Source organism: Papaver somniferum, chromosome 3 (assembly GCF_003573695.1).
Source record: "Papaver somniferum cultivar HN1 chromosome 3, ASM357369v1, whole genome shotgun sequence".
NCBI lineage: Eukaryota > Viridiplantae > Streptophyta > Magnoliopsida > Ranunculales > Papaveraceae > Papaver > Papaver somniferum.
In genome coordinates, this window is record NC_039360.1 from 141,162,151 (window position 1) to 141,223,098 (window position 60,948).

At 36.3% G+C, this 60,948-nt stretch overlaps 5 protein-coding genes across 5 annotated transcripts; 3 read left to right on the forward strand and 2 right to left on the reverse strand.

Moving 5' to 3' along the window:
• The first annotated feature begins 730 nt into the window (after positions 1-730).
• Positions 731-3,123, forward strand: LOC113357550 (uncharacterized protein OsI_027940-like). The gene is made up of 6 exons (XM_026600990.1): positions 731-856; positions 1,714-1,900; positions 2,006-2,159; positions 2,258-2,295; positions 2,378-2,600; positions 2,789-3,123. The coding sequence occupies exons 1-6, from the start codon at positions 852-854 to the stop codon at positions 2,872-2,874; spliced, it is 693 nt and encodes a 230-aa protein (XP_026456775.1). The 5' UTR covers positions 731-851; the 3' UTR covers positions 2,875-3,123.
• An 11,609-nt stretch (positions 3,124-14,732) lies between these two features.
• Positions 14,733-19,263, forward strand: LOC113357551 (WD repeat-containing protein GTS1-like). The gene is made up of 6 exons (XM_026600991.1): positions 14,733-15,251; positions 16,118-16,192; positions 16,630-16,740; positions 17,501-17,592; positions 18,089-18,173; positions 18,630-19,263. Exons 1-6 carry the CDS (start codon positions 14,805-14,807, stop codon positions 18,990-18,992), a joined length of 1,173 nt encoding a protein of 390 aa, XP_026456776.1. The 5' UTR covers positions 14,733-14,804; the 3' UTR covers positions 18,993-19,263.
• A 26,127-nt stretch (positions 19,264-45,390) lies between these two features.
• LOC113361683 (TOG array regulator of axonemal microtubules protein 1-like) lies at positions 45,391-46,802 on the forward strand. Its single transcript, XM_026604847.1, has 4 exons — positions 45,391-45,708; positions 45,802-46,056; positions 46,153-46,347; positions 46,437-46,802. Exons 1-4 carry the CDS (start codon positions 45,472-45,474, stop codon positions 46,683-46,685), a joined length of 936 nt encoding a protein of 311 aa, XP_026460632.1. The 5' UTR covers positions 45,391-45,471; the 3' UTR covers positions 46,686-46,802.
• A 2,811-nt stretch (positions 46,803-49,613) lies between these two features.
• LOC113360043 lies at positions 49,614-51,278 on the reverse strand. Its single transcript, XM_026603595.1, has 4 exons — positions 51,147-51,278; positions 51,018-51,060; positions 50,390-50,923; positions 49,614-50,242 (listed from the first exon to the last, which is right to left on the reverse strand). The coding sequence occupies exons 1-4, from the start codon at positions 51,276-51,278 to the stop codon at positions 49,614-49,616; spliced, it is 1,338 nt and encodes a 445-aa protein (XP_026459380.1).
• Positions 51,279-53,211: 1,933 nt separating this feature from the next.
• On the reverse strand, positions 53,212-56,233 carry LOC113357552 (probable U6 snRNA-associated Sm-like protein LSm4). Its single transcript, XM_026600992.1, has 8 exons — positions 56,097-56,233; positions 55,938-55,970; positions 55,802-55,843; positions 55,608-55,706; positions 55,418-55,495; positions 54,556-54,598; positions 54,100-54,267; positions 53,212-53,520 (listed from the first exon to the last, which is right to left on the reverse strand). Exons 2-8 carry the CDS (start codon positions 55,938-55,940, stop codon positions 53,498-53,500), a joined length of 456 nt encoding a protein of 151 aa, XP_026456777.1. The 5' UTR covers positions 55,941-55,970; positions 56,097-56,233; the 3' UTR covers positions 53,212-53,497.
• Positions 56,234-60,948: the final 4,715 nt, after the last annotated feature.

A 60,948-nucleotide genomic window follows, 5' to 3' on the forward strand; every position in this document is an offset into this window, starting at 1 on the left:
AATTGATTGTTCATTAAGTAAATAGTGGGCCAAAGCTCATTTTCAACGCAAGGTTGATTTTGGATCATATTTTGATACTCTGGTAAAACATGTAGATTTTAAGGCTATGGTGCAAATTTTGTGTTGTGATGGTAGTTTTTAATTTATAATGGTGCAAATCTCTGCAACTAAGAATTCTAGTCTCACCTCTCTTGGCTTCCCCTTCTATATTAACCTTGAATCTCCACTTGCAACTGAAGTAGACTTTAAAACGATCATCTTCTTGGTTTAGGGAAGGTCTGTTTCTAATCAATTTTTCTCACTCATATCATCCTTTACCTCTCTAACCCTGCCTTATAGCAGGTCTGACAATTGTTGTATAATGATTGTTGTGAAAATTTGAAACTACCAATTACCTGAAACTGGCAGAATAGTCAGCTTATCAAAATCGATTGGCTAAATCAGAACCGAGTCGGTCCAGATCAAATTCGAACCGATTTACTAATGATTTCGGAAACCAAAAGTCATAGTTTCGGTTCTGGTTTGTGGAAAACAACAGCAAAACCGAACCAAACCGTATCTTGGACAACCCTAAAAGTGGCACAGTGCTTTTGCTTTTGATTAAGCGGGTTAGATTAACAAACACCTAATTATCTGCCACGTGTCTTCACTACTCGTTTTTAGGTTACTCCAAAACCAAAATGGCAGTACCGTAATTTCACTAATCGTATATAACAAGCTTCCCAAAGGAGGTCCTGTTTATATATCTCCTTCTACCCTTGAAACCTTCTCTTTCGTCTGGGTCTCTCTCTCTAAAAAGAACACACAATACGCAAAGGTATTTAGGGTTACTCTTTCTCTACTCAGCCGATATGAGGTGAGCAGCGTTAACTCCAGTATTTCTCTTTTTCTCAGATTAGGGTTTTGATTCTGTCTTTTATTGTGTTAGGGTTTTATGCTTTGATTTGGGTTTCAGTTTTTACTTGTGCTGTGTCTATATGAGTTAGGGTTTCATATACTTGGGTAAGTTAAAGTGAATCCCTGAAGTATGTAAGTCATTGGAAGATGATCCAAGGAAAACTAGTCGGCGGCCGGCCTTTGAAACGAAGACCTACAAGTATCTCTCTCAGACTGTGAAAGTCTAAAGAGTCAAAAGAAGTTTGACCCAGGTCATGGTGATTATTAGATGCTGTTGGTGTCCGTGTTTAGTCCATGGACACTCGAGTTAAAAGATCTCGGTGGTTAAGATCGCGATTGTTAGTTCAACTTCGAGATTTGAAATTGTTGTTGGTTAGATGAAACCCTAAGTTCAATGTCAGAACTACTACTATTTTTCCTTGTTAGAAACCATGTCTTATCAGTGTTTTGGTAAAACGTTTTCTTACAAGGATTGTTAAGGACAGATTATGCGAAATTAAATTAATACTGTTGAACAACTGTTGGTCTGTTTCTTTCTTTCTTTCTTTTTTTTCTTTCACAAGGAGGATTCATATTCTTAGACATGGTTTGATTTTACAGACCACGTCTTATCTTTTTGCTGCCTTCTTGGCATTTTGTAATCATATTAATATTCCTGAAAGCACTTCTGTTTAGTACCTTATGTTGACTTGTGATATTTTTTTTTTTTTTGACGGGTTAACATAGTGATTTAGGAAGGCATGTGAAATCAGAAGTGTGATGATTTTGACTTTTTATACACATTTGCTTATGGTTGTTTTTTCTCGATTTTTGTAGTCGTCATCCTCAGGTGAAGTGGGCACAAAGGGAAGATAAGGTTTACCTTACAGTACTTTTACCTGATGCTAAAGATGCAAAGGTAAATGTCTACCCTGAAGGAGTGTTCACCTTCTCTGCTTTAGCTGGTGCAGAAAATCATCAGTATGAGTTGAAGTTGGATCTGTTTGAAAAGGTCAATGTTGAGGTAAGGACATAGTAGTTTCTGATGTTGGTTGTTGTGTCTGCCTCATTCCGATAGTTATTATCTATGTGTTTGCTGTCCTGATTTTATCATTGTTAATGTTTCCAGGAAAGCAAACTTAATATTGGTGTGAGGAGTATTTTCTGTGTTATTGTGAAAGCAGAGAATGGGTGGTGGAAGAATCTGTTACGTGGTAGTGAGAAGCCACCACACTACCTAAAAATTGATTGGGACAAATGGGTCGATGAAGATGAAGCAGACGGTCTGATAGATTATTTAGTTTTTTGTTGGTTCTCATAGTCTTCTAATTGCTGTTTGTTTTCTATGTGGTTTCACTGAAATTTTGGATGTTGTTTTCAGAAACACCCGATGTTAATACAGGAGATATGGATTTCTCGGTACGGTGTCGAATCCTCCAAATGCATTTCTCTTAAAGTTTTCCTTGATGACGGCCTAAAGTTGTATTGATTTTGTTTACAGCAACTCGGCGGCATGGGTGGAATGGGCGGCATGGGTGGAATGGGCGGCATGGGTGGCATGGGAGGAATGGGAGGCATGGGAGGAATGGGCGGTATGGGTGGAATGGGCGGCATGGACATGGCCAGCTTGATGCAAGGAATGGGTGGCATGGGTGGAATGGGTGGCATGGATATGTCCGGCATGGGTGACATGGGTGATATGGGTGACGAGAGCGATGATGATGGTACTGGATCTTGACCCTTTATTTCATCTACGGTATTTGTTAATTATATGCATACTTATTTCTCATTGAACCATGATTCTTTTGAAGTCTTTTGATCCTTCACAACTTAAAGAACAACCTGATTATCAAGATTGGTACATTCAGGTCTTTTAACTGCCAAACCTGACTTGTTTGACCATTCTTCTTAGATAATGAAGTGGAGAAGCCAGGAGAAGTAGAAGTTGCAGCTAAAGACGTTCAGAAGACAGAGGCTGCTCCTTCCCCAAGCACATAAAGAGTGTTCATTTTAGTCAACTTAGCATTTTCATTATCAGTGAGTTGTCATTTCCAGATAAACTGCAAAATGAAATTGGGTTCTTATTTAGAGTGACAGATGGTGCATCTTGAGATTATTTTGTTGTTGGTTCTCCCCTAACTATGCATCATAGGCGTGTTCAGCATTATTGTGTTCCTTGGCAGAATCTATGTTTCTCTGGGACCAGTTTAGTTCAATTTTACAGCAACTCACTTTTGTTCTCTCGTAGTTGTAGAACTATCCTTAGAATTATGTGGCTGCTATCAAAACAGATAACTGAGTTGCCCTATACCTTTCCGGCATCACTCGAAATGTTTGATACTCGTTTATGACCCATATGACCGGCAAAGGATAAAACTCTCAACACATCAACTATTTCAATTTGTATGCTAAAATAGAATTTACATGACAGTTGACGTTAATCCTTTGTACCACGGACGTTGAATCTAACAGCTACAAATGAATCTAGTTCCTGATTTACTTTTTGTGGGAGTTTATTGGACCCTGTATAATCAAGCTATCCTCTCAGTTATTTCCAAGATGCAGTAATTTTTTTTTTTGTTGAGCGAGTTTAAACTTGCAACCGGTTCTGCTTAGCACCTAAGAAATGAACAGGACGGCAGCTATACCCGTTGACAAGGCCGGATTGTTATTTGACGGGTACGACTTACGAGAATTCACGTGGATGTTATTTGACGGGTACGAGGATTCACGGGTATGTTATACACGAAGATGGAATGGAAACATGGTTCAAGCTAACAAAAAGACGAAAATTTACCTCTCTTAGAATTTCTGCGATGGTGATTGTATGTGTTTCCTTGGGTGGCAACCCAAACAAGGCATTTTCATTCCGATTTTTTCTTAAATTTAGGGGAAAAAATATTTCATCTCCAATGGTGTTGTAGATGATTTTTTATGAATTAAATGTATTTTTAGTAAATTTTAGATTTTGTTACACCTAAAGAGGGCTATTTAATATATTGGAATTAATTTTAGGAAGCAAAAACTTAATTGGATAGCTTGATTGACATTGTCAAGGTGAATGTCTAAAACTTGACATTTACCTTGACAATGTCTAAGAAATCTAACAAAAATTAAGCCATGTCATCTTCACATTGATTTAAAAAACTGGGTTGGAGAAGATTTTTAGGGAAAATTAATGTCCATCCTATGTGGAATAAGACATTATCTTCACATGCATTCCATTGTAGAAGCTCTTATGATAGTTTGCACGAAATGCAAACTTGGGTATTTATTAACCAAGGATGTTTGTACATCAAGGAATTTCCAAAACCGAATATTCTCAAGATATGCAATAAATGACCAAATCGGTTTTCATAATTCCTGTAAATGCTTCGTCCACGATAGTTCATAGGGATGTGATTGTCAGTACAAAAATTTGCAATTTAGCGTCCACTCATTTACCATTTTAGTAAATAAGCCAGGCTACCCTGGAAGTTACATGGTAATGTTCACATCCCACTAACTGTTAACCACGTGCATAATTTTTAACACCATATTTGTTTTCTTTTTGGTAACCGAAAAAGTGTAGCATGGTAACCAAAAAAAGTGTTCAACTGGGACTCCTTTCACGACATGCATAATTTCTAATTTAGTTTGTATGGTTTTTTGATCTATCTCGTCTGGATATGATTGAAATCGCCTGACTTATCTAGATTTGGTTCGATTTTTTTTTTGAGTCTGATCTCACTCAATCAACTCAAAAATATATGAGTCAGTGGTTTTGTCTCATGAGTAAAGGGATTTTATTTCCAGAGTCGGATTCGAGTCAGGGATTAGGTGTGATTCAGCGCGAGTCTGATCCGACTCAAATTGAAAAAAAAAAAAACGGTTTGACTTGTGTTTAGGGGCGAATCAGATTCATACGTCGAGTCAGCAAAAAATAAACACCCTGTAAGATTAGCCAATCTTGTTGCATAATAGTTCTCCACCGCAGGTATAAGCTCTAGACACTTTGTACTCTTGATACATAAGAGAAGATTCTGATTGCTTCCCTCGTGAAAACCATTTGATATTAATTTTACTTTCTTCAACTGGATACTGTCACTTTCGATTTGAACCCGTGGATGGTTCCGATGACACGTCCGATGGAATGTCACAAAAGCCGCTTCATCCTTTAACCTTTTTTTTTAAGCATTGAATTCATTTAACTACTAAGGGACTATTACAAGAGGGTGCATAATACCCCAAGATTCAATACATTTAGATTGGTAACCCATGAATCTACAGTAGTATGATACTTGAGATGAATATCAGTCTTCGGATCGTAGTTGCATCGGTGGCGGATGTTGGTATCGAAGGTCGAAAGGCCCTCGGTCAATGCTTTCCACAAGAAAAGTTGTAATTTTGATGAACACGACAGTGTCCATAGGATCCCAGATGATGGAAGATGCAATTGATTGAAGTTGGTAGTCATGCTTTTGTATCTTGATGTTGTGGTGAACTTCCCGAGTAATATTCATCCACTTCTTTGATTTTTGGCTCGATCCATAACTTCATAATGAGTCTTAAACTTTGATTGAGTCTTGAGGTTAAATCCCGTCTCTTCCCTTCATACTAATAGTGCTAATATGCTATTACAGAGGCTACTAAGAGCGCAACTAAATTACAACTGATGACGACAAGGACTAAAGATACTAATACACAATACACTAAAGAAGTGCTAAACTTGATACAAACAAAACTTGAAGTTTGAGGTCTTCCGACTAATAGAAACTACATACAAACTTTAGTGCTAGATTGTGTGACACGTTTGGCATGAACTGCTGGGATTCTCATTATCGATGGGAGATGTTGAAGTTGAAGTTTTATGCCGCTTAGGAGTCTTGAACTTTTAGGATTCTCATTAAACTATATTGATGGGGGGAAGTTGAAGTTGATGTTTCATGCTACTTAGGACTTATGATGAAGACGCATAGAGAAAACAAAAGGTCGAGGTAATCGAAGTAGCTCATAATGCCTCATAAAGCCCCTCACAATCCAGAATGGCGTGAAAAAAAAACATCGTCTTGCCGCAGGACCAAAGACAACTTTAGGTAAAGTCTAACATACTGATATCATAGTTTTCCTTATATAAACAAATCCCAAAACTGAACAAATAACAAAGATAAACCAACTCTCCAATAGATGCACCCTTCATTTTGACACATAACACAAACTAAGACTAGGCTAGATAAAATCCTCAGCAAACAAGCTGAAGAGCCTAACGGGATAACCATCCCAAAACCTTTACAACGAGAAAACTCAACAAACAAGTTACACTTCAACTGGTATAAACACTTTCAATGGATTAAGATGTGCTATCCACAACTAAAAAACTCAAGAAAATAGTGACAACAAACAGTAGGATGGAAAGGTGTATACTAAAGAGAAGACCGACTAGGCCTTAAAACAAACATGCAAAGATCACAACATCACAGGATACGAAGGGGTTGGAGACATGAGGAATAAAATTGATAGGATTTTTCATGAGATAAAACTTAAAAAAGGATTGGTAATTAAGATGTATTGGTATATAAGGTTTCCGGCAGCTAAACGCGTGGATCCACAATGGATGGAAGTTGCTTATAAAACATATAAGTAAATATGATAGGAAGAAGCAATATCCTTGATTGAAAGGGGATTTGGTTAATCAGGTGAAAGGGATGATTTGAATTCACTCGAATTCCATGGATCAAATTAAAAAACCTTTTTAATTTATCCCAAATAAAATTCCATGGATCCAGAGAGTACCTTTTGATTTGGGTACCAATAGCTTCATATGAGGCTCAAGATTGACTATGAATTGTCCATCGGTAACAGCAACAGAGAACTCGAGAATCGAAGTAGAGCAGAATCAGGATGAATCAGAGAAGCAACATCCAGTGATTGAGAAAACATCAATAGCCAAATCGTATCACATAAGTCTAAACACATAGAGCTCTAACAAAGATCATAGGGCTTGAAGACATAGAGATTTAGCCGATTAGATTGAAGAAAAGCATCAAAGAAATTTTCTTGGTTTTCTGCTCCGTTATTTACCACCAGAACAAAGAGGCTACAACCTAATTAATAACAGTTCTGCTCAGATCCGCATGGAAACGAACAAATTTGAGCAAAAATTGAGAGGCGCCGCTAGAGTTTTTTCTGAACCCTAACAGAGATCTCTCTAACTATTCCTTTGTGTCTGTGCTGATGTTTCTGCACCTTGATCCAATATGCTTACCTCTATGATCATAGATCATTAGAGCTACTCTTTCCAAGTTTTCATGTTCTAAGATCATAAATGCACTAATTTATTATGTCATAAAATTTTGACTTCCTCATCTTGTACTATTTCTAATAGCTCTTTCATTATTAACCATAGTAGTTATGCTATCCCATGTTCTTTGAGGAGTAGGTTTCATTTTTATAAAGATCAAAATATCATCTGAACTTCCACTTCCCTCAAATTGTGATGGCCATAATGTCAGCCCAATCTACAGCCCCTTTCCATTTAATTCACTTCCCTGCAACCAAGAATGAAAATCTACCTGATTGTGTATGACAATGTTAATGTTAAGACCTATGAAATTAGCAACAATCTAACAAAAACACAAGTCATAAAAATATGGGTAACAATTTTTTACAGCTTACCACACGAGGGCGTGCTTTAATGATATTAAGAAGTATCCTCGGTACCCTTTCATTTATTGAAGAATATAACGTATACATTTCCAGATGAAAGCCTTTATTCTAGGAACTATATTCGTTCTTCAAATACTACAAAGGTTTTCCCAAGCAGAAGTGTGGGTTTGAAGTCCAACATCTTTTTTTTGATGTGTTATCTTCAAATACAACCTCAAGAGTATCCCGAACCTCTTTTGGACGTGAAAATATGATGTTGTAGATCTTGGCTTACTGCATGAATTATAACATTCAAACCATCTGAGTATTGCTTCTCGAGATGTCTTTCCTCGTCATTGTACTTGTCTAAAGCTTTGTACTCAAGATTAGAGTTTTCAAACTTTAGAAGTACATAGTTGGAGATGGTGGATTTTCAACAAAGGGAAAAACCGTAAAATCATGATGCATGTTTCTGACACGGCTTTCAGACAAGCAAATATTCATATTTTATGAAGCCACGATGAATACGTCTTTCGAAAAGCCTCCACTAGCTGAGCGTTCGATCCCTGGCATTTCGTCGTGCCCTCTATGTAGAATAACATAATTGGGCGGTTCTCCGTAGATTGAGAGCAATAACGCCTTCAGGATGTCGGTGACACTCATTGTTCCCTGAATACATAGAGGAATTCGCCTATACATAGAAGAACGATTGGGCGGTTCTCCGTAAGATTGAGAGCAATAACGCCTTCAGGAAGCCGGTGACACTCACTGTTCCCTGACTATGTAGAGTGTCCGTATATAGACTCAGGCGGTCCTCCATACATGAAATGTTGAGAGGGCAAAACGTCTTCGGGACATTGGCAACACTCGCTGATTCACGGACTATACGCAAGAGATTAAATTGTACTTCATATTCACCACTGAATTCCTAGAAGAAAATCTATCTTATCTCATTACTCCTATTTCATGATCGAAATGGTAATAGATAAATGTATTACTCCGATTTCATGATCGAATCCACGCTGATCTCATGAAATGGTAATAGATATTACTCTGATTTCATGGTCGAACCCACGGCTGGTCTCATGAAATAGTAATATCACCACTTATTACTCCAATTTCATGGTCGATTTTACGATCCTATGAAATGGTAATACCTATTTTATTATTCCGAATTCATGGTCGAATCCACGGCTGATCCTATGAGTTGATAATAAAAACCACTCACTTTTATTACTCAGTTTCATGAATTATTCTCCACTGAATTTCATACATTAGTAATAAATACTCAACAACCGGGCATCTGAACCATCACTGAGTAAGCCCCACGAGTGTACTCGACAATGATGCACGACTGAGCACCCGGATGCACGAATGAGTGTCCAAAAATGTGAAATAATGGGGAATCCTTCACAAAACAGGAGAAAATATTAAATAATAATAAAATAATGGGAGGCGCTCATGGTGGGCCCACTAGCCGGCCGGCCGGCCGTGCCCTAGCCATGGTCGGTTCGTGCCTCTCCCATTATTTTCCTTATTTTTTGTTATTTCGTGAACTCACGAAAACTCCTTGATTTTAGCAACTTTCCTTATTTTTGCAAAACTCGTGAATTCTCCATAACTTGGTGGATTCTCGAAATAATATTATAAAATAAGAAGAGGTGTGCGGGACCGGACATCCCAGCCAGCCGGCCATGCCCAAGCCGTGGCCGGTCCCACACCTCACAAATCCTTAGCTTTTTATAATTAGTATTCTAATCTCACGAAATTCCTCCGTTTCAACAAAAACTCATGGATTCTCCATATCTTCAAGGATTCTCCATAACTTGGTGGATTCACAAAATTTTTTTATTATAAAATAGAAAAAGGTGTGCGGGACCGGGAAACATGGTCGGCCGGCCATGCCCTAGATGTGGTCGGTCTAACACCTTGCAATCCCTAATCTTTCATAATTATTATTTTTCTCAACTCGTGAAACTCCAAGGTTTGAGTAAAATTCGTGGTTTCTCCATGTTTTCTCAAATATTGCTCAAATCACGAAAAACCAAAAGCCAACATGGTCACACGACCGGCTAGCCTCTCACGGGAATTTTAAATATTAAAATACTTTTATTTTAATATTTTAAAAATATTGATGAATTGAGCATACATGCTCATTCCGCCAAAAAATCGAGAATTCTCAGTCAAGATAAACTCTTCTAAAAATTCACGATATTGCTCAAACGCACATCAGAAAATACCGAAACTCTTAGTATGGAGACACGGACATCATGGCAACACGTGCATGCCTTCATGACCGACCAGGTTGGCTTGCAGGAAGCCTGTCTCACACTTTTTCACAATTCTGACCTAATTTTCTCAATTGCTCATACTGGGCCTGAACTCTCTCCAACCAACTAGAGAATCCTCCAAACGACCAACAATTGGTCGCGTGACCACCAAGGGCTGGTCCCATGCCCTCTTGATCGGTCCCCATATCTCATGCCTAGGTTTCACCACCTAGTGCTGAATCCAACAATATTTTCAGTAAATGGTGAAACCACCATCTAACCATTATTTTTCACCAACTCTCAAACAGAGAAACCCTGGTGCGTGCTCACTCGAGCACTGGGCACCACATGGACATTCCTCATCCCATGTGGTCGGTCCCTATCATTCATGATCAATTTTCAACAATTCCCCAATTGATGGAGGATTGACCAAAAATTAGGGTTTCGAATGAACGCTCTATGAAACCATCATTCTGAGCACTCTTCAAACACTAATATATTTATGTTGATCCAGCAATCAACATCTAAATTAATTATACAATATTCGGTAATCTACCAGTATTTTAATTAATATTTTACTGGGTCACGTCACCAGTAAATAATTCGCTGAATCGAGCAATACTTGCTCAATTGCCCGAATATAATCAATATTCGGAAATTCATCAATAATTTGTTGAATTGAGAAATACTTGCTCAGTTGCCCATCAAATTCCCAATAATCATTAATTTGGTGAATTGAGCAATACTTGCTCAGTTGCTCATCAAATTCTCGTAATTCGCAAAATTAAGCAATACTTGCTCGCTCGTCACTAATTCATCATGCTGACATCTCTTCAGAGAACTACATGTTTGACCCATGAGTCGCTGAGGATTCACCATTCATGCTTGATTCACTAAAATTAGACTCATCAGTCAAAAATTGACTAATCAAAACACGTCTGCCCTGCAGACTCCACGATTTGTGATAAATCAATCACGTCACGAATGTGGGGATATCACGTAGGTTTTTGGTCTGGCGATCTACGGCACGTGGATTCATCCACAACGAGAAATGTGCATAAGTCGTGTAAACGGTTGAAGGAGTTAGAAAAGTAGTGGGTGCACGACTAGAAGTCTCCACATGACATGGAACTGACTTTACCACAATCTCCCACTTTCCTACTCTTTCACTCAAGAAACCGTCACACTTACAGGGATCAAGGTGTTCACGACTCTGACAATATAAATAAGTCTATGAAACCATGATTGAGGGGACAGACTCTCGTCTACACAGAATTTCTCGAGTAACTGCTCTCAAGAATTCATCAATCATCCAAAACTTATTTTGAACTCAACAGTTCGCCAATACTGCAGAAACCTCCAACACACCCACAATCCTCGATCATCACTGACTCCACACAATTCTCAGCTTCCCTCCTACAGATCAATCCATCTCCCTCTTTGCGACCGAATTGACTCTGGAACGGCCATTGTCTTGGTTTAGGCCGGAGTCATACATATTGATTTCCCGAATCTAAGCACCCCCTTTGCAGCGGTGCATCTATGTAAGGATTAACATTTTACCCGGCTGAGGAGTCTCGACAGCACGCTCGTCTCTTCACTTCCCAAAAAAACGGCGACCCGTTTTCCCCATCCACAATAGCCATTGACAACTGGTATGTTGAGATGGAGATTTGGTTGTTCAGGTTGTGTATTCTGAGGTGATTGATGTTGTTGTACAAGAGGTGTTGTACGAAATTGAGGTTGGGGAGGTGTTAATTGTTTGACCTTCTCAGCTAAAGAACAAATTGATCTCAATAAATCTTGGAACCTATCACCAGATATTTGTACCACAGGTGTGTGGTGTTTAGAGTTGGAGGCCTGGTTTACCTTTTGGCCTGATCAGGAGTTATAGTACAAACCGTGGGGTTTTCCCCCGCCATCACTGTTGAATATATGATGTTAGGTGGGACTGTAATTTCAGCTTCAGGTGCTGAAGTATTTCCAACTGATGTTGGTCCGTTTGATGTTGCACACTTGTGGGCACCTATGGTGTTATCATACTCTGTTGGAGTTCCATACTTTTTGGTGTTAATCGCAAAGGTGAGGTTACACCGAGGCAATGTGGTAACCTTATTTGATGTATTGTTTATAACTTCATAATATCAAAAATATCATATGGGTATTTGTGAAGAAAAATATGGTCAAGATAAAAATCGTTGACTAAATATCATGTTTAAAGATCACCTCATTATGTTTGGCGTTTAAATCTCAATTGTTGACTAGATATCATGTGGTAGCTGAGACTCAATTAGTTTTCTCACCTTGCGCATATTTGGGCCCCTGACAGTTATTCATTGTGACGATCTGACTTTCCAGGTCTCGACTCAGCTGACAGCTTCAATGTTCTTCCCAACTTCTGATGCTGAACTCAGATCTTTCACATATGTCTTCGTGTCTCTTCTCTAATTGACGACGAATGGTTAGAGTCCTCGACATCTGACCTTGAGTCTTATGTCAGATATCAGTTGCACTTTTCAACTGTCAGTTCTTTGGTCGATGTTATATTTTTCCATCTACAAAAGTTACATATTTATAGGATTGGACAAGCACTTCCTCAATAAGCCAGTGATCCTCGTAGTAATATATTTGCTAAACTACATACATTTCTATAGTATAGGAAGGATCCCTTCGTACTTTTATTATCACACTATCTCACTCGTTGGATGTCATTTTTGTGAATAAAAATCAAACCGCAATAGATTTGAAGCTAATACTTTAAGGATGTGTTCCTCTTACCAAGTTCTACATGTCTACCAAAAATGAGCACATTCCGAAATACAGAAACTCACAATCTACCAGTCTTAATTTCGACGCCCAAAAATTCGTTGATTTTCAACTACTCATTTTCAATGTAGTAGATGGTGATGTTATATGTCTCACAATACACTCATTTTCCGTAGGAACCTAGAGCAGTGTAATAGTAACATATCCCCAAAATATTAGCTTCAAATCCATTATGGTTTGATCTTTATTCGCAAAATGACATCCAACGTGTGAGATAGTGTGATAATAAAAGTATGAGGGGATCCCTCCTCTATATAGTATTCCTAAATTTGAACTTGGACTGTGGCACTTATTATGATACTAAATTTTTGGGATTAGGAGAACATATGGAATACAACATCCACACATTGAGTATGATCTCTAAAAAGAACAGAAAGATAAAAAATGAAACATTAATCCTATTTGGTTTTTATTTACATATGTACATGTTATTTGTAATTTTAAATTTGGACTCGCTGAAAATGAGTTTATCATTGCAAAGTATTCAAGGGTACATTCGAAATGAGAAAAACCACTATAAACGGAAGAAGGAAAATATTTTGAGACTGAAAAATGACATTGAGGATAAAAATAAAGGAACTATTGGCGTAGGATTTCTTAACATTCAATTATCATTATCATGTTTTTATGAAAAATATTGGTGTCGAAATTTTGAGATAGTGAGAATAACCATGTCAAAACATTCTCTCCCATCACATGAGTTACCCATTTCCACATTTTTTTTCCTGGCATTTTTAGGGACGACTCCGGAAAAATTAGGGGAGATTTTTGTATTTCCAACCCATATATAAGGTTAAGGGATGTCTAAAAGGATAGTATAATACGTTAATGCCCTTCCTTAATCGGAAGCTATTTTTGAACCGATTGTTGAGAGTAAAACGGTAGTTAAGAAACGCACAGAGACTACCCATTGATATGAATTTGTGCTAAATGTGTATTTGGGGCTACTATTAATCGGAAGTTAATGATAAATTCATTTACTATCAATTATAGGCTCAATCAAAATTCAAAAAAGAAAAGAAAAGGATTTTTGTAAAATCTCATTTTGGGTCTACTATGTATTCGACAATTATATGAACTATTTTGACTACCGAATATAGTTGAATATTTGCAAAGAGATCTACTGTATAATCAGAAGTCAGGATTTTACTTCATTTATTACTGATTATAGGCTCAATCAAAATTCAAAAAATAGATGATTTTGGCAAAATCGCATTTTGGGGCTACTCTATATTCGGTAGTTATATGAACTATCTGGATTACCGATTATGGTAGGATATTTGCAAAGAGAGCCACTGTATAATCGGAAGTCAGGATAACTTCATTTACTACCGATTATAAACTCAACCAAAATTCAAAAAATAGAGGATTTTTAAAACTCTATATTCGGTAGTTATATGAATTATCTTGACTACCGATTATGCTAGGATTTCGGTAAAGAGGTTTACAGTACAATCGGAAGTCAGGATACCTTCATTTACTACCAATTATAGGCTCAACCAAAATTCAAAAAATAGAGAATTTTTGCAAAATCTCATTTTGGGGCTACTCTACATTCGGGAGTTAAATAATCTAAATTCACTACCGATTATGGTAGCATTTTAGCCAAAGGTCTACTTTTATCGGGAGTCAAGATAACTTTATTTACTACCGATTATAGGATAATCAAAATTCAAAAGATAGATGATTTATTTTGGGATACTTTATATTCGGAAGTTATATAAACTAAATTGACTCCCGATTATGGATTAACTTCCCGATTGTAAAGTTATATCCCGATTGTAAAGGATAGTTTGACCATTAAAAAAACGGAATATAAGAAATGGCTACATTTTACGTTTGGGTACCTTCTTTTTGTCTTTTTGTGTCGCACCTAATTTTTTTTGGAGTCAGCCCCTAAAAATATTAGTTTTTTTTTTTCCTCCGAATCACACATAATTGATGAAAAGAATTTACATTTCACCTAGCTGGATAAATGCATCTTTGCCCGTTCGAATTATTCTTGTTCGCCTAATTAGGATCGAGACCAATCCATTGGTAGCTTTCCTCCAAAACGTTGGTGCTCTTAACAAAGTCTCATTTAGGTCTTCCATGTGGACCATTTCCTTGTTCACTCACGAAATTATATATAAATTCCTTCGCACGGTCGAACCCAAAAACCCTAAACCCCAAATTCGTTCATTCTAGTTCAGAGCCACAGCGAGATCAATGGATATAGAAATGGAAGAATCACCACCACCACCAACAACTTCATCTTCATCTCCGTTGAAGCGTATGGGTATAAAAAATTCGATCCAAACAAACTTTGGAGATGATTATGTCTTCCAAATTACTTCAAGTCAAGAAGAGAATTCAACAACAACAACTCTTGCTGTATCATTATCAACAAATGTGATTAAGTTATATTCACCAGTAACTGGACAATATTTTGGTGAATGTAAAGGTCATAGTGGACCTATTAATGAAATCTCATTTTTAGACTCAGGTTCACCTCATCTTCTTCATTCTTGTTCTTCTGATGGTACTGTTAGGTTCTGGGATATTAGGTCTTTTAATCAGGTGGCAGTATTAAATGCTGGTTCAGCTCAAGAAGTGTTTAATTTTGCTTTGGGTGGTTCAAGTGATAGTCTTCTCTCAGCTGGATGCAAATCCGAGGTAGGCATACATTCTATGCTGCTCTTAATAATTTCGTAAAGAAAGCTTTTTGTATTGCATTTGTTTTTTCTCTTAAAATTTACCTCAAAACTATGTAGGAAATAGGAACAAGAAAGTGAATATGTGTATGTTATTGAGGTAATGTTTGTGTCATTATCTGATATTAATGTATAGACCATGCATCGATGTTCCTAACAGCCTAAGAAACAAAACATACATGTGATCAATATGTATTGAAATAACATCATAGTCACATCGCAGGATAAGAATGCACACATTGCAATATGTATGAAACAAGTCACATGCAATGTTTTATTTCTGATGACAATTGTTTTTGTTTCTTTGCCCGTTTTTTGTTGTTAAACAGCTTATATGTAATAGAAGAAAGTATGCATTTAATTAAGAGACGTTGTGAGCTTGGTAAGAGTGTGTTATAACTGCCTAGTAGGAATGCTAATAATTAGCCAGTGGTTTATGACTAAGAAGGCTCCCGTTTATAACCATGTTCACTTGGGTGATAGAGTTTTATTTCGAGTTTGCTTAGTGTTGTCTTTGAGTTGCCTTCATTCTTTCTGATCTTTCATTGATGAAAGAATTGTTCTCATAATTTCTACTCATTGACATTATTTCAATCGCAATTGTTTAGTGACAGTTGCCGGCATCATCTTAGCTAATTGTTCTCATAATTTCTACTTTGACATTATCTCCATCATAATTGTTTATCAACAGTTGCCAGTATGATCTTAGCTAAGGTAAAAAGGCTGGAGAAACGTTCCTGTATTCAATTTGGATTACTTGCTTAAAAGTATTTGTAGTATTAATTTTTACCGTAGGTGAAAGAAATACTAATAGTTAGGTACTTGCAGATACTCTTTTGGGATGTAAGAAGCATGAAGCGAGTGGCATGCTTGGAGGAGTGTCATATGGAGGATGTTACTCAGGTTTGCTTCTCCCCACTCCCGTTTATGGTTCAAATTGTGTTTTTTAGTAGTTATTTCTCTCAACACATAAAGAAGATTGCATGATGTATCTTGTATTGGTCGATGTTTAAATTTGTAGCGTCAGTGCATCTGGCATTCATACCATAAACTGACACAGGTTACTTCTGTTTCTTTTTTTGTTTACTTGCTAGGAAGAGCTAACTGCGTGTATCGAAATTTCCTTGCTTCTCATATTTTGTTATGCAAGCATCTTTGAATCATTGTCATAAATAACTGATAGTTTGATATAAATGCCTTTAATGTTTAGGCATATGTTAAGAAATAGGTCATGTCAAGGCACAGAAAATATCTATTGACATATCTCTGCTTGACATTGCAGATTAGAGACCGTATGATTATGTTCTGATTTCTTCCATGTCATCTTGATTATAAACTAGGTGCACTTTGCTCCAGGTCATCAGAACAAGCTTATTTCTGCTTCTGTTGATGGACTAATATGCATAGTTGACACTGAGGGGGATATCAATGATGACGATCATCTGGAATCAGTAAGTACACCTTGCTATTCTGCTATGTTATAATTGCTGTTTATTAGAAACTCTGAAAGCATATTGCTGTTTATCTCAACCGCTGAACACGTTGAATGTCTAATTCTACAATTTTACTTATAATCCGATGTTTCAAAATTCAAAGTATCCTAAATTCTTTCATTTGTATAATAACACAATGATGAAGCTGAAGACTTGCATAAAAACCTAATGCTAGATGTGCAAGAGTGTAATATTAACTTCTCAGTTTTTGGACACACCAAATATGGTCACTCAAATTTGTTTACTCCATTGGTAGATGGGTTTTATGGCTTCTGCTAGACCTGCAGGTTGTGGACTTGAAATACCCATTCTGAACCCCTTAAGCTTGTGGACTTGAAGTACCCATTCTAAGACTGCCAGACACCATACTCATTTTCAGATTGTTTTTCTCTTCCACTCACTTTGAAAGTGGGTAAGGTTTCGTATTTGATATCAGGTTCTCTGAGAGACTACCTAATATCAATAGTGTGTGAGACAACTCATTTTGAAACGCAGTTTCATTTTATACCAACTGAAGAGCTAGTGAAGTGTGAAACTCGAACTGAAAACAATACTCGTGACAAGGAAACCACTGGATACGCTTTTCAGAGGCCTAATCAAGCTTTTAACAATCTTTACTATTGCGATTCTGTCCGAAAACCATATTGCTGTTCCTAATATTTGCAAGTTGAAAGATAAAATCAACAATCCTCACCGTGAAATTCTTACATTCTTGTAGGTGATGAATGTCGGGACATCAATTGGAAAAGTAGGATTCTTCGGGGAGATGAATCAAAAGCTTTGGTGCCTGACACATATTGAAACCTTAAGGTCTCCTAAAATATTGATTCTCTATAAGTCAATTTTTTGAAAGTTAGACTTGTGAAGCTTTTGCATGTATATTATTCCAAACACAAAGACGGAGGAGTAGTTTCTACTTAATGCCAGTCGGTAAATCTTCCAATTGCTTGACTTTCAGTGACGATGCAAGTTATCTATGGCGTGCAAACAAATCCTCATTAAGTTAGCAGAATGCTTATTATTGCGGCTACCTAAGACTTGATTCTGAATATGATCAGGATTAACATCTGACAATTGAAATTATAAAAGTAGAACCTCTAGGATTTTCTCTTATGCTCCATTTGTTAAAGTACATCAAAGAGAACCTCAATTGGCCCATGTGTTGTCTCGTTAAATGAAGAGAAAAATCTAGTAAATAAGCATCATTCTCTTTTCTTTTGAGCTATATGTCTGTTGTTTCTTTTGTGTGCTTTGTTTGAATTTTTTTGTTTACAACATCACGCTGATTATAACTCCCTTTTGGCAGTATTTGGGATTGGAAAGATGGAACGAATGAAGCAACCTTCCAGGAAGCTCGTTCATTAGCATCTGACAGCTGGACGCTTGGCCATGTAAGCTTATTTATAATAGATGCCCTGTTGTGTTCCTTTGGTCATTACTTTATTAATATTGATTACTGGTTACAACAAAGTGTTTAGCTACTTATGTTATAAGCAGGTCGCATGCTCATTTCTTTGCTAAGGCAATTCTCTTTTCTAGTTTTGTTATTTGTTAAGCAATTGGTGGCTAAGTTCAGTGGATGACAAATGCCATTCTTTTATGCTGTCTGATTGATCACTTGTGAGTCAAACCGTCTTTGATGTCAAACCCTACCACCACCCATATGCCCATATTATCAACTCCTGTTTTATCACTCAGTGACGTGTCAAGCTCCCAACTTTCCAATACTAGACGAGTGATGAAATGCTACTCGATTATATGATTTTGCATATTGCCTAGTTACTCCTCTGCAAAGGGTATCCCTTAGAATTTTATTTTTTTTCCGCTCCTTGATTCTGTTTCTGCAGGTTGATTACTTTGTGGACTGCCTCTATTCAGAACCGAATGATCGTTTGTGGGTGATTGGTGGCACAAACGCTGGCACATTAGGTTACTTCCCAGTAAATTACAAGGGGGCTAGTGCAATTCAATCTCCCGAAGCTATCCTCGAGGGTGGACACTCGGGGATCGTAAGATGCGTCTTACCTGCGTCAAGCATACGTGGGGGACCTTCCCAGAGAGGCATTTTTGGATGGACAGGCGGCGAAGATGGTCGCTTATGTTGCTGGTTATCAGATGAATCTTCTGAAACCAACAAACAGTCTTGGATTTCAAGTGCTCTAGTAATGAAGCCTCCAAAAACTCGCAAAAAAAGGCATCATCCTTACTAGTCAAACTCATCTAAGGTTCAACAGGACCATGTTTATGAGAGTTTTCTTGGTATCATTGTTGTATTCTTAATTAGTAATATTAAAGTTGAGGAAATCCATAGAAGTGATATATGTGAAGTGTGAACTAAGGCTTATTTACAATTTTGTTTCTTAAGGCTTGTAGAATTATTATGGACAGACTTTTCCGGCGTATTTTTGACTTGGTTCTGAACTTATTGTATGATATTTCTTCTTTAAAATAAGCTAAGAATCACCGAATTTCGTTGTGTAATGAAGTCTACACAGGCTTTGCAAGCAGAATATTTTTGTTGTTGTCTTGCACTTGCGTCTTTAGTTCTTTCAGCTATTGAATGTATTCTTTTTGTTAGTAATTTTGACACGAATACATGTCTTCTATACTTTCTAAAATGATAAGATTGGTGGAAATCTGGTTTGGTTTATGAAAAATGATGCCATATTATCTTATTGTTGTTTTGGTCTGTAATCGAGTGTGTTTGGCACCTTGTTAAATCATTGCATGGTCATATATAGTCCTTTGATCACTACTTTTGAGTTTTTTTTTTTTTTTGATAAAAGGAAATTTCATAAAACTAGCACAAAGAGATTACATTGTTATCATTACATAAGACACTAGACCATTTTTCCTTCCTAGACTTTTCCCATTGTCTAGAATCAACATGTACATACACATGTTTGTTAAGAAATTTAGCTAAAGAAGCAAGAAAATTGTTGAACTCTAAAGCTTGTCTAAGAATGGCTTTTGAAGTCCAATTGACAACAAAATTGTTCCTCTTCATGCTGTTTATCACGTTCTGATTATCATTAAGGAAGATTATCCTTTCATTTCCCCTGCTTCGCATCCATCTTGTTGCTTCTCGACATGCTCTGGATTCAGCTTCTTCTGGAGTAGAGCACCAACCTGTTCCTCCTGTGAAATCAGAAATGTAACCATTGTTATTAACTTCTACAACCCCATAGGAAAATCTGTTATCCTTGTTATGAAAGGCAGCATCGAAATATATATATGTAACTTCCTGAGTTCAACTAAAACTTCCATGCACACAACCTGGATGAGTAATATCACAATCAGTCGCTACATTCACTTTTTTACAACAACCCAATTCTTTTCTCAGATATTGAGGACTATCCTTCTTGATGAAATCAATCAAATCCTTAGGGTTAGGAATAACATTTTCAAACACAACCTTGCATCTATATTTCCAAATATACCAGAGAACATAAGCAAAGAAATCTCTATTATCACCATCTTTAAGCCATAAAAGACACCAATTCTTATAAGACAAATTAGCAGCAGCATAGAAGATATGAGAGAAGGAAATGCCACTCCAAACCGCTTCAGAGAATACACAATTTGTGAATAAATGATTAACACTTTCAATCACATAGCTATTGCATAAAGGACAATGTAAATCAATATAAGAATGTCTTCCTATAACTTCCCTAACAGGCAGACAGTCACTTAAAGTCTTCCACATAAAGATTTTAACTCTAGGCATAATGTTAAGCTCCCAAATACCCTTCCATTTCACAGGGGAATTAACATGTTTTCTATCACACAAGAAATTATAAGCAGACTTAACATAACACAGACCCATCCTTAGTACCAATCCACATCATAAAATCTTCCTTAGCAGGGTTATTATCAGGTTCAAGCAACCTAATTTTTTTACTGGAATCACTATCAAATACACTATCAATAAGTTGAGTATCCCACTTTCCTTCATTATTAATTAAATCAGATACCTTATTCACTAGATGTAAGCATCCACTATTCTTTGGTTTAGGGATTTCACCATGAGGAAGCCATTTTTCAGACCAGACTTCAATATTTTTACCATTTCCTAGCAACCAACAATAATTTTCTTTAATAATATCAAGACCCTTACAAATGCTGGTCCAGACCCACGATTTAACCAATTTCTTTTTATATCTAAGAGGAGTTGATTTTGGGAAATATTTATTCTTGAGAATAATGCACCATAGTTTATCAGGATTCTTGATCAATCACCAAGCGAGTCTAGTGAGTAAAGCTAATTTAAACTTATGTGGATTTTTTATACCCAGTCCCCCATTTGCTTTACTAGTGCAAATGAAGTCCCACGCCTTGATGTATAAACCTCTACTTTTTTTTGTTTTTCTGCCACCAGAAGTCTCTTTGCAATGCATCAAGTTTGTCTAAAGTTTTTCTAGGGAGAAAGAAGCACATCATTTAGTACATGGGAATGACACTAGTGACAGAGCTAATCAGAGTGGTTCTGTCAGCTTGAGAGAGAAATTTCGCTTTCCACCCCTGGACTCTATTGTAAACTCTATCAAGAAGATTCTGATAATTAAAACTCTTGGATCTGTTGAAAAATAAAGGCGTACCTGAATAGGTATCATTCCTAGTAATTCTACCAACCTTAAGAATTCTAGCAAGCAGTTTACAGTGTTTATTTTCAACTTTTTTACTAAAATAAATGCCAGATTTCTGGTAATTTACTACCTGACCTGAGGAATCGCTAAATATTCTAAGTGTATCCAGAAGATTCCTAGCCTGAACTATATTAGCAGTAGTAAAAAGAAATGAATCATCTGCAAAAAATAGATGGGAAGCAGACAGACACTCTTTAGTAACTTTTATACCAGTGACTTTGCCAGTACAAATGATAAAGATATAGGGAGACATAGGGTCCCCCTGCCTAATACCTCTAGTAGGAATTTTTTTCCCCGGAGAACCATTAACAAGAACAGACGACGAAACAGTGGAAATACATCTATAAACTAATTTACAGAAGTCATTTGAAAAACCAAATTTTTTAAAAACAAACATTATAAAATTCTATTCCAGCCTATCAAAAGCCTTGGAAAGGTCAAGCTTTAAGGCCATATGGCCATTTTTCCTTTTACTGGTTTTCATGGTATGGAGGATTTCGTGAGCTACTACAATATTGTCTGTAATCTGTCTATTTGGTATAAAGGCCGATTGGTTTTGAGATATTATTTTATCTAGCAGAGGCTTGATCCTGTTTGCTATTATATTAGTCACTATCTTATACAAAGCATTACTTAGGCTAATAGGTCCGAATTCACTAGGATTTTTTGGAACAAGGGTGATATAAGAATGATTGTTTTTTTGGTTGAAACATTTGCCTCTAAAAACTTTTTGGACCCAGTTAACTATATCATCCTTAAGCAAATCCCAATGTTGCTGATAAAAGCCAGGGGGAAACCATCCGGACTAGGAGCCCCCAAGCATTCATTAAAAAAAGAGCATCTTTGATTTCTAATTCACTAGGAATTCCCTCAAGTTTATTATTGTCGTTTCTATCTATCAAGGGAGTTAAAATGTTATCAAAAATGGGATCTATATCGTTTTCATTGGAGCTAGCAATGCTCTTAAAGTGTTTGGTAAGAATTTGGCTTAATTGTTGTTGGCCTTCAATCCATAGCCCAGTACTATCTCTCAAAGTATGAATTCTATTGTATCTATTTCTATCAGAAGCATACTGGTGAAATAATTTAGTGTTATTATCGTTTTCGTTTATCCAAGTTTCTTTAAAATGTTGACCCCAATACACTTTTTCTATTTCATACCAATTAGCTAGATCATCCTGTAACTGCTCGATTTTAGTTTTTGTTTCTAAATTATAAGGTTTCCTGCTTTCATCCTCAATATTCTCTAGTATGCTATAAATGTTCTTAAAAATGTTACCGAAATCTTTCTTATTCCATCTTTTAAGTTCATACTCAACATTCTTTAATGTCCTAAACAGATTATTATTATTTTCCTTGCTTTTCTGAATTGAGTTTTCTACAACTTTACTATAATCTTTATGTTCAATCCAGCATTTCATGTATCTGTAAGGTTTTGCTAATTTATTCCCTCTAGGTAGAGTCTCTAACAGAATGGGAGAGTTATCTGAAACTACAACAAATAATTCTAACCATTTATGGTTGACTAGGAATCTATCAATCCTGTCCTGTATATTTTGGTTTCCAGTCCTCTTATTAGTCCAAGTAAACAGAACACCTGTGAAATTAAGATCAACTAGACCTAAATGTTGAATGCAATGGAAAATATAAGTGAAGATACTAGTAGAAGGGTTATTTCCTCCTTCTTCATCATCTTTATGCATAATAAAGTTCATATCCCCTATTATAGCCCAAGGATCACTCATTGAACTAATACTTTTAATGAAATCCCATTGATCGTTCCTGAGGTTATTGTCTAAAGCACCATAAATAAAAGTAATAAACACATGCATATTTTCTTTAGAAACTTGGAAATGAAAAATATTGTCTTTAAAGGAAACAAGTTTAGCATGAATTCCCTGATTCCATGCAGTGGCAAAGCCTCCAGATCTTCCAATTGAAGGCAAAATAAACCAGTATTTAACTTTTAATCTTTTGAGTACTCTCTCTACTGTTGACATATTGACTTTTGTTTCGGAAAGGAAAATCATATCTAAATTATGGGATTTGTTGAGAAAATGAAGATGATCTTGTTTTAGACTAGATCTAATGCCCTGAAGATTCCAGGATAACACCTTGAAGTCATACCCAGGATTATTATCTTCCATGACCATATATGAGAACAACAGTTTTGTATAAAAAGACATATAACTATTAATGATACATTTTAAAAACAAACATATGTATCTGAACATTCTAGCAGTGAGAAAATTAATATGGAATATTTTTGAAAATTATAAACGAGAAGCATAGAAATTATTGTCAAAGTAATTAGTCATTAAGATGATTTTTTGATAAACTGGCAATAAGCTTATGAAAGCGTAATTTAGTATCAAACAAGTATAACAATCAGATCTCACAACAAACTTAATTAAGAAATAAGTACTAAAGATTTTTTGATTAAGGTAACTATGGAGAAGCATATATATATATAGCACAAACTTTCAAAATATTCATAATCCATTCTCAATAGCAGCAAATTAGGCTTAAATTTGAAAAAGACTTCTAAAAGAAATTATGCTTTTTAGAAGAGAAGTTATAAAGGGTTACCTCATGACTTGAAATTTGTTCCACAGTGAAAGAATTGTCAGAGCTAGCAACAGCTTTGGCCATCTCCATATTATCAGCTTCTTCTTCAATAATACTCCAACAAAGAGCATTTTCTGCTTCATCCGTAATTATCTCAGGATTTTTTCGATTTCCTTCAACCATGCCAACAGTAAGTATGTTATCATTTTTCTTCACTAACACCCATGAATCATTCTTTTTCATATCCAGCGCAGAGTATTGACTTAGATGCCTAAACCAATCATCCTGTCTTCTTTTTTGTTTCATTTCCTTCTGACTAGCACCATCATTTGCAACTATTGGAGATTTCCCTTTTTGAAGCCTTCTTATTTCTGCATTAACTCTTTCTTCAAAGTTAGAGCTGCCCATATTACCAGTACTTCCTCCAGACCCACTTGCCACTGTTCTTGTATCACCAATAACACCAACTTCAGTCAACCTTTCATCATTGAAGCTAAACACATTTCCTTCATCCATTCTCCTCCTTTTAATTCCCTTTCTTTGAGTATCCTCTATGTCTATTTGACTTTCAAAGATTCTTATTCCAGCATCTGCAGTTGCTAAACCCTCCATTTCATTATTTTCTTGTGAAGGCTGCTTTGAGACATTTGCATTTTCATCTTCTTCATTTTACACAAAAACTTTAGGGTAGTTCTTGTTATAAAACCCTCTTCTTGCTTTGCACTTTTATTCTGAGTGATGTGCATCAATATGCCAGCATCTGAAACAAGTACCATGTGGAATCTCCACGAAGAAAATCTTAACTTTGATTGTTTCTCAATCATTTGGATCAATGATGATAATTTTTACTTCATGATTAAGAGATTTTCCTTGGGAAATATCTGCCACCACATGAGCTTGATACTCTCCTTGATCATTGAGAGGGCCAATTAGAGTAAGCACTTTTCCTACCTTGTCTTCCACCTGCTTTGCCACCCAGCCTTTTTCAACCAAGTCACCTCTTAACATGAATTTGATCCAGTAGTCTTGAGCTGTAAAGTCTACTTCCTCCACTTTTGCTTCATTGTTCCACAACCTCATAGAAAAAAGATATCCTTGAACTCTGTTTGGTATAAAATAAATAGTAGTAGCAAAATCAGCAGCATTAAAGAATCTGATAATGAATATTTTGGGATCAACAGTCTTCCTTACTATTATTCTGCCAGTTGGATTCCATGACATATTGAGAGAATGAACAACTTCTCCAGTCTTGAGACCTCTAGGATCATCACCCCTTTTAATCTCCTTAAATTTTTTTGCAATAACTCTAGGAAACTTTCTATTCTCAATATCCACAACAACATTTCTAAGGAATTCCACATACTTCTTGACTGAACTTGTAAGAGGTTGAGCTTCATTCTCAATGATGTCAGTAAGGTGAGCAATGTAGTTCCTGGTTGGAACATCAGACATTTTGGCTGGATTCAGTAGTATAAAGAACTTATGGGATTTTGTGTGGACTGTAAAGAGAGAGTTTCTATAAACGGTTTTTGGAAACTTTTTTGCAGAAGTGTAATGGAAGTTATTACAGGTGTAGGTTTTGATACTAGCAGGCAAAGGTTTTAAGTATATATAACTGAAATATCTGAGATAAAATGACACTTGTATGTTATAGCCAGGCAATGGTTGAGGTTTATAATGATTACTACTCTAGATTTTCTGAATGCAAGCAATCCTGTTACTGTATATTCTGTATAAACTTGCCACTTGTAAGTTACTTCTCACCATTTCTAAATTGATGTGACTGAAAATTATTTCAACATTTTTATATAAAGAAAACCTTCTCAAGAAATTTGACTTTGTAGAGAAGGAATGTTATGCCCAAAGTTTTGATTAATATAGTCTCTGACATGGTGAACAATGCTGATGCAATCTTCTTTTATATAAGTATTCCCCAAGGAAACTCTAATTCTGATATAAATGATTACTTCTTTCATATTATAATTTGGGTTTGGTTTGTAGATACTGTCCTTACCCAAAGCACTAGATTCTTTCCTTGGCTCCAAGGAAACTTTCTTTTGTTGACTCCCAGATTTTTCCAAACACTGTAGCAGACAACTTCTTCCCGGAAAGAAGCAAGTGACCCGAGATGGCCTCAACTAAGCATTAGCTCCAACTATGCTTTCCATGCAGAAACAGAGAAGCAAACAACAAAGGGTAACCCAATTAATTATCATGAATTTATTCATTTTCAAAATCAGAAATAGAGGGGATTTTTTTTAAAAAAACAACCCTAAAAGATCGAAATTTACGGAAAATTAAAATAATTGGGATAAGATTTAAATTGAAAGGATGACTAATAACATAATAAGGATGAAGAAACTTGGGAAGAAAATTACTAATCCAAAACAAAGACCGAAAAGAAAAAAATTGAGATAAAATTGAAACCCTAGACAGGAAAATTAGTAAAAAATCAACAAAACCAGAAGATAAGACTTAAGATGAAGCCCAAAAGAATTCGCAATGAAGCTAGAAAGGAATCAAAACTAAGATTAAAGGAAAGAGGATTAATTAACAAAAAGCAGTCAAGGAATCAGAGATTCATGGAGTCCATGGAAGAAAATTTTCAAACTGGGTTGACTCGGTTTTATCACCGATCCACAGAGCCTCTCTTTCCTCAGTATTCATTCGAAAATGTCGATCACTACTTTTGAGTATTCATGCTAATGTAAATGAATTTTTCTTTTTGACTTGTTTAATAAAACTATACTTTATACTTTTGGCTTCAGATTGTCTCAGGAATTTTAGAACTGCCAACTCCACGGTCAATCAGAAGCGAAAAAAATTCTTAACTGTCACAGTTAGAAATTAAATACCAAAGAGTCAACTTTCATATATATGTAAACAGGCTCTGTAAGCTGAAATTTTTGTTTTTGTCTTACACTTACGTCTTTAGTTCTTCGGCTATTGAATATTTTCGTTTTGATGATAATTTTTACATGAATAACCTTCTATAGTTTCTAAAATGATAAGAATGGGTTGAATTCTGACTTGTGTGAAAGCCCATGGAAATTTGTAAGTATAAGTGGTTTAAAGCGGATTTTTTCTCTTACAAACTCTTTGATTTGGTGCCTTTGACAGTCAGTCCCCGGTTTATTATTTGATACTTCAATGTATTTTACTTAAGTTTCCCTTAGTTTTTGTTTTATACATGGTAAGCTAAGGTAAGTGGCTTCCATAGTTTTATGAAATAACATTTACGACGGTTATTTTAATACTCGAATTTAACGATGTTTGCAAACTATCTATTGATTGTATTGAGCACTCCTTATGTTTGGATTCCATTAGTGGTTTTGTCGGGTCTTATAGGCATATTAATGGGGACTTGCGGAGGATCGTCTGGGACGATAACGTGATTTTCTGATAAACCTCGACAATTGGTTGGACCCTCACCGTAGAATACTGCCAGCTCGTTCGTTTTAGATGATTTCAAATGTGTTTTGGCTTTGTAAAGCCTTCCGTATGTTGATTTATATGTGCTCAACAACTCAACGCTTTGTTTAAGCTTAAATTAATTGAATATTGTATTGTTATATTTATTTGGGCATTGCTTGTATTTCCGTTATCCCTCTATTGGGTTGTGACTTACCCCGTTTTTCTTTTGTTTTTCAAAGAATTTGAGAGCGACTTGAGGCAGTAAGCTTGTTAAGGCTTGTTAGATAAAACTTCGGGTTCAAAGTGAGTATGCTCATGTGTAAATCTGACTTGGTTTATGAAAAAGATACTATCTTTTTTTCTTGTTATTTTTGGTCAGCAATTAGGTGTATTTGGCAACTTGTTAAATCATTGTATAGTTATATACACTCCTTTTGTCATTACTTTTGAGTACCCAGTCTAATGTAAATGAATCTTTCTTTTTAGTATTGCTTTAATAATATCCTAATAATATATATTACCCTTGTTTGCAATGGGAATACATATTCGTATACTCTTGGTTTTTACCCTTATTCACATTATCAATCAGTTAACCAAAAAAATGTGAAATACAATATCGTATATTCTAGGTTTCAATCTGTTTTCATCTCGTGTGGAAGCTCGGGAATTTTGGAACTTGCCAATTGCCGAACTCCAGGGCCAAACGAAAGCGAAAAAAACCCAGTGGGAGATTCCATGCATTTACTCGTCCAAATGATTAAACCTAACTATAAAATTATCTCTAAAATTATACTCAATAGAATAAAACCGATTTTGGGCAAAGTCATAAGCCCATTTTAGGCGGAGTATGTTCCACATAGAAATATTCAGAATAATGTGATTATTGCTCAAGAATTGGTTCATTTTTATAAAAAAAAAATGAATAAAAGGGTTAGATATGGTATGATAAAAGGGTTAGATATGATATCATGAGGTTGAAATTAGACATCTCAAATGCCTTTAATAAAGTCGAACAATGATTTCTCAATTATTGATGTGCTTAAACAATTCGGTTTTCCTGATCATTGGTGTATTTGATTTTCCCAATGTATCAGTACCACTAACATTTCTATTCTCCTCAACGGATCTCCCTGTCCTTATTGCAAACCCTCCAAAGGTATTAGGCAAGAAGATACACTTTCGCCATATCTGTTTATCTTATGGGTGGAAGTGTTATCTGGATACTTTTATATGCTGAGCATAATCATCTCATCAATGGAATAAAAATAACTAAAGATGCTCCAAGTGTTTCTCATCTGCTCTTTGCAGATATGATTGACTGTTTTCACAAAGGCTACTCACAATGAGGCTAATAACCTTATGTATCTCATAAAGGATTTTAATCTGATTTCTGGCCAAGTGATAAGCTTCCCAAAATCGGGTTGCCTTTTTAGCGAAAATGTAAACTCTGAGCACTATGTCTCTCTTATTAGATCAATGAATGTGAAACAATTGAAACGGAACGACAGGTATCTAGGTATCTCATTATTTCTCAAGAGATCTAAAATATATTTCTTTGCTCAGCTTGCCGACCATTTTGATAAACATGCTGCAAAATGGAAAGGTAAGCAATTGACTCAAGTCGTAAGATCAGTCATGGTTAAACTTGTGTTGAAATCTTTCCGCTCCTATCATATTAATTTATTTCTTCTCCCTGGTGAGACTATAAATCAAATGGAAAATGCGTAAAGGGATATCTGGTGTGGCAAGAAGTCCGGGGGTGGTATTTTTCTAATGAAATGGGACAAAATCTGCTCTCATAAAATGAAGAAGGCTATTATTGGAGCGTCACATTTCATTAGAGGGGCGTCACCTAATAAGACAAAAATGGGTCACCCACAAGTAATATCAAAAACCCCTTATCTCAAATAATTTTGTAATGACCAAACAACCCTTATATAGTTAATTTTAATTTAATTAGATAATAATTAAATTAAGAAGATGAATTTTGTTAGATGGTAGAGAGGGTTTAACACAAAGTGATGATGAATCTCCACCAATTGAAGAAATAAATCAACAAAGTGAAGAACCAATGGTTGAAAATCAACATGTACACCTCTAAACTATCTCCCATGGGTTCAATTTCGCTCAAAACTAGCTTAAGTACGTAAAAAATTTCATATTTTTAAACTTTCATGGCAAATTACATCTGGGTTGGGCTTCGTTTCCAACCGTAATTCAATTTTACGCATGAAAAACCCAGAGGTAGATAATTACGGCCAAAGCAAATAAGCCACGATCCTAAATGTACATAATTGCGTCTGGAAAATCAATTCACAAAACCTAGACGTAATCCAATACGAGCGAAACTCTCAAACGATACAGGTACAATTACGTCTAGGTTAGCCTATAAGATAAACCTAGACGTAAATTCAATTCTACGGTTGGAACTAAGGGAACCCGAACGTAAACCAACATGCAAACTATTTATACGGTTGGAATTTATCCAACCTGGACGTAAGTTCTTCATAAACCAATATTACGGTTGGCGAATCTAGACGTAGCACTAACAGTGGAGGAGAGGAAGAGAAGAAAGATGAAGGAAGGAAGAGGAGCAGTTTTTTTTTTAGGATTAGAATAGAAAAGATTAGGTTTTATGTTTTTATTTTAATTAAAGGGTATTCTAGACATTTGTACCTAAGTAAAGGATATTCCATAACCACTTTTTTAGACACTAAGAATCCAAGTGAAGCCCCTCTAAAGGAGTGTGACGCCCCAATAATAGCCAAGGTGGTTTAGGTTTCCGAAATTCGAGTAAGATGAACCTCGCTATGCTTACTAAAATTGCTTGGAGGATCATCCACTCTTCAAGTGATTTGTGGGTGAAAATTTTGAAATACAAATACTTCAAAATTCCACCATTTGCATCATAAAAAACTTAATAATACTAGTTGGTTTCGATAGAGCATCTGCAAAGGTCTTAACATTATCTCCCACCATGGCTATTTTGAAATCAGAAATGGTCATAACACCAATGCTTTTGTCGACATTTGGATCTAACTCAAAGTATCCTCTGTGTAATTATTATCATAATCATAATCCCAACACTCATGTAGCTAGGTTTATTAACCATGATAATTAAACCTGGAATATTGATCTGGTGTAAGCTTTTTTCACTAGCGAAAATTGTTAACAAATTATGCAAACTAGAATTCATGATCTGGTGAGGATAGGATAGTCTGGCCTTTTAGTAAGTCTGATATTTTTTAGTTAACTCTGCGTATAAACTCTTAGCATATGAGCTTCCTAATTCTAATAATCCTAGTAATCCCATTTATAAAATGATTTGGTCCTCTCCTGTTATACCCAAAATCCAATTATTCATTTGGTATTGTTTTGAAAATATCTTTCCAACCGAAGTCAGACTTTCTAGGTATGTTCCTAGTCAACATACTTTGTATAGCATGTGTGCCTGGTTTTCCTGAAGGTTTAGAACACTTGATTCTTCACTATAATTACTCCAGAGTAGTTTGGGCTGCTCTTCCGAATGCAAGCACATGTTTACTTGATGCTGGTACAAGCATAACTATTAAAGGCTGGATCCAAAATTGGTTAATCGATGAGCAGTATGGATTTTCTTTGCTCAATTTTCACCATTGCTTGGTGTTTATGGTGAGACAGATGCTTTCATCTTTTTCAAGGGAAACAACTTAATCATCTGCGTACATTCTAGAATGACAATCAACTTTATAACGATTCTTTGAGTTTCTCAAATGCTATTTACAGCCAAACTCCTACCATTATTGTAACTAATTCGGCTCTTCCTTCAAATTTGGATTTTCCACATAATTGTATGTTGGTCTATTGTAATGCTTCGTATGATAATAATTCTAACCAAGCTGGTGTTGGTATTGTATGATCTTGCAGGAAACTATAGAGGATTCAAATTAGTCAATGGGAGGTCTAGAAATCCAGAAGAAGCGGAAAGCGTGGCTATGTTTGAAACTTTGAATTAGTTGAGAAACAAGAATTGTGCTTGTATTTGTGTCGGAAATGATGCTAAGAATGTGATGGAGTATCTTATCAACAATAACAACCAAACTAGTTGGTTTTGTAGTTCTATTCTGGATGATTTCCTTATGCTGGAAAACTCTTTTGCTTTTGTTAAATTTGAACATTTTGAAAGTATCTTGTTTCAGGAGAATGGTTGGACCCTCATCCAGCATCCTTCCTTATAAACTTGTGAACTTCATATTATTTATAAAAAAAAAAGTTCCTAACAATTTTTTTATATTAATCTTCAACTAGTATATGACCGCGTTACGTAAGGGATACTATGAAAATTAGCCTCTATTTAGTGTGACACTCGGTCAAAAAGGATTTTGGGTTAAAAACTTCAGTGTATAAGCGCTAATTACCATTTAATAGATTTACAATCAGAACCAAATTCACTATTTACCATTTAACGTGTCGTAAATTAGTTTTTTTTAATTATCATTTTTGAAACTTAAGTTTTGTTTCCCTGGTACTAAAATAAAGTAATAAAAATTACATTAAAAAAAAACTTCTTTTCATATAATATCCGTCTTTTTTTATTATAAAATAAAATAATATTTATCAGAAAAATGTCCTGTTCAGGTTTCGTACAAGACTTTGATTGGTAGTCTAGCAACAAGCTAAGCCCCAACACCTTTTTGAATAGCGACACCCAATTTATAAAAAAGAAATGTACCTACACCGCTACTAACATCATTGCTAACTAGACATTCTTCAATCTCTTAAAAAAAAACATAAAGTATCACCACTAAGCTCCCCAACGTGGAAAAGGCAAGGACACCCAAACCATATCCATGTGAAACTCATTTGTCTAAATATTTAGTGCATTTGCGCAAGACAGCACTCAAAATAGCCCGGCCCGGAATAAAGGCACGAACACCTTCACCTGTGAATGGTGAGATACCCGTGATATCCATACAAACATCCTGACCATTCTCCCGATTATAAACAAGAATATCTGCCGGACGCAAATCTCTATTATCATCTGACAAAAATCCGAGGGAAACTTCTTTACGTGCAGGGGTGCCAAATAAGATTAGATAGCAATATATTATCTTACATACTGCAATGAAGCAGATGATTGATTCCGGGTTTTGAATCCGAGAGAGAAAGACTGCGAAACGGAAACTAACTCGGAGATTTTTTTTTTGATCAATTGTTAAGTTTTATAAAAGATGATCTAGTAATAGGTCTATGCTTTGAAACAAAACAAATAAGTTAACTGATTGGCTTCTTAGTGTTATTATCTGAGTTGATATGTTGTTTTGTTTAGTTTTTAATTTCGACATTCACTAAAAAATTAGGGTTTTTATATGAGATTGTATCTAATCTAGTCGGGGTTTTGATTATGGATTTTTTTTCATTTTAATTCTCGAGAGCTTGGGAAAGATCTCCTCTCTAACTAGTTTGGATTTCACTTACCAGAATTCATGGTTGATTCTGTTGAGTGGTGTTGGTTGGATTTCCTTCAACGGTTGGTCATGCGATGGAGATGTTGGATCTATCTATTGATTATACTTGCTAGAAGCAAATTTGCACGTGGATACTTCATTGATTAGAAGAGTAAATGTTTATCATATAAATTTATTATGTTTGTAATCATTAGACTCAGCAATTTTCAGAAGGATTTCAGTTTGGAAGAAAGTTTGGTTTTGTTTGCTGTAAGAAGGAAAGGTAGCTGCATGAAAGGGTCGAAAGAATTTTTCCTCCAAGTGGCAAGGGAGGAACAATATCAAGAGGAATTCATATGTTTTCCTAAAATTATAAAAGAAATATGAGTAACATAAAGGGTTACAATCACAAGCTTTATTTCTCTGGTTTTCTTTTATAAAACATTTGCTACTGTGTTCTTTTCACTAGGTATTAAGACGGATAATCCGATAATTTCTCAGGGGATGAGTACGGTAGGAAACTAATGGAGGAAAATGTTGTCTTTCTGATAGAATTTATCAAAATGGATGCTTCTTGTATTAAAAGGAATGAATCTATGGAACTGGTGGGAAATTTATTCATAGAAGAAGGTTTCTACAAATCCAAAATAAGACATGATCAAGTTAAGAGAGGCTTAAAGAACAAATGGAACCTGCAACGGAAGCTAGAGGTAAGAGAAACAAAAACCAAAAATATGTTTTTCTTCTCTTTTGAAGAGTCAAAAGAGTTTGCTAAGGTGGTATTGTCAAATGCATTTGTGGAAGGAAAACTTATGTCTCTTAGAGAAAATATTGAACAAGTTAGACACTTTGATCTTAAGTTTGATAAATACATCTTTTGGACTGCTTTCAAAAGTTTTATATCTGATAGAGTGTACATGGCAAGAAAAGTAGCTAAACAAATTGGTGAATTTCTGATGTGACCGGTCCGCATGATGGAGAATATAAAGTACTGGTGATGGTGGATATAACTAAGCCACTAGTTAATAGGGTTGACATGATTTTAGAAAACTTGAGTACAAGGAAGTAACAGATAAAAACATATTACATTGGTCTTTCAGGTCTGGTCTATACCATATGTATGCGGATAACTCACCATCCAGGTTATGACTGCAAAAATGAAACTCCTACTACTGTAGGTAACACACCAGTGTTAGTAGGAACAAAACATGAGGCTAAGGGTTATTTGGAATTGAAGAAACACAAAGCCAAAAACTGGAAAAAGACTGATCAAACATCAGTTGAATACAAGAGTTTGATTGATAAAGAAGCAGTTAATAGGAGCAACGGAAAAAGGAAAAGAATGGATATAGACTGGAAGTGTCCAAATCTAGATGTGAAAGCAAAAGTAATCACAATTTGTGACACTGAGGTCTCAAAAGAGTTTACAAACCAAGGAAAAGAAAAGAGTGTGTGTGGTGTGTGGGGGGGGGGGGGGGGGGGGGGGGGGGGGGGGGGATGAAGAGGAGATGAAGAGAAAGGAAAAATAGAAGTACTTTCAAGATTTGTTAGAAGGAAAACTTTATCTTCTGGGATATGCTTGGCTTCTAGCATAGTATAGGATTTAGGAAAATGTACCACTGATATAATTTCAGATGCTTTAGCCACTCTACATGAGGATACAAGTCCTATAAATTCAACAGCATTAGATGCTGCAAAAGCAGTTCTTCAAGAAGAAGCCATGGTCTCTGGCAAAGTGAAATATCTGAAGATTTCCGAGGGGAGTTCAAGTACCAAAAGCTCTGATTTGGTTAGTTTTCTTACCTCTTGTTATATATTTCCAGCTTTTAGTTGTTTAAAATTTTGTCTGAGTTGTATTGAGTGTTGCATTTTGAACCTAGTAAGTCTTAAACATATTTTTTTGATTTGTTTGTGTTTTATGTGTGTTGTTTGTGGTAGCTAAGCATAAAGTTGTTCACCTTGTGTTTTTTTTTTTAAATGATCATCTTACAAGTCATATAAATTCAACACCATTAGATGCTGCAAAAGCAGTTCTTCAAGAAGAAGCCATGGTCTTTGGCAAAGTGAAAGATCTAAAGATTTGCGAGGGGAGTTCAAGTACCAAAATCTCATCTCTGATTTGGTTACTTTTCTTACCTCTTGTTATATATTTCCATCTTTTAGTTGTTCTAAATTTTGGTTGAGTTGTTTTGAGTGTTGCATTTTGAACCTAGTAAGTCTTATACATATTTTTTGGTTTATCATGCTGAGCAAAATAAAACATTCTCGGGAATGCATATATATAAAAGGTGTCTGGTTATATCGCATCTTCTATTTGCGAATGATTTTTTTATATTTTGCAAGGCAGATATCTCAGAGGTTAGATATCTGATGAATATTTTAAATATTTTTAGGAAATCTTTTGGGCAAAACATAAACTATCACTAATCGGGCGTATTTTTTAGCAAGAAAGTGCACAATAAGCACATGAATATCTAGCAAGGATGTGAAGAGTCCAAAGAATTTCCAAAGATGAAAAACATTTGGGTACTCCATTATTTTTCAATAGGAAAAGGTCTTTAGATTTTGAACCACTTCTAGCGAAGGCTTATAGGACCTTACATGGATGGAAGACGAAGCCATTATCTCAAGATGGTCGCACAGTGCTGATTAATCCAACTATATATGCATATCCTTGTTATCATATACAGTGTTTTGAATTCCCTACATCTATGTTAGACAAGTTTGATAGAATCCAGATGGATTTCTGGTGGAACAAAAATAATCAGAAAAAGGCTTATTATCTGAAGGCTTGGTGTAGGATATGCACACCTAAATCTTGTGGAGGATTGGGTATTCGTAATCCTCATTAGATGAATATTTCCTTGCTTAATAAATTGGCATGGAGATTACCAAACGACCTGAATTATCTTTGGGTTAGATTACTTAAGGGAAAGTATTTCTCAAGGAATCATCATTTCCATAAGAATACTTATTACAATACTTCTTGGGTATGGACAAGCATTAGGAAAGGATTAGAAATTATAAAAGATAATATTATATGGGAAATAGGAAATAACAGAAATATTCAAATATCCAAGGATAATTGAATACCTAAAATGGGTGTGTTGAGTAATTGGAAGCATGAAGATTTGGTTTATGTTTCTGGTCTCATTCATATGTATGGTCAATGGAATACTGGTTTAATTGACTCAGTATTTTCAGATACGGTGGCTTCCAAAATTAAGGCCATATACATAACATACAAAATCAGGATAGATTTAGATGGAAGGTGAGTTCTTGATAGGTGTCTAAAACACCTTAATATTTATCTATTATTTATGCTTTCTTTGCTGAGTTTTCTTGTAAATTATGTATCTTATGTTTGCTTTTGAGTATTTAGGTACTTTGGAGTCATTTGGAACAAAAGAAGAAGAAACAGGGCAAAAGCGTCATTTCAAGTGCAACTGTTGTTGGATACGAAGTATTTCTCATTATTTGCTTCTATTTCTTAATTTCTATCTGAAAAGCATGTCGGCTTTAGTGATGCAACTATCTGTCTGAAAAGCACGATTGCTTTATTGATGAAGAGAAGTTGAAGAGAAGAAGTGGGTTTGAGAAGTAAGAGGCGGCTGCTGTTGTAAAAGAATCCGAGGAAGAAGAAAGCGTTCGTGTGGAGAGAAAAGGAGCAAAAAGATCGATTCACAGGCGAGAGAAGCTAGCTACGGAGCATGAAAATAGAATGGGCAGTCATTTCTTTGGAACTGACAGGCCAGCTGGTAACTGGGTGGCCCCTATCTAAATTCGTGGGCGTTTACATCAATTTCTATCATTACCTAGACCCAACTCCGAGAGAATCATTTATTTTCTTCTCATCACTGTTCTATCTGAAAGTTAGAGAGAACGGAAGCTGTGAAAAGGCAGCTGATGTAAGATAAATTTGATGAAACTATTACAGAGGAATCGAGTGAGGAGATTGAGTGAGGATCTAGATCTTCTGGTGATGAGCAACACAGAGATATGGAGATTCGAGAAGATTTCACTGTTGTTGTTAAAGAAACCAGATTTCATTGAGGATGTTTTGATAGTGGTTAGGGTTTGCCATTTCTATGAAGTCATATGAAGAAATTGAACTCAGGGAGATGCTGTTGAGTGTGTTCTTATGAGGATGGTGGTGATTTTGAGTTCAATGGAACTAATGGGTCTGACTTTGTCTGTGGTACTGGTGGTTTAATCAATGTCTGAGAAGATGGGTTTGTGAGAAATGAATGGATTTGACGGATTATTGAGTGATTGAAGAATCTGGTGATGATTTTGGTGGATTTCAGTGTCAGGGTTTGATGTTGGCAGTGATAAGAAGATAAAGGAATTTGAGAGATGGGTTTTTCCCAGTTGAAGATTCAACAGTTGTAGATGGTGAAATTGGTGGATGTCTATGAAGATTGAGGTGGTTTCAGTGTTGTTGGTGGTTTTGCAGTGATAGATTGCAGTTCATAGTGTCTTGTGGAAATGGGTTCAGCTGAACCGAGGCGATGCAGAGAAGAGAATCAGTGGTGATGATAACCGGAGATCGAAAAGATTAGGACAAGGAAGTGCAATTGCAGGGAGGAGACACTGATGTTGCTGACATGAGAAATTATGAAATCTGGGGTTGTCTCTGCTGTTGAATTGATAGAGTTGGGAATGACTTTGCAGGCAAGAGTTGCAATTGCAGGGACTTATGAAATTGAATGGAGGATGCAGATGGAGTTGTATGAAGGCATGAACTGATGTTTCAGTTAGTTTGTATGAACTGCAGGTGATGATATGAAATTGCAGGTGGAGTTACTGAATTGCAGGTGGCTTAATTTGTTGTTGCCATGGTCATAATGGCTAGGTTGGTTCGATGAAGTTGCAAACTGCTGGTGCTATAATGTATGTGAAGTTGCAGTTCAGATGTCTTGAGCTCATTACAGGGAAATGTGTTGGTGTTTCTGATGGATTTTGGGGTTTCTGATGATGTTGTTAACAAGTTGGAGATGGAGGAGAAATTGGTTGTTATTATTGAGATGAACTGAAGTGCAGTTGAGTTCAGGGAAGGTCATCTGAGGTTGGTATGAGCTGGTGCTGCTCAGGGAAATTAAATGATGCTTGGATATGTTGCTATTGTTATAAGATTGGTTTGTTGACGTAGTTAATTTGAGCATAGAAAGGAATGAATGGGTAATGTGGGAGGCATTGCAGTTGTTTGCTTGTGAAGATACAGATGCAGTTGTACTGGTTCCATGTTGTACAACGAAGTCATGGGAGATGCGCATTGAGATGGTGGTTTCTGGTGGTGGTCTGTGGTGAAATGTTGGTTTGCTGCTCGACTGAATTGCAGCTGAAGTGAAGGCACTGGTGAATTCGAACGAAACTGGGATTACAAATGCAGTTGTAGCTGTTGTAGCTGGGAAGACAAGTGGAGTAGCAGATAGTCATGTGCAATGATGATTCAACATTGGCTTGGCCTTTGCAAAATGGCAGAGACTATGGCCTGGCAACTCAGCCCATTCAAACAAGTTAACAGCTGACTCTGGCGCTGACTCAGAGATTTTCTACATGGATTCTTCTCAAACATGGGCTTGATGGACTACTTGGACTTTTGGCTTTTGAGACTTAACCTAGTTTGAAAAGGAGAAAAGCTACAAAAGGGAAAGTCTTCCACTTCTTTGTTTATCACGTATTTTACTTGGAGTTTTTTGGAGATAGCCGCAACTAGGGTTTGCTTTCTTTTTATCTTTCATCTTCTTTATTCAACTATTATTGATGATGAACTCCGAAACTATGAGTAACTAAAACTATTTTTGATTAAGGGTGATTTCAAAGGCCGATATATGAACTCATGATTGATATGCAATAGCTAGTTTTCTCGCAATTTTGGTTATTGTTTGATTTCTACCATGATGATAATGCTTATGGATTTTTCCTTAATTGTTTAAGTTCGAAATTAAAATAGTTATGTCACAATCTTATTGCTAGTTTATATTTTCTTCGACCCGTAATTGTCTAGAGAATTAAACACAAGTAGCAATATGTCGGTATTGATGATGAGACTTCGTTAAGTACCCATATGTAGAAATTGACACTAGTAGGTGATTCATGCTTTTGAGTTCATCACTAGGAGCAACCTTATCTCACAAAACTTAGAGTATTTGTTTAAGTCACATTTAGAGAGCGTACTTCTAGGAAACTTGGCAAGTAGAATCCGGTAGTCGAGCGCTTCCGTATCCAATGAGCTTAGGAGATAATAACAGGATAGTTGAGCGTACTAATTATCCTAGGGTTGTTAGTAACAAGGTAATGTGAAGAACGTGCTATATATCAATTTGGTTTTTGTTTTGTGGTCGAGAATGAATCCTTAATCAATCTCATCTCATATTTGAATACAACTTTGTGATTTTCAGAATTTCTAGAACAAAAATCTTCTTTGCTAGGAATATTTGGATAACAACTTTTGCTTCATACCTTCCTCGGGACGATCCTGCTTTCATTATACTACTTGCTAGTGTAAAGAAAAGTAGAGAAATATTATTTGCGAGTTGACACCTCGCCGGGGAGGCAGTGGCAAGTTTAGTTGTTATTTTTTTATTCATAGTTGTTACTTTTGCTTTTATTTTCAATTGCAGTTTACTTATTCAATCTCTTAGAATCTGATTTTCAGGTACTATTTCTTTGGTGAATGCGTGGAGAGGGCATACCAAGTCCAATTGGTATACGTCTTCGTTCGGGCACTTTGCTAAAAGACTTAATTCGAGCAGTGAATACTCCATTTCCTCCTAGTTCTAGACCAAGTGAATTTTCGGATTCAGACAAAGATGAAGACAACACAATGGGAGGTCGACCACCTGCTCCAAGAACACTCAAGGAGATCACTTCTCCAAACATTGACCAACAACTTTTGTGTATTCAGCTGAATGGAACCATTGAGTTGAATCCGCAATTGATTCACTTGCTGCCTAAATTCCAAGGTTTAGCGGGAGTGGATCCTAATCGTCACTTACAATGATTCCATCATGTTGTGACTAGTTTGAAGCAAGCAACTGTAGATGACGATATGGCTATGATGACAACTTTTCCTTTCTCCCTTATAGATGTTGCGGGAGAGTGGTTCTTTTGCTTACCCTCTGGAAGTATAACCACATGGAATGGAATGAAGAAGTTGTTCCTTGAGAAGTATTTTCCGGCATCGAAAGCAGTTGTGATTCGCAAGGAGATTTGTGGTATTATACAAGTATCGGGGGAGACTCTATAAGAGTATTGGGAGCGCTACAAGAAGCTTTTAGCTAGCTGTCCACACCACCAAATCAGCGATCAACTTGTGATTCAATATTTCTATGAGGGGTTGCTTTCTAATGATAGAAATTTGATCGATGCCGCAAGTGGTGGTGCACTCACCAACAAAACCATTGTTGAAGCTACAAGCTTGTTAGAAAACATGGCTGCAAACACTCAACAATTCTACACTCGAGGTGAATCAGTGGTAAGGAAATTGAATGAAGTTGGTGATTCTTCACATATGGAACAACGGATGGGTAACATGGAGAGGATGATGCAACAAATAGCAGCTGCCGTCATACCATCATCATACACTGAAGATGTTGAGCAAGCAAGTGCCACGTACCAAAATCAGCAAAGGCCAAGATATGATCCATACTCTAGCACATACAATCCGGGTTGGCGAGATCATCCCAATTTCAGCTACGCCAACAAGCATGCGGCAGTTGAAAAAGCGGGGGTCTAACAACACCACCCAATATTTCGCTTAGCAAACTGTATGGACTAACTCCGAAATACTTTGTTAGAGAATCAACTAGACAGTCAGACTCAATATAGATAAAAGTATCTCAAGGAGTTAATATCTCTCTCTTGTTTTTGATATTACTCAAGCTAATAAAAATCAGTGAGTCATAATCAAACACAAGGAATACTTGGACGGTACCAAAGACCAATGTCCAAGGATCAATCAATATCAATCAACAACCAAAGGTTGGATTTCCAATTGATGATCTTTAACACACAACCTGTATTATTTCAATTATATAAAAATATAATGCGGAAAAGAAATAACACAGACACCAGAAGTTTTGTTAACGAGGAAACTGCAAATACAGAAAAACCCCGGGACCTAGTCCAGATTGAATACACACTGTATTAAGCCCCTACAGACACTAGCCTACTCCAAGCTAACTTCGGACTGGACTATAGTTGAACCCCAATCAGTGTCCCACTAATTCAAGGTACAGTTGTACTCCAACGCCTCTGATCCCAGCAGGATACTTGATTCCCTTAGCTGATCTCACCCACAACTAAGAGTTGTTGCAACCCAAAATCGCAGACTTGATAATAAACAAATATGTCTCACACAGAAAAGTCTATCAAAAGATAAATCTGTCTCTCACAGAAGAACCCTAGGTTTTTGTTCCGTCTTATGATATGAAATCAAGGTGAACATGAACCAATTGATAATCCGGTCTTCTATTCCCGAAGAACAACCTAGATTAATCAATCACCTCATAACAGTCTTACTTGTATAAACAAGAGGACGTCGAGGAATCACAAAAAGTGAGACGAAGATGTTTGTGACTTCTTTATCTTGCCTATCGGAGAACTCTCACGATCTGAAGCCAATCAATAAGATTGTACTCGTATGATAAAAGATGCAAGATCATATCACACAACTACGATAAAAGTAGTATCGGTCTGGCTTCACAATCCCAATAAAGTCTTTAAGTCGTTAACCTGGTTTTAGAGAAGAAAACCAAAGGTTAGAGGAGAATCGACGCTAGCGAGCGCACTAGTATCACACAGACGTGTGGGGATTAGTTTTTCCCAATTCTAGATGTCCCCTTTATATATTCTTCAAATCAGGGTTTCGCCTTAGGTACAAAGCAATCAATATTCATCGTTAGATGAAAGCTTGATTTATATTCAAGCTAATATTTCTCAACCGTTAGATCGAAAACTTAGCTTGTCCCACACACTTGAGATATACGTTTACTGGGTTTATGAAAACCGTGCCCAAACGTGTACGTGTATGTTGGTTCAACATAGTAACCCAAAAGGTTAACCATATGAGCATTTCATATTAACCTTGTTCTTCTTCACCATAACTAGTTCAATTGACTCAAATGAACTAGTTAGAGAGTTGTTCAATTCCTATGAGATCTTATGTAACTACACAAGACACAATTGAAACAAAGATGATTCGATTGAATCGTCTCATGAACTTTATAGCCACGGTTTGCATACTGCATTCCTTAGTAATTTAAGTTTCATGTTCAGAGCACATCTTTAGATCATAACCCACTCAAGTACGCAAACAAGTTCGTGGACTTAAGACAACCGGCAGAGTTTTCCAAACTCAACAGAAAATCTCGGCAAAGAGACTTCCGCCAGTTCGCGGACTAGGTTCGCGGACTAAACACGCAAACGAGTTTTTGGAAAATCCCAGCAGAAATTCTTGGTAAGAGAACTTCGGTCAGTTCGCGGACTAGGCAAAGCCAATTCCTCCGGTTTCTCTCAATCAACAAAGTTCGCAAACTTTGGATTAAGGAATAAGACTTATGCACATATGTGTTACCACACAATGCTTATATCCATCATTGGTTATATTGACCTAAACTCTCATTCCAACCATTGAAACATTCGTAGAGGACGTTATATAGTTGTTACACTATTTCTCGTCAAAGCGATTTTCAAAGTGATTGAAACAATATGACTTTCGTCATTAGGTTAAGATAAACCCGATCAAAGCGAAACGCTTTACCAATACATGATTTCGAGGTATAGATAGGCGAGATATACTCGGCTCGAAATATCAAATGTGTATGATCCAGTCTATATAGCATACAACTTTTGTCTCATAAGAAGTAGGAGATAGAAGAGATAGACTTTTGAGTGATAGATAAGTTCAAGTCTCCACATACTTTTTTGTTGATGAAGTTCCACGGTTCCTTGAGTAGATATTCGTCGTTGTATGATGAATTGCCATGAAGTCCTTGAGCTCAACTACACTTTTATATCTTAGTCCGAGACTTAGCTATGTATACTAGAAATCAAAACTCATAGTTTTGATCATTAACATTGACAAACATGCTTGATATAGCAACGCATGCGAGGTCGATCGAGCTATGCTCTAACAACAGTTTCCAATCCTCCTTTTAATCAACAAGGTGGGTACCAATTCTTGCAAAAGCCACGTCAAGAAACTTGGCAAGTAGAATCCGGTAGTCGAGCGCTTCCGTATCCGGTGAGCTTAGGAGATAATAACGGGATAGTTGAGCGTACTAATTATCCTAGGGTTGTTAGTAACAAGATAATGCGAAGAACGTGCTATATATCAATTTGGTTTTTGTTTTGTGGTCGAGAATGAATCTTTAATCAATCTCATCTCATATTTGAATACAACTTTGTGATTTTCAGAATTTCTAGAACAAAAATCTTCTTTGCTAGGAATATTTGCATAACAACTTTTGCTTCATACCTCCCTCGAGACGATCCTGCTTTCATTGTACTACTTGCTAGTATAAAGAAAAGTAGAGAAGTATTATTTGCGAGTTGACACCTCGTCAAAATTGGCGCCGCTGCCGGGGAGGCAGTGACAAGTTTAGTTGTTATTTATTTTATTCATAGTTGTTATTTTCGCTTTTATTTTCAATTTCAATTTGCTTATTCAATCTCTTAGAATCTGATTTTCAGGTACTATTTCTTTGGTGAATGTGTGGAGAGGGCAGACCAAGTCCAATTGGTATACGTCTTCGTTCGGGCACTTTTCCAAAAGACTTGATTCGAGCAGTGAATACTCCACTTCCTCCTAGTTCTACACCAAGTGAATTCTCGGATTCAGACAAAGAGGAAGACAACACAATGGGAGGTCGACCACCTGCTCCAAGAACACTCAAGGAGCTCACTTCTCCAAACATTGACCAACAACCTTTATGTATTCAGCTGAATGGAACCATTGATTTGAAGCCGCAATTGATTCACTTGCTGCCCAAATTCAGAGGTTTAGCGAGAGAGGATCCTAATCGTCACTTATAACAATTTCATCATGTTGTTACTAGTTTGAAGCAAGCAACTGCAGATGCCGATATGGCTATGATGATAGCTTTTCCTTTCTCCCTTATAGATGTTGCGGGAGAGTGGTTCTTTTGCTTACCCTCTGGAAGTATAACCACATGGAATGGAATGAAGAAGTTGTTCCTTGAGAAGTATTTTCCGGCATCAAAAGCAGCTGTGATTCGCAAGGAGATTTGTGGTATTATACTAGTATCGTGGGAGACTCTCTATGAGTATTGGGAGCGCCGGGTGTAGGCGGAGCTACTGGCCGAAGTGTACCGATTTTTCACTTGTACACCCGGGGTGTAGGCCGTACTGGCCGAGGTGTTACACAATTACTAGTCATTCACTTGTACACATGTTGCAGATTGACTGGTCACTCGTATGTAGGTCCACGTGTTAGGCCGAGTGACTGGCCTTACACGTGATGGGGCGTGTGAATGTACAATAGTCTCACATTGCTAATATCCCCTTAATTAACGTAAAATATAATATGGAAGGGCCACTCCACTCATTTCCAATTGGTTTTAAGTTGGATGCCCGCAAACTTTCACAATTTTCAAATGTTAAAACATGATATGGTCTTTGTAGATGCTCCTTTTAATGAACATGATGGGTCATAGGGAGTTGGGATAGTTTATTGGTTAAATAACAGTATTACTGACATTAATTTCTCCTCGGGATACAGAACAGGACCAACAGCAGCAGAAGCGACAACGCTACAAACAACGGTGAAATGGACGAAAGAGATTAATATAATCGACATCAGGATCATAACAGATTGTAAAGACGTAGTAAATTTTGTGAACAATAGGACTTCATCTTGTGATCGGAGAACAAAAACAATTATAAAGGATGTCCTATCTTTTTGTGTAACTATGATAATGTGGATATTAGCTATGAATATAGAAACTATAACGGGGAGATGGACCACTTAGCGAAATGGAGTCGGAAAAACAAAGAAGTTTAGTGTTAAAAGAACAAAATCCTCAATGATATTGTCAATCGTCATAATATTTTGGTGTCAATATTAATGTGAGTAGTTTTCTTTTTCATAGATTAGGAGTAGCTATTTAAAAAGATGTTGGAGCTCAGCCTGAAGCCAGGCTACCAACTAACTTGTTGTACAATTCTGATGATTAATAATAAGTAAAAAATGTCTTTTTATTTAAAAAATGGAACAGATTATTATTTTATTTTTTTTTGGTAAAGTGGCTAGGTCGAACGATTGACTTTAACATCCATTGTCTTCTTCAATAATCTTCAGAAATTACAGGCCTCCGTGATATATACCTGGTAAAAATACACCGTGAAAGTCTTCCCAGGTAAACCTAGATTGGTAAAATAAAGCCGGACTTCAAAAGTCATTTCAATGTAGCATAATTTTACTCGACCGTTAGAAAACCTACCGTTAGAGATCCGACTTTTTCCAAAACACTTGGTTTTTAAATTTCAAAATAAAAAACTCTAATTGAAATAGACATTTATCTCTCTCTGCAAATCCTGTAAATCAAAGAACATTCATTGATTCACTTAACACTTTTTTCTCTCTCTCTCTAAAACACATCTCTACCATCATGAAATCTGGAGAAAAAATGGCTCTTAGATCTCTTGATAATGCCCTTCCAACCACACCAGATAGACCTAAGAAAATTGCAAGAGTTTCAGTTCTTCCTGTATCTAAAAAATCCACTTCTGATATCATTGTTAATGATGAAAACCAAGCTCCTGTTCCTGTATCTTCAGAACCTATAATCGAATACATTTCTTCCGAAGATCTGAACCCCATTTCAGAGCCGGAATCTAAAATCAATGTAACCATCTAAATCTCTCTGTACAGATTTTCCTTTTCAGTTAAAAGTATTGAATTCTTGGTGTTAATCTAATGTGTTTTATGTTTTAATCAGGGTCTGATGGATGGATTAGATTCGAAAGATTGGGCGAAGGTTTGTGAGTCATTAAACGATGTTAGACGATTTGCTTTGTTTGATTCATCTATCTTGGTTCCAGTACTAGATAAAGTCATGCTGGTAATGGTAAAAGCAATGAAGAATCCGAGAAGTGCATTAGTTAAGACATCGATTATGGCGGCTTCTGATATTTTTAAGGCTTTCACTGATAACTTGCTTGAATCCTCTACTTCAGATGCCTTAGATCAGCTGGTATGTTAATTACATTAGTCCCTATATCCACTTTGTTTCTCGCTCCGTAGATTTGTCTATCTCGATCTCTAATGTGATTGTTGGGTGTTGTTATAGTTGCTGCAACTTTTGTTAAAAGCATCACAAGACAAGAAATTTGTGTGCGAAGAAGCCGAGAAATCCCTACGAATCATGGTGGAGTCAATTTCTCCAGTTCAGTTGCTTCACAAACTTCGGGTTTACAGCAGCCATAACAATCCTCGAGTTAGGGCTAAAGCAGCTGTTTCAATTTCTCATTCTGCATCAAGGATGGTATGTTGGTACTCATTCAAAGCTGGTAAGAATCGAAATGTTTTAATAAATTGTACCTTTCTGATTGGACTCCTGTTTTGAATTTTCAGGATTTAAATGGAATGAAAGAGTTCGGATTGGGAAAGCTTATTCAAATTGGGGCAGATTTATTGAACGACAGGCTACCTGAAGCTAGAGAAGCTGCTCGTAAGACTATTACTTCGATTTATGATGCTTTTGTCCAAGATGAAGAACTCAAGGATTCTGAACTATCGTTGAAAGAATCATGGGAGAATTTCTGCCTTTCTAATTTGCAAACTATTCAAGCACAATCTTTGATTAAGATAATTTTTACTTAGTAACTAGTTGTACTGTAATTGAGGTTTTTCGTGTAAAACCTCGTACCCACTAGATTTAAAAAGAGTGTTTCCGTACATTTGAAGTGTTTCCAGTTTATAAAGTGGTTTTTGATTAACGAGTTCTTCAATTTCAGTTGTTTTTTTTTTTTTTTTTTTTTTTTGAAACTTTAAGATATCATTCTTAAACATTGTTGATTACATAGTCTCCTTCTTGCTGCACTTTGGCAGCAATTTCATTCGGAGGTTCTAATAACCAAACATTGCTTAATCTTTCTATTCTAGCAAGCTTAGAAAATTTATCTGCTATTTTATTTTTCTCTTTAGGCACATAACAACATTGCCAAGAGCTAGAAAATTTAAATAACTTCTTAATGTCTAGAATTAAATTACGTAATCTTCGATCAACGTTGAAGATATTCTTATTTACTGCTTCCACGACAAGCTTTGAATCCCATTCGAAAACTACATTCTCCAAGTCCTTTTCCTTAGCCCACTGCACTGCTTCCCACAATCCCTTTGCTTCAGCTTGCTCTGCATTCCATATATGTCTTAAGTAGATGCATTTTGATCCCCTGAAGGTGCCTGCAAAATCACGGATAATTAGACCAATTCCACCTGAGTTATTAAGCTGCTGAAATGAACCATCACAACTAATTTTAAAGGTGCCGATCGGAGGGGGTGACCAATGTAAGTTAGTTCTAGGTTGAGGCATTGTAGACTCAGAAACATGCTTAGGTTTTGCTTCAAACTCTGCTATCTCCTTTCTGCACATAAAAATGATGGTATCAGTAGTGACATTCTTGGTTTTGAAAACTTTGTCACATCTTGAGTTCCAGATACACCAAACTGTTATGGCAATTTTACACAGTACTTCTTCTTGAATTTGATGTACAATAAGTTTGTCAAACCAAGAGCAGAACTATTCCACCATGTCACCAGTATTATTTGTGTATAAACCCAACACAGCAAACCACACCATCCTAGCAGTATGACATTCCAGAATACAATGCCGTGGAGTTTCCATAACTTGATTGCAAAAAGGGCAACCTGAATTTTCTTCTTGAATAAAGCTTAGGAGTTTATCCCTGGTAGGAAGAATATTAATGATACACTTCCACAGAAACTGATTTATCCTAGGTAGAAGAGGGAGTTTCCAGAGTTTCTTGAAGATGCCTTTCATTCTAGGACCAACCGAGTCATTACCATTTTTCTCTTCCATCATTTTTTGTAGCTTGATTTAACTGAAAAAGAACCATTTTTTTCTAAAGACCAAATCAACTTGTCTTCTAACCTGAGATCCTTTGTATCATACTTACTATGGAAGATTCAAATAAGGATGATAAAATATTATTATCCCATTGACCTGTCTCTTTATTGATAAGCTCATGAACATATGTGAAACTTCCAGCATTTGTTGCAGAAGCACTAGGAGAAGGAGGACCATCAAGACCCCCAATCCATTTGTAGCTCCAGATTAAGATTTTTTTGCCATCACCCACTGACCAGATACTATATTTTTTAATGAACTGTAACTCAGAACTTATGCTTCTCCATGACCATATAGCTTTAGTATGGTCTTGAGTGTTAAACACTTGACCATCTGGGAAGTACTTAGCTTTTAGGGACCTTGCACAAATAGAAGTGTCTTCATAGCATAACTTCCAGGCAGACTTAGCTAAGAGATCTCTATTAAAAACTTCTAAATTTCTGAATCCCAGACCTCCCTCTTCTTTAGCTTTGTTGACTTTCCTCCAGGATATGAAATGCTTTCCTTTGTTGGAATTCTTGTTCCTCCAAAATTTTTGTTGAATTGTATTCATCTTAGAAATAGTGTCATCTGGAATCTTGAAGCTAATCATGTGATGAACTGGAATAGAATTAGTAACATTTCTAACCATGACTGATCTCCTTGCTTCAGATATGTTAATACAAGACCATTTGGTGAGTCTAGCTTCCATTTTCTGAGTAAGACAAGAGAAAGAATTTTTCTTATTTCTTCAAACAAAAAATGGTAAGCCCAAATACTTCTCTTTAGCAATATCCAGTTGTCTGACCTGAAGAAGACCACTGATAACTTGACAAGTATAAGGTGTTGTATTTTTACTAAAGTAGACAGCAGATTTATTGAAATTGATTAATTGACCAGAGCACTTACTAAAATCTTCTATTACTTTAAGTAAAGTATTGGTTTGCACCTTATTAGCTTTGCAGAATAATAGACAATCATCTACAAACAACAGATGGTTTATCTTTGGAGCAGACTTAGAAATCTTCATTCCTGTTAAATGATTTCTCACTTCAAGATGATAGAGTTGTCTTGAGAAAGCTTCCATGGCAAGGATGAATAAGTAAGGGGAAAGAGGGTCCCCTTGTATTATTCCCCTTGAAGGTTTGAAAGAAATAGAAGGAGAACCATTGATCATTCTCTATTTGGGTAGTGCTGATGCATTGAAAAATAAGCTGACAAAATTTGTCACAGAAACCAAACTTCTTTAGTACTTCAATGAGGAAATCTCACTCTAACCTGTCAAAAGCCTTTGACATATCCATCTTCAAAGCTATAAAACCAGTTCTTCCACCTTTATTTTTCATTGCCTGCACTAATTCTTGGACCATACATATATTTTCTGAAATAAGTCTCCCTGGAACATAGGCAGACTGCATTGGTGAAATAATATTTGCAATGTATTTCTTCAACCTGAGAGAGATAAGCTTGTAAATTGTATTGCAAAGGGAAATTGGCCTGTAATCCTCTGGCTTGTAGGATGAAGTAATCTTTGGAATTAAGGATACTCTAGTATAGTTTAATTTCTTGAGGAGGAAACCTGAACTGAAGAAAGCTTGAACAGTCTTGCATACATCATCTTTGACAATTTGCCATTGTGATTGATAAAATCCTGGAGGAAAACCATCTGGACCAGGAGAAGTCTATGGTTCCATTAAAGATAAAGCTTCATGAATTTCTTGAACAGAAGGAACAGCTACCAAATCTGCATTGTCTTGTTCAGAAATACAATTAGGGACATGCTGAAGAAAATTCTGACAATCTGGAGGGCTTGAAGTAGTACTTATCTTCTTGAAGTGGGAGACAAGAATATTTTCAATTGAGGTTCTGTCCTGACACCAAGTACCATCTTGTGCTTGTAAGGAATCTATTCTATTTCTGGTTTTCCTATAATTAGCTCTTATGTGGAAGTACTTTGAATTTCTATCCATATCATTACAAAAATGATCTCTGGATTTTTGTCTGTTTGAGCTAGCTTGCAGTTCATTTAAGGTATCAATTTCCTTTTCCAAGTCCATAACTTTTGTTGTATTACTACCCTGAATATCTGAGGTTTGAAGAAGAGTAAGATCTTGTTGCAGACTGTTGATTCTAGCTTGAATATTACCAAACATACTTTTACTCCACTTTGATAAGATATGTCTTGTATTGGACAGTTTGTCAGAGAGAAAGAAAGCAGCAGAGCCTGTAGTATTTGATTTCCAAGCATTGAGGATCTGATTCATACAAGTATCATTCTCTAACCAATGTTGAAAGAACTTCCAATTCCTGCCTGAAACATTAGTAGTACTATATAGAGACAATAAAATTGGGCAGTGATCTGATCCCTTCTAAGGTAAATGAAGAAGTTTGGAATCAGGGTAAGACAAAGTCCATTCACTATTTTTTAAAGCCCTATCAAGTATAGACTTAGTTTTACCAGTTCCATGACTATTACTAGTCCAGGTGAAAGGATTTCCTATGAAACCTAAATCAGATAAATCTGATTCTTTAATGGCATCTAAGACTTCCTGAGAAGTAATTTCAGTGTTGGAGTTTCTTTCAGATGGATTCATAATGATGTTTAGATCACCAATAAGGACCCAAGGAATGGAAATAGAAGTACTAAGGTCTTTTATGTAGTTCCATTGACTGAGTTGGTCATTCTTATAAGGGGTGCCATACACACAAGATAAGAACCACTGACCCTTGGCAGGGTCATTTGTCACAAGAGCATGAATCATATTACTGGATTGTTTAACAATTTCTATTTTAAAACCATCCTTCCAAAGGAGAATAATACCACCTGCTTGACCAATGGAAGGGACAAAACATTTATTTGGTAAACCTAGAAATCTAGTAAGTTGAGATATCATGTCATCATTAATTTTGATTTCAGACAGAAAGATGATATCAGGAGAGTGCAAAACATTCAGAGAGGCAAGGTGGTCTCTTGTGTCTTTGCCAAGAAAACCTTGGCAATTCCACCTTAGAAGTTTCATGTTAAAATTCAAAGAAATATAATGAAACTTGATACTCAAGATAAAAACTATATTGTGTGCAGAAACAGTCAAGTGAAGCAATAAGTGAGTGGAAGTATAATGCAAATAACTGTAGAAAAGATGGGTGTTAAATTTAAAGCAGATAGTGAAATAAGAATTATGAAGAGAAAAAATAAATTGAGGTTGAGAAATTACCAGAACAACAGAAGCCTCATTCATCTCATGAGAATACTCCTTTGCTGCTCCTTCTCCTTCTTGTTCAACGAGATCATGTTCCATGTCTTCCATTTCAGAATTAGATGTTATCTTTTCAGTATTACCCTCCATGTTCTCTTCAAGAGGTTCATTATCATCAGTTCTGGATATTTTATTGTTTCAAACTGACTCTTCTTCTTCTTTTATCTCTTTTTCCTTCATCTTAATAGCAGCTTCACTGATTCTTTGAACGAGAAACTCTATATCATCAGTAATTTCCACACCATAAGACTCAGCTAGTTCATGGGGGTAAGCAATGTATTCCTCATTAGTAAACCTCCTTATCATCAGATCGCCCGAAACATCCAAGCATTTTGCTTCATTATGATCAATAGTGAAACATTTAGGACAAAGACTGTGAGGTTGTCTTTCCCAATGGAAACGAATCCAAATGACATCATCTGTTGCAGTGTTCCACCATCCTCCTCTATGTAATAGCTTGGAAAGGTCGATGTTGATTCTTGCAGTAATTGTGTTACCATAGTTTAGCCTACAGTCTTTAGGGTCTGTCCAAATTTTTGTACCAAGTTCTTGAATAGCTTCTCTAACTACCTCCACTGAGTGATGTTCAAGCAAGAGATTCTTGAATTGCACATTCCATTCCTGGTGAGTGAAAGTCCAGTCTTTTACTGGAACAACAGGGTCATACTTCTTCAGATTAAGATGGTATTTCACCACATTCCAGGGACCTTTGTTGAGAACTGAGTTCATATTGTCTTCAGTGTAGAATTTGAACAGAAAAAGATTCTTATCAATAGCTCCGACTTCTTTAGTTCTGTATCTACTCCAGAGAGAGTTACTGCCTTTCTTACCACTTCAGTTTCAATTGAGTCTTTAGCAAAAAGTTTTCCTATTAAGGTTGTGCGCCATTCATCAGTAACTTTGTTGATCACTTCCTTCTTACCAACTGCTCTTCACATCTGTCTAGCACATATATCACGGATCTGAGTGTTGTGCATCTTACCAGTGATTGCAGAGATTTGGTTATTAGAAGAAGAAGCCATTTCTTTGAACTTGTGGTTGTTCCAAGAAGATTTAAGAATTCTTTTTAGCAAGGTACTATGTGGTTTATCAACCGCTTGGTTATAAAGATAATTGTGTTGACTAGGGTGACCAAAAATAGTTGCATGGAGATAATATTTATCTTCCAAAACCGTAAGAAAATTATTGTACCCATAAATAAGGAGGATATGGTTTTGAATGCTATTGAAATTTGATTGAGAAATTTTCTCCCGCTGAGCTGTTTCCCTGTAATTACGCCAGAGAGAATGCGGAAAGTCTGGTTTTTTCTCCCGCTTTTCCTTGCTTTTATTGATCGTCTTCTACTATCAAAATGAATCAAAATGGAACTGACGATGAGCAAAAGAGTGTCTTTACTCTTTAGACTGTATTATCATTAACAGAACCTTTCTTGTATTAGAAAGTTTCAGTCTAAAGAGTGACTGAAGACTCTTTAGTTTAAGACTGTTATAGAGGTGTTTGTCAGGAGCATCCGCTGCTGCAGTACCTATCTTCCTCCATCTGTTCACCTATGAAAATCAGAAGGTTTAGGTTGTTACAGTGTTGACTTGCTGCAAAAAATGTCTTTAGACTGTATTTCTAATATCAGAACCTCATCTTATACAGGGGTACTTGTCAGGTGTACATCAGTTCAGCCTCACTGTTAATTCATTAACAGCCGGAATTCCTTGAACCGAACGGAGCAAATGTAGTTTTAATTCTTTGGAATCCAATTCCCCCAAAATGGTAGATTTCTATTGCAGTGGTCCAATGATGCAATGGAATTGGATTCCGAGGCAAAAACAAAGGTAACTGAATTACCTCAACCGAACACAAATTTTTTGGATTGGAATCAAAATTCCTTGAAGTCCAATTACCCCATAATTGAATTCCTAGCATTCTAATTCTCCCAGCCGAACGGGCTGTAAGTGTAACTTTGAATAAACACGTATTAAGCAGGAAAACAGAAACATGCTTTCTGCTCATAAATCACAAGCCGCATACCTCGAATAATAAGAAACACAAACTAACATTAGTAAGAAAAATCAAACACAGATACATACTTCTTTCCCTTTTTCTTTCCACTACAGAACGTTGTCTCGTAACCACAAACACTACCCACCACCTTTAATAACAAGATGTATCAGATCCAGAAATAACGAAACTCAAATAGATCTTACATTCACACCCTCACTGCTTCAACACAGCACGATTTTAGTTTAACAAGGAGCAATGCCGTTATAAAAGTGGTCTACTGCTTCCTTCAATTGTTCAATCCCATTAATTGTAAATCACCCACGGCCACGGCCTCCACCTGTTCAACAGATTAAAAGATACCATTAGATAATTTACCAGGGACGAACTAAAGGAACTAAGCAAACTTATAAAAGTTAACAGCGAAGAGTTCTATGTAACTGTAATTCACAAAAAGATACCATTAGATAATTTACCAGGGTCCAGGGACGAACTAAAGGAACTAAGCAAACTAAAGTTAACAGCGAAGAGTTCTATGTAACTGTAATTCACAAAGAGAGGATCAACATACTGGTACCATAGAAAACAGAGCAAAAAACATAATGGTATCAAAAGATTAACATTTTCTAAAATGGAAAAGACGTTAATATAATCTTGCATTGAAGGATTACTTCACACAAATACAAGTTCAGTGTGAACAAGAAATTTTCTTTATATTCCGTGCCTTAAATTTTTATAGATAAGAAGTGGATGTTACCGATTATAGGACTGAAAGAATTTAGGATTATGGACATAAAAAAGTACCATGCTGATAACAAATTCAGAACATGGTGAAATAGCATACCACTACTACCACTGATTATGGACATAAAAAAAAATACAATGCTGAACAAATTCATAACACGGTGAAATAACATACCTCTGCTGCCACCGCTTTTGCTGCCAGGACCACCCCGGCCCCGGCCTCCACCCATACCTCTACCGCCTCCATCATCAGAACCACGACCAATGCCTTTCGCTGGTCTCCCACCAGGACCATCTTCTCTACCTCTTCCTCGTCCTCTTCCTACGCCAGGTGGTTTCCTATCTGAACAAATCAAACAATCATAAGATGCAATTAGCAATAGTACAATTGCTCCATAAACCTGTATGAAATTTTTTTGCCAACTAGGCAAAAGTAAACTTATGGAGCTAGTTAGCAGGCTCATCTATGGGAAAGGAACCATATATAAGGACATACAGATTTTTAATTGAATCTTTGGCGCATCAGAAAAACATGGAAATGTACACATAGGGCGACTTTTTAATATTTTTATTTTTTTCACGCAGTCTCCCCGTACTCAACTTAAAAGAAAGCGTAGAGTACGAGACGAACCTGAGCGACTCTTGTTTGTTTCTTCCTGAACTTTATCGATCACCTGAACAATGAACAGAAAAAATACGAAGGGTGATTACCATGGAGTTTTACCAAACTGTGCATCAATACACACATACACACAAACATCAAGAAAAGAAAAGAAAAGAAAAGAAAAGAAAAGAAAAGAAAAGAAAAGAAAGAAAGAGAAACCGTGCCACTACCTATATCTCTCTTGGTAAAACTTTGATGGAGTTGACTCAAGATAAAGCGTACCATGACTAACTATGTCCGGGTGTTGGATAATTATGTACGGATTGTTAGGGTGGATAAAAAATCATCCGAGCACCAGTGTGCAAGAGATACCAAGGAAAAATCAACAGTGTTGGGGTTAATTAAACATTTTCGGATTTCTATCATGATCAAGGAGTATAAAAGTCTGCCATCTCTTCATTACAGTGTCTAGGAGACATCCAAGCAAACATCAACAGTTTTGGGTTAGTGTTAAAATTTTGGGACTTCAAAAATGGCCAAAAGGAGCATCACTTGTTTCTATTTTCCTAATTCTTATTTATGACTGCTGGCCAAATGAAAAACACATGAGTTTTGGCAATGATCATGATATCTAAAGCTCAAAGAACTGCTACACATATGAAATATCAATAGCTAAGTAGGCAAAACAGAGTTAGACAACGTTAAAAAGCTCAAACAACTGCTGCACATAATATGAAATATCATGTTATTGTTCATTAGGTTGTAAAGTCTCATCAGAAATATTTCTGACAAAAGCATTATATGTTACAACTTCAAACTGTCTTAAACACTTCTTAATAGATGATATGCAGAGAGGTTTGCTACTTATATAGAAAAACTTGTAAAATACCTCATCTGGTACTCGAAGGTACTTAATCGTATTCCCACGAATGTAGCATTCAGGCATCCTCCAAAACCTATCTCCATCCTGTATTCAGTGTCTATCAGACAGCATAATAAACTAGTACATAGAGCAAAGAGATTTTTCTTTTTTGATCTGTAAATAAGCAAAGAGAGATTTTCATGGTGAAACAACTTACTTTAGAAGTACAGATGACTTCCCGAAGATGAATATTCATCCAAGTATCACAATTCACCAAATGGCCATTATAGGTTTCACCATTCTTCAACTCCACCAACTAGAACAAGTAAACCCAAAATAAAAAATTAACAAAAAGTAAATCAAAATTTACATACCAAACACCAAATAATCGCCTGAAATCGTTTATATTACCATAGGATGCCCTTGGGCAGTCTTTAATAAAGAGAGAGGAAGCTGTACTCAATCAAGCAAACACAAAATCAATCAGAGCGAGCAAATAAACCTTAAAAAACCCTAAATCAAAAGAAAAATGGAAAAAGATACTTACCATCTTCACTCACGCTTAGAAAACCACAAAAATCTGACACAACACAATCATCAAATCAGAACAGAAAAAGTCAGTACTGAAAACCCTAATTCTCAAATTTACCGAAAGAAACTGTTTAAAAGAGTAACACTGATTATTGACTTCGCCTAGTGAACATACCGAGTTGATCTCCCAACTTCGAGATTTGAGAGGGGGGTAACCGGGAGATCGGATTTGGGCGCGGTTTCTCTCTGAAAGAGAAGGCCTCTCAAGTCTCAGCGCACAGAGACGATGTATATATTTGAAGAAAAAAAGACTACTTTTCTTTTTTTAAGTACGACGGGTGTTGGTCGCCAACTCGTTCAGAGTGTATGCGCGCAAAACCGGACTCGTTACATGAGTCCATGTTTGCTTCGGGTGGGATTTTTTTTTTTTTTTTTTTTTTTTTTTTTTTTTGCTGAAGAACACACACCATATCATTAACAAAAGAAGGAATTACAAACATCCGAAAGTTACTCATTCCTCAACAACAAAGTTAAAAAGGGAGGAAGAGGAGACCAAAGACCACTAAGACTATCAGACCTAGCTCTGCGAGCAAGCCTGTCTGCTAAGTTATTGTTTCGACGCTTAACATACACCAGTTTATAAGATAAAGACCTAGAGAATAAGCTTTGACATTGTTCTAAAGATCACCGTTCCACCCTTCTATTTTACAGCTGACTCCATTCACAAAATGCACCAACTGTAGACAGTCACAAACAAAGACAACATTGGAGAGATTCATCTCTTCTGCCCAAGAGAAAGCCAAAATTAGAGCAGCAGCTTCAGCCCCCACTGCATCTGAAATCAATCCAACGTTATCCCTCGAGCTATTCACATTCCTTGCACAGTCACACCAGATAATACCCAAACCCATTTTAAATTTCTTATAAGAAGCATCTACAAACATGAAATGATTCACTTCAGAAGCTTGCAGTTTATAACCACACAGCCGGACAGAAATAGGATTACTAGGAGAAATATAGGAGTTAATCATTCTCTTAGTATTAAGAATCACACGTGGCAGATCAATCCCAGTATGCCTGAAGAGAACATCACATCTCAACTTCCATATACACCACATGACAATAACTCTAATAGAAGGCCAATTGACTTTATAAGGAGATTCAGAGAGATCAGGACTATGCCAAGCAAGAAACAAATCATCAATCCATTCAATATAAAAATAGATCAGATGTTGCAAAGACATGCCAAACCAAATATGAGCAGCAATTGGGCATTCTACAAAAAGATGCAAAACTGTTTCATCATGGTTAAGACAAAGGGGACACAAAATATCCACAGAATGATTATACTCATGAATCAATGTATTAACATGTAACATATAAGCGAAAATTTTCCAAAGGAAAAACTTGATCTTTGGCAAACAATCGATCCTCCAAACTTTTCTCCAAAAAACCGAGTCTTCAGAGGAAGCAATATCATTCATAAATCTCTTGTAAGCAGACCTAACTGTAAATTTACCACATTTAGTATGCATCCACATTACAGTATCCATTTGTCTATGGTTTAATCGAATAGTTCTAATCCTAGTCACTAAATCATGAGAAAAAAGGTTGGACAGCAAGCTCAGGTTCCAGTTATTTGTATGAGAGTCGACAAGATCACTAACATAAGTATAATTCGACCAGTTCGGATGAGAAGACGAAGGAGGAGAAGTCATACCTGGGATCCAAACCGAATTCCAAATATTCGTTGAAAAACCATTACCGATCTTGATAACAGAGTTAGCTTTTAGAAACTTAATACCATTTACAATACCTTTCCAAATCCAAGAAGACGAAGCAGCCGCTTTATCAATTTTCAAAAGATTTTGGTTTGGAAAATATTTATCTTTAAGGAAGACAATAAGAGCCCTGGATTTTTCAACACACGCCAACCAAGCTTACAAATGAAGACTCTATTAGTTGCATGAGAATTTCTAATGCCAAGACCCCCCGACAATTTAGATTTACCTAAATCTCCCCATGACTAGGGTTCTTTTTGGACCACCAGAAAGTCCTTTTTGGACTAGGGTTTTTCTAATGCCTAATGACTAATGACTAGGGTTCTTTTTGGACTAGGCATTATAAGGCGAAAGACAATCGCCTAATGACTAATGACTAGGGTTATAAGGCGAAAGACAATCGCCTTGTCTGATACCTCTAGAGGGTAAAAAAAAGACTCACCTGGAGAACCATTAACCAAAATAGCATAGGAGACCGTACTTATACACTGAAGAATCATTTGGCACCAAGCTTCAGAAAAACCTAGTTTCCTAAAAACTGCAACAATAAAGGACCATTCCAGCCTATCGAAAGCTTTAGAAAGGTCTAACTTGATAGCAATATGACCATTTTTGGCATTTTTCTTTTTCTTTTTAAAAGCATGGAGAATTTCATGAGTAATGATAATATTATCATGAATTTTCCTATTGGCAATAAAAGCAGACTGAAAAGGCGAAATTAAACCGTCTAAGATAGGCTTTAAACGATTAGTTAAAATATTGGAAATGATTTTATAAACAGAATTCAACAAACTAATGGGTCTAAAGTCATGTAGGGAAGAAGCATTCTTGACTTTAGGGATTAAAGTTATAAAGGTATAATTAGAATGCTTAAGCAGATACCTATTAGTGAAAAAACTTTACACATGAGCAATGACTTCATCCTTAACAGTGTCCCAGTTATCTTTATAGAAACCAGCCGGGAATCCGTCGGGTCCTGGAGAACTCCAAGGGTCTAAGGCAACAACAATATCCAAAAATTCCTTCGGAGACGGCACAACAGTTAAAGTAGCATTTACCTCATCAGAGATAATTGGGGAAACATGTTCAAGAGAATCTTCAATATCAACCATACTAGGACAGGAGGAAGTAAAAATTTTCTTAAAATGTTTAGTGAGCAAGGAAGAAATCTGATCTCTATTTTCTAACCAATTACCTTGATCATCCCTAATATAGTATTATACATATTACTAAGTTTGACAGAATTATGAAAATAGTGAGTGTTCCGATCATATTGAGTGAAATAATGAATTCTAGATTTCTGCTCATAGAAAGAGTGCTCAATTTCATACCAATAATCAAGTTGATTGGCATAGTTAAGAATGAAGCCACCAATTTGTGGAGAATAAGGCAGAGCTTGAAGCTTTTATAATTCAGCATTAAGATTATTAATTGTGGTTTTAATATGACCAAAAAAGTTGATATTCCATTTGGTCATATCCCGACTAACATTACTGAGTTTCCTGTCTATGATATAATTAGGTGATCCTTTAACAGAAAAAAACCAAGAAGCATGCAATACATCTTCAAATTCAGGATTAAGATGCCAGCATCTAAAAAATTTATAAGGAATCTTGTAGTGCTTCTCAAAATGAAAACATTTGACCAGAATCGGACAGTGATCAGAATATATACAACCCAAATTAGTGACTCTAGTCTGCGGAAGAATAGACACCCATCTATCATTCATAAAATCCCTATCAAGTTTCTCGAAAATAAGATCAGTAGGATTTCTGAATCGCCTATTACACCAGGTAAAAGGATTGCCAAAGGAGAGGACCTCATGCATATTCATCTTATTTAAGTTATCTTTAGTAAAGTTGGGTGGGAGAGATTTTTCCGGGTTACCACCTTGCTTTTCAGAGGCATGCAAAATGAAGTTAAAGTCTCCCCCAAGCATCCAAGGATTTTTATTATTATCACACATTTCACTAAGAAAATTCCATTGATTCTTCATACCAGCTAAGTTAGTCGAAACATATATGAAAGAGACAACACAATTCTTAATCACAGGCGTAACATCACAAAGAATATGAACCATATTAAGGGAGCAACCTAAAACTTCAATCGAAGATTTACCAAAATAACCAAAAGCTAGACCATCTGACTTTCCCACAGCAGGAATGATGTTCCAAGAGTCATAAGGCAAGTGGTGAATGAATTTATTAACAGTATATTCATCAAACATAGTCTCTAACAAGCAAATACAATCAATTTTATATTTCCTAACAAGATTTAAAAGATGCCTCCATTTTTTGTCAGAACAACAACCATTCATATTCCAACACAAGATTTTCATGATAACAAACAGAAAAATGGAGGGAATAGGCCAAAATAAAAAGGAAGTACAAACAAGCAAATCAACACAGTAGCAAAAGACAAAAAGAAATAAAAGACAGAGAACAATCAAGGCTTAGAAAGACTTACATGGTCATGAGCATTAGAGGCATCAGCTGCCATAGGGTCTTCATCCAACATCATAAGGTCAATCTCCCTTTCAAATTCTTCATCAGAAACCTCTGGTTCAGGTGGGAGAGCATATAGAGTCATAGGCTCAAGGATAACAGCGTCATTAGCACCCACATTAGACCCAAAAAGACCATTCTCACTCGAGGTTCCATTTTCAGGCATAAAAGAACCAAATGAAGCAGAGGTGAAATTTAATTCTGAAGCAGCACTAAACGAAAAACCCGAAGAACAACCCAAAGGCGACACAAAAGTCTGAGAGAAAGAGGAGTATGAAAAGGAACAAACCATATTCCCATTAGTTGCACCAATCGAGGAAGACTCACCAACAGACCCCACGTTAAAAGACATATCAGAAGGAGGAGAAAAAGGAGGCACAGAAGACACAGGAGGCCAATGAGGGTTAGTCATGAATGCAAAAGGATTAGATTCAAACTCAGTCCTAGGCCTCTTGCCTTTTCTATCAAAAGGCGACAATAAGGGAAACTCGGGCACAAGAGAAGGACGAGGAGAAGAAGGCACATTACTTGACAGATCACGAATGATTAAAGGAGCAGCTGAAGGCATTGCAAAAGCAAAACAAATCAAGGAGAAAGCAGAGCTTCTATTACTTAAAGCCCGAGAAGGTTGAAGACTTACAGAGAAAGCAGTGGGCTTTGAGTCAGAACTAGAAGCAACAGCAGCAGCAGCAGAAGAAGAAGAATGGGGAGCTCTAACATTTCCTGAACCCACACCACCAGC

What these genes read in the sequence shown, in the direction of transcription:
- LOC113360043 (XM_026603595.1), bottom strand. Translation starts at nt 51,278, where the DNA reads ATGGAGGGTAATACTGAAAAGATAACATCTAATTCTGAAATGGAAGAC. An exon ending in ACTTATTGCTTCACTTGACT is followed by an intron (nt 50,924 to 51,017) that starts GTTTCTGCACAC and finishes GGAATTGCCAAG; the next exon opens with GTTTTCTTGGCAAAGACACA. An exon ending in TAGTAATAGTCATGGAACTG is followed by an intron (nt 50,243 to 50,389) that starts GTAAAACTAAGT and finishes CTAATGTTTCAG; the next exon opens with GCAGGAATTGGAAGTTCTTT.
- LOC113357551 (XM_026600991.1), top strand. Translation starts at nt 14,805, where the DNA reads ATGGATATAGAAATGGAAGAATCACCACCACCACCAACAACTTCATCT. An exon ending in ACACATATTGAAACCTTAAG is followed by an intron (nt 17,593 to 18,088) that starts GTCTCCTAAAAT and finishes CCCTTTTGGCAG; the next exon opens with TATTTGGGATTGGAAAGATG. An exon ending in ACAGCTGGACGCTTGGCCAT is followed by an intron (nt 18,174 to 18,629) that starts GTAAGCTTATTT and finishes CTGTTTCTGCAG; the next exon opens with GTTGATTACTTTGTGGACTG.
- LOC113357550 (XM_026600990.1), top strand. An exon ending in TTGAAAAGGTCAATGTTGAG is followed by an intron (nt 1,901 to 2,005) that starts GTAAGGACATAG and finishes TAATGTTTCCAG; the next exon opens with GAAAGCAAACTTAATATTGG. An exon ending in CAGGAGATATGGATTTCTCG is followed by an intron (nt 2,296 to 2,377) that starts GTACGGTGTCGA and finishes TTTTGTTTACAG; the next exon opens with CAACTCGGCGGCATGGGTGG.
- LOC113361683 (XM_026604847.1), top strand. Translation starts at nt 45,472, where the DNA reads ATGAAATCTGGAGAAAAAATGGCTCTTAGATCTCTTGATAATGCCCTT. An exon ending in CAGATGCCTTAGATCAGCTG is followed by an intron (nt 46,057 to 46,152) that starts GTATGTTAATTA and finishes GTGTTGTTATAG; the next exon opens with TTGCTGCAACTTTTGTTAAA. An exon ending in CTCATTCTGCATCAAGGATG is followed by an intron (nt 46,348 to 46,436) that starts GTATGTTGGTAC and finishes TTGAATTTTCAG; the next exon opens with GATTTAAATGGAATGAAAGA.
- LOC113357552 (XM_026600992.1), bottom strand. An exon ending in CTGCCCAAGGGCATCCTATG is followed by an intron (nt 55,707 to 55,801) that starts GTAATATAAACG and finishes TACTTGTTCTAG; the next exon opens with TTGGTGGAGTTGAAGAATGG. An exon ending in ACCTTCGAGTACCAGATGAG is followed by an intron (nt 54,599 to 55,417) that starts GTATTTTACAAG and finishes TTCATTGTTCAG; the next exon opens with GTGATCGATAAAGTTCAGGA.